This window comes from Rutidosis leptorrhynchoides, chromosome 6 (genome assembly GCF_046630445.1).
Source record: "Rutidosis leptorrhynchoides isolate AG116_Rl617_1_P2 chromosome 6, CSIRO_AGI_Rlap_v1, whole genome shotgun sequence".
Lineage (NCBI taxonomy): Eukaryota > Viridiplantae > Streptophyta > Magnoliopsida > Asterales > Asteraceae > Rutidosis > Rutidosis leptorrhynchoides.
In genome coordinates, this window is record NC_092338.1 from 90474616 (window position 1) to 90546704 (window position 72089).

At 33.7% G+C, this 72089-nt stretch overlaps 2 protein-coding genes and 1 pseudogene across 2 annotated transcripts in view; all 3 read left to right on the forward strand.

Moving 5' to 3' along the window:
• The window catches only part of LOC139851949 (uncharacterized), an 11189-nt gene extending 6843 nt beyond the window's left edge, over window positions 1-4346 (forward strand). Inside the window, exons 4-15 of the mRNA XM_071841144.1 lie at window positions 209-365; window positions 1112-1190; window positions 1326-1366; window positions 1790-1906; window positions 2047-2127; window positions 2213-2275; window positions 2382-2433; window positions 2530-2604; window positions 3089-3136; window positions 3501-3536; window positions 3618-3692; window positions 3977-4346. Coding sequence (XP_071697245.1) covers window positions 209-365; window positions 1112-1190; window positions 1326-1366; window positions 1790-1906; window positions 2047-2127; window positions 2213-2275; window positions 2382-2433; window positions 2530-2604; window positions 3089-3136; window positions 3501-3536; window positions 3618-3692; window positions 3977-4060 — 908 coding nt within the window. The 3' untranslated portion in view covers window positions 4061-4346. The remainder of the gene's footprint in view (window positions 1-208; window positions 366-1111; window positions 1191-1325; window positions 1367-1789; window positions 1907-2046; window positions 2128-2212; window positions 2276-2381; window positions 2434-2529; window positions 2605-3088; window positions 3137-3500; window positions 3537-3617; window positions 3693-3976) is intronic.
• An 18517-nt stretch (window positions 4347-22863) lies between these two features.
• On the forward strand, window positions 22864-25495 carry LOC139852523 (cinnamoyl-CoA reductase-like SNL6). The gene is made up of 5 exons (XM_071841820.1): window positions 22864-23130; window positions 23297-23445; window positions 23547-23747; window positions 23986-24323; window positions 25197-25495. Exons 1-5 carry the CDS (start codon window positions 22980-22982, stop codon window positions 25297-25299), a joined length of 942 nt encoding a protein of 313 aa, XP_071697921.1. The 5' UTR covers window positions 22864-22979; the 3' UTR covers window positions 25300-25495.
• A 2672-nt stretch (window positions 25496-28167) lies between these two features.
• On the forward strand, window positions 28168-58789 carry LOC139853863 (cinnamoyl-CoA reductase-like SNL6; annotated as a pseudogene).
• Window positions 58790-72089: the final 13300 nt, after the last annotated feature.

The following is a 72089-nucleotide window of genomic DNA, read 5'->3' on the forward strand; positions in this document are numbered from 1 at the left end:
ACATATCATTTTGTGGGTGTGCTTGTGTATTATATATTTATGATATTGGTCTAAATATGCTAGTTTGATACTTTGCCGCTAGTTGAGTTGCATCTAGAGTTGGTTGTTTTGTTTTTTTTCCTTAACTACCTTTATGATAGTAATTCTGTCACTTGTAATTTATTTAATACTCTAAAAAGTCTGATACTTTTTCTTTCTGCATGTATAGTTATGACATACATGCCACAAGATTTTCGTGGGTCCCTGATTAGACAACAAAGAGAGCGGTCAGAGAGAAATAAGCAAGCTGAAGTTGATTCGTTAGTCAATTCTGGTGGAACCATACGCGACCGATATGCTCTTCTTTGGAAGCAACAAATGGAAAGGTAAGATAATATATGTGGTACTGGTCTTATTCGGTTGTGTTGTATCAAACACTTATGTCCATAAATTTCTGAACTTTTTAAAGGGTATAATACGTGGAGGCCACCCAATTATCAAAACAACGTTTTAGGCCACCAAGTATGTATCGTTATCTTCATACCAATTCCGGCCAATAGTATGCAGGAATAATGTAAATTGTCGAACTTTCTTGATTTTAATACATTACAAACAATAGAAAACTCCAATATTTTTCTTCTAAAGATGTGTTATTGATAGAGAACATGCCAATAATGAGCCAAGCCCAATACATAGGAAAGCCCAATAATGTGCACAGCCTAATGGAAGTCTTTATATAGTAGTGGTGTTAGATGCTAGGGTTTCATTCAGAATATTATGTGTGTGTTTGGTATCAGTTCGTAAGTGAACTTGGGCAGGAAGTTAGCTTGTTGCTACTTCTCTGAATTAGGCAGAGTTTTCCATTTCATTGGATCTCTGATTTATGTTCATCTTCTTTTATTATCAATAATAATAAGTTTTGTTCATCTTCATTGTTCATCTTTTAGGAAGAGTTTATCTGTTTATTAATTACTCGCAACCTGCTGCTGCTATTTTGAATTCCTTATCAGTTATTTTGTCTTTCTACAGTTTTTTTCTAATACATATGGCTGTAGTTTGTTTAGACGAAAATGGATACATACATTTATGACTACGATTACGCTTTCACTAACAAAGAAGATATTTTCTACAGGAGAAGACAGTTATCTCAGCTTGGTTCTGCAACAGGTGTATACAAGACTCTTGTAAAATATCTAGTTGGAGTGCCACAGGTACATTTTTATGTTTTTTTTCGGTATATGGGAACATATTTCTGCATATTTCGTTTGGCTCTTTTAAGGTTCTTTAGCATGGATATTGCCATACGTTTTATATATGATAGTGATACGATGCTTTACATGTTGCAGGTTTTACTGGATTTTATTCGCCAGATAAATGATGATCATGGGTATTTTCTTTTGTTGCAAGAATAGTTATTACAAGAGCAGTGACCATTAGCTAGTTGGGCTGGTCGGGTGGGTTGTGTAATGGGTCAAAATGAGTCAGGTTTGCTTGATTTGACCCGTTAAAAATTTCTGTTCATATTTATAATTTTTTAGGTAGTTATTGTAGTAAATAGGGACTACAACCTTTATTATAATAATGATATATAGTTTGTTTGAATACATCGGCTGCAAAAGTTAAGATATGTGAATAACGCAGATCGACTTTTAACCAATTTGGCTTGTTCCATTCTTGGGCAATAGACCTGAAGTACACTTAATCAAAACTAAGTAGATAATTATATATAAAATGGTTGGTAATGTCAACTCTAGTTGTCTTATTTGATCTTGCTAAGGCTAAAGGAAGCTCAACTTTCTCATGTATGTAGGCCCATGGAGGAACAGCGGCAACGTTACGGACCACCTCTTTATTCCCTGACAAAAATGGTGATCAATATTCGTCTTTTTCTTTCTTTGTCTTGGTGGCGCTTCGAGGACTTCAAACTGTGAGTGTCAAATGAGCTCGTGGGATTTTTTAATACACAAACACACATACATACAAACCTTTTTTTTTTTTGCAGTTGCTTTTTTCTTAAGACACAAAAGTAGTAATTTTTTTGTTGTTGTTGTGTTTGTCAATTTGCAGGCAGAAGAATCATATTTCTGTCTTGGAAGAAGCAGTTCAAGTCTATGTTTCTGAGCTGGAAAGATTTCTAACATTTATTGGGTACTCTTCCTTTTTGTAATTTAGAGAACACAAAAGCCACATTTTTTTGTTTTATTGTTTAATTTTTTTTAACTACAATTGACAGAGAGGTATTTGCAAATTCTCCATTCTTTCTTACTGCCGAGGAAGCTGGTGCAATAGAAGGACCGTAAGTGCCCAACTTCTTTTTCTGAAGTTCTCTCATGTGGAGGGTAAAATGGGTATTTCAATTGCTAACTCTCTGTAATCGTAACTATATTAACCGATTTTTGCAGCAAGAATGATGGGTACAGTGAAACAACTGTTGCTGCAGGGAAAACTCATGAGGTATGCTTAGCTATGTCGTTTTTCCATTACATGCATACCATTATAATTAATTAATTGTTAATTTTAATAATTAAATTATTGTGATTTTTTGGCAAGGTTTCACTGACAGTGGAGACAATAAACTCATACATTGCTTGGGATTTCACTCTATTGCAAGGGAAAATAAGCACGGTACTTTTGTCTGTTATTTATGAAATTCTTCAGATCCTGATGTGCTACGTAATTCTTAATTTACAATTTCTGCATCCTTTTTTTTTTTTTTTTGTTTTTATCATTTTAGAATGATTTCTGACCTTATTGTGAGAAGTTATTTATAAATATAGATTCTTTGAAACTTCGTACCTAGCAAAGATTATTTTTAAACAAAAATAAAATAAAAATTAAAGCTTCCTGTAGCGAATCTAAAGAAAACATAGAATGAAAGGAAGAGGGATGTGTCAGTTGATGATTATAGTCAAGTCTCACGTTTTGCCTAATGATTCATTTAGCTAATATATAACTTTAGTATATAAGCATTTGGGGCTCTCATTTGAGATACAAGTATTTTTATTTGTACTTGACTTTAGGGAATGGATATGATTGGATTTGAGAGTTTATTACCCGTAATTAGCTGAATTGTTGGATTCTATAATGTAACATTATTCATTTTTTACAGGACATTGGATTTAGTGTAGAGCACACTGGTTCTTCTGGGCAGAGGACGGTACGTTTAATCATAAAAGTTATATTAAATTAAATTCTTATATAACGGACGCTTGTTACTTCCTTGCAAGACCTCTTTTCTATAGGTTGATATTTGCACCATTTACTTAATAATGGTTAATTCTGGTTAAAAACTGAACAATTAGCTTTAAAGGAATTGGGTCGGACAAATCTAAATCTTCCCGAAGTGTATTTATAGTGCTCAAAACCTCCCAAAAGAATTTATACATCAAGTATGATCATTATTGAAGAAATATAGTTAGTGATAAAATATATGATACACTAATTATATATTAGTAAATCAGAGTTGGATTATGGTAATTCTCTAGTTGCGACTTATTTTTCCGTGTTTCGTTTTGACATAGCTTATCTTGCCCTACCGGCGATACGAATCTGACCAAGTAAGTGATGTCTTGTTTCATTGTATATATACAATATAATATAATTTCACTTTAAACTTAGTGTAGGAATATCTTTTGTAGGGTAACTTTTGCACTGTCATGCCTGGTAACTATCGGCTCGTATGGGACAATTCATATTCCACCTTTTTCAAAAAGGTTAGTTGACACTATATAAGTTTCTGTTTGATATAATATTTTCTACAATTTGATTTACTACCAACAGTTATCCGATTCTTGTTCTTCAACATCACATCATTACATTTATAATAATGCACATCCAAAGGCCCCTTTAGGTGTCAATGTTTTTCATGTAGGTTTTATCTTTTACTCCGTAACATATTTAGACGTGCAACTAAAGATATGTGGATATATGTGCATATTGTTTGTTTATCCGTTTTGAAATTTACTTATAATGTAATATTTGTGAATATTTGAAACAGGCCCTTAGGTACAAAGTGGATTGTATACCACCTGTTGTGGAAGTACTACCCTCAACCACAGTGGCTGAAGCATCTGAAACGTGAAACGGGATATAATGTTTTGTAATCTTAACGTTGTTATCATGTCCCTTACACTTTGTGTCCGTAAAATTGTACAATAACATTGTTTCATTGCACTGCTGATATGTGAAGCGTCTCAAAATTTGCAGCAGATGGTTGTAAAGTTGTTTGGTTAGTAAACATGTAAGGTGACTTGATATCTGGGATGAAAGTGAGATGTTATTTTGTACTTATGAGTTGCTTACACTGCTAACTTTTTGTTTTATTAGAACATGATGAGAGTGCTAATTTTATATTTTTGTTTATTTTTTATCTTATTCATAATAATACTATGATGATGAAAGAGAAGTTATTTTCATGTGAATCATGTATGATGCTAGGAAATAATAGTTATTTTTAGCGTCCGTTTGACATTTTACAACAACAACAATACCCAATAACTCATGAGTGGTGTATGGGGAGGTAATATGTAGACAATCCTTCCCCTATTCAAGAATAAAGATAAGGCATTTTTTCACTCAGAGTGAAACACTCTCAAGAGTAGAGAAACTCATCCTTCTCTTTATTCGACGGATAAAGAGATTGCTTCCGAGAGGGCCTCCGGCCTTTAAGTAGGAAAAAGGTTTGTTTAAAAAAAATAAAATTAATAATAATAATAGACGCCATAGAAATGATAGAATCAAATTTTCATGGGTTTTAAATCCCGCCTGGAATTTAATTTAGGCTCTAAGAGTCAGTCAAGTCGCCATCAAATCAACGATTGCAGTCGACTCAATAGAGCCATTTATCTCAAACTGTGATTAAACATTATGTTCTTGATTCCATTCAGGGAAACAAAACTTCACCATATGTAAGCCTAAACACTTTCAACTTTAGTAATTGTATCACAAGCCATTGTTATGTCTGTTTGTCGATTTCTCAGTTCAACGTTACATATTTATACGGTAAACAGATATAGAATTTACGTCGGTACACCTATACGTTAGTTGGTCTACGAACACGATAAGGATATAAAGAGATCTTCTTGCTGATACAACATTGTATTTGTATGGATACGGAATTTCGATTAGGACAAAGGCCGTTTGGTAATTGTATTTGTATGAATACGGAATTTCGATTAGGACAAAGGCCGTTTGGTAATGGTTTTAAATATTACTCAGTACGTATGTAATAATATTAAGATTAAGATAACTTAGATAAGATTATATTGGATGAATATTTGGAATTCAAAGATGGTTGTACTTGTACCAGTATTTTTGGTGTGGGAGTTGTGGCATTCAATGCCGACTGGTTAGTGGTTAACTGTAAGCTTCTATGATGATGATTGATAAGGTGGATTATAACTTAGGGGGGAAATAAAAAAATAAATATAATTAAACGTGTAAATGATTGAAGAAACTAAAGTGTATAAAAAGTCTATTTAGTATACAGGTATGTTTTGGTGGATGAATTGCTACATCCCCAACTGTATTTGGTCCAAATTAAATTCTGAAAGATGACAGCACAATTGCACGTATCCTTTGACTTTGTTTGCACATTCTTTTTTTTTTTTTTTTTTTTTTTTTTTTTTTTTACGAGGAACCCCACTATGGGCCAGAGCACATTGGCCCCCCCACCGCAGGTAAACCCCGGGTAAACGACAAGCCAGCCCTTCACCGCTACCAGGTAAGGCATTCTCCAGTTTGGTCATTAAATGCGGGCACCCCTTAGGATTGAACCCGAGACCTCCCCTTCACTGAAAGTGCTGGTGGCCACCCATGCTAGGCCTGGATGGTTAAAATTATGCAAACTACTACTACTACTACACATTCTTGTCCATGTAAACAAACTACTACTACTACAATAACCATTCAATTCAATTCTTTGTGCTGGATAATTGTGATTGGAACTCAAACACACCTTCTAGTAACTGTACTCTCTGATCCTATTATTTTTATTCTATTAAAAAAAAAAATCATGCTAATCATAAAAAGAAAAATGCTAATCACTGAGGGTTATGAATTATGATTAAGTTTATGGAGGTGACTCTCACACTCTACCTTTTGATCCATTTACACCAATATACATAAAATTCTTAGATTACCCTCATTAAGTTTAATAAAGGTTTAACTCCTGTGATTGGAGGTTTGATTACGTTTTTCCACAAGAGTATTTAATTCAGATATATACACTCTAATTGAGTTTCATCTATGTGATTTTTTCATGACCAATGACATTATTTTGTATCCCAATAGTCAAGGTGATCATCAATGTGTATTGAATTTGATACCAAAGCAAGAACAGAGGGTTCACCTACTAATTAATTTTAGCTTTATCCATAAAAGTATTAATACACTTTGTTAATAAAATGTTAGACTCTTACCATTAATTTTAATTATGCATTACAAATTATACTCCGAAGTTGTCAATAATGATGCCAAGAGGGGATAAGATACACATACCTAGCAGCATGTATATTTTGTTACTCCGTATATGTGTTATTATCAAGATTAAGATCAAATAAAGGTAAAAAGTTCATATAGCTCTTACAGAGTATTAGAACCGGCAAAACTTTAATAACTAAAAGGCTAAAAAGCATACAAAATAGCTCTCATGACACTCTCAACAATTAAGTAGGATTTAGACGAAAATAAAAATAGAGTTTCATATACAGTTTAATTTTTTAATACAAATAAAAAGATAATACTAAAATTTATCTTTTTTACTTAAAATGTCCGGAGTATTTAACAATAAAAAATTATAGTATTACGATTACAACTTTAATTGAATTTTTTTTATTTAGTTTAATTAACTATTTTGAGAAAACTATATATATATATATATATATATATATATATATATATATATATATATATATATATATATATATATATATATATAGAGAGAGAGAGAGAGAGAGAGAGAGTGTGTGTGTGTGTGTGTTATGAACATTTAAAAAAGGGGAAGTTGTTATAAAATATCTAGATTGTGTTATAAAATATCTAGATTGGATGTTAATTTTATTATTATTATATTTCTTGCATAGTAATATTTTATACTATAAATAGACATGTATGGTAACCATTTAAGGTGCACCATTTCTCTTGAAATATCAATATCAATATTTCTTCTCTCCTTCTTCTCTCTTTTTCTCTCTTTGTTCTTATAACCATTAAAGGTAGTTATAAGCCTACTGAATTATAACACGTTATCAGCACGAAGAGCTTAGTGTAATCAAAGGATATCTCAAACGATCACGAGTCACTAATCAAGGTATGAAATTATTAAGGTTTTTCAGACTCGGACATATCAAATTTTGGACTACTAACATTTTGAACTACTAATTTTTATTAAGTTCTTAGTGCATTTGTATTGTTCTTATTATATGGTTGGCTCTGCCACCTAAATTATATATGGTCGACACTGTCGCCTAACTATCATTTATGTTTACTAACTTTTATTAACTTCACTAACATTTATATTTATGTTATTTAAGTTATATATGGCCGGTTATACCGCCTGAATTATATTTTCTGTAATCTAACTCTTATTAACTTCACTAACATTTATATTTATGTTATTTAAGTTATATATGGCCGGTTATACCGCCTGAATTATATTTTCTGTAATCTAACTCTTATTAACTTCACTAACATTTATATTTATGTTAATAAGACCTCATGATTGTACGCAACATGTCATTTGACAACACGGTACTTTATGTACGCAACATGTCATTTGACAACACGGTACCATGGGTCGAGATTAATTCCGATCAATACGAATACGACGGGGTCTTTATATGTTATCTAACATTTATGATTACTTATGCAATTAATCATTATTTATTTCATGCATACTAATGTTTATTCTTAAATTTATAATTTTAAAAGTTAAAATAAAAAAATAGTTTGTATTTTTATTAAAAGTAAATCTTAAAAGTTAAAATAAGAAAAAGTAGTTTGTACTTTTATTAAAAGTAAATCTTAAAAGTTAAAATACAAAAAGTAGTTTGTATTTTTATTAAAAGTAAATCTTAAAAGTTAAAATAAGAAAAAGTAGTTTGTATTTTTATTAAAAGTATATCTTAAAAGTTAAAGTAAGAAAAAAAAAGGGATGGTAAAATGGAATAGTTTTTTTGTCAAAAATGAAGTATTGAAAATGAAGTGGTCTCCTTCTATAACTAAAAAAAAAATATACTTTTATCAAATGAATTTTTTTGTGGCCGACAATTTCAAACACGAGTCCGTGTTTAGTTTATCAAGAATATCTTTTGCTTTGGTGAAAGGTCACGATCACGATATCAGGTGTTGTGAAAGAATTAAAAAATTGGTCAAGTGGCCTTTTAAAAACTAAAAAAAAAAATTTAAACAAAAAGTTTTTTTTATATATTTATAATTTACGGGTAACGTAAAAAAAATGAAGTTTTTTTTTTTTAAAAAAAAACAAAGAAAGTGTTTAAATGAGTTTTACAAAAAGGGGGAAAGCAAAGTAAAAAAAAACTTTTTTCCAAACAAAGGTAAATGAAAGTAGGACTTAATACAAGAAAAAAGTAAACATCTCCTAGACGTGATAAAATCTATCAATGATAAGTATTAGACTTGATGAGCTAAATGTGACAAAAATGTTTCAACATGTCTTATGTTAATTTTCTAAAATAAGTTATTATTATTCCGAGTTTAACACATATACATATGTTAATTAAAAACAACCTTTTTGTTCTTATGTAGTGTTGGGTTGCAATTTTGGTTGTATGCCATAATTCCATCCAGTAGAGTGACAATAGAAAACTTTTGATGATAATCAATAAAAAACTTTTTTCCAAACTTGTCAAATGTTTTGTTAAAAACGTGACCGTTGAAAAAAGGAGGTTGAATAATAAAACTTAAAAAACAAATTATTTTTTTTAAGAGTGTGCATCAAAATGGCCCGTTTAATAATGGGGAGTAAAAATATAGTCAAATTGTTTCAACAAACAAGGGTTCAATTGGATGTCTCTTAAAAAAAATCCGCGGGTACGGGTGATGGATCCAATGGATCCGCATCCACGACCCGCGGGTGCTATCCCTAATTGTGACAAGTACAAATCAACTAAAAGTCTAAAAATAAATGCTCTTATAGGGACCAAATGTTCACAATAATTGCCTAAGCTAGATATGAAACAAATAGTTCATAAAAAAAAAAAAAAAGGTCGTTGTGTGTTTTCGGGATGATAGCCGAAATACACTTACAAAAGTAGGTCAGCCGTCAATTCTTTATGGCCATATCAACGTAGATCAATAAAATCATTTATGGTTTTGATAAAAGATTAATTAAAAATTAATTGTTTTTTGGTCTTGGATTCTCGGTAACAAAAGCAAAGGTTGTTTTTGGTTGCCACAACAAACAAGACAGAGGTTGTTGACTTTTGTTGTTAAACATGGCACAAGTGAACAATAACAATAGATTATTGTTTTTGAAAAGAATAATGATGCGTTAATTTTATTGTATAAAATAAAATTAAAGAAAATGGTTTTCATTGATGACTATGAACAAACGCAAACAAAGTGTTTGTGGTATTTGGTGATTAAAAAAAAAGTGCATCTAAAGCTTCTACTGAAAATAATATGCATCTAAAGCTTCTACTAAAAATTAATGTGCAAGGTACAACGTATAACTATATGGTCAAATTCATTTGAGCCTTCGGAGTCACAAGTATATGATGTATATATATATTACTCAATTAACAAAATAGTAAATCTAAATTAATTCATATGAATAGTAAAACGAAATTAATTAATTTACTATTCACATAAAAAAGCGCATATGATAAAAAGCGCATCGCATATGATAAGCGCATATGATAAAAAGCGAATATGATGAAAAACACAACGCATATGATGAAAATCGCATATGATTAAAAGCGCATATGGTGAAAAACACAGCGCATATGATTAAAAGCGTATATGGTGAAAAGGATATATGATAAAAAAAAAACACATATGGTGATTTATTAAAAAAAAAAAAAAAACATATGGTGATTAATGGAAAGCACATATGGTGATTAATGAAAAGTATATTGTGAAAAAGAATCACAAATGTTTCTTGAAAGAATTCAAGGTAAGATATATGAACCAATTCATCCGTCATGTGAACCATTTTGATATTTCATGGTTCTAATAGACGCATCTAGCGGATGGTCTCATATTTGTATGTTATCAAGCCGTAATATGGCATTTGCAAAGTTTCTTGCACAAATTATTAAATTGAGAACACATTATTCTGATTACACCATTAAAAGGATGAGACTTGATAATGCTGGTGAGTTAACATCTCAAGCATTTAATGATCATTATATATCTACAGGGATTGTTGTTGAACATCCAGTTGCTCATGTGCATACACAAAATTGGTTTAGCTGAATCAATAGATAAACGCTTACAGCTAATAACTAGACAATTGATAATGAGTACAAATCTCTCAATATTTATATGTGGACATGTAAATTTACATGCTGCGACATTAATTCGCATTATACCATGTGGAAGTCGTAAATATTTTCACTTAATACTTGATTTTGGCCAAGAGCCAAATATTTTCTACCTTAAAACATTGGTTGTGCAGTGTATGTTCCAATTGTATCACCACAACACAATAAAATGGTTCTTCAAAGAAAGATGATAATATATTTTGGATATAAAACATCTTCAATCATAAGATATATTGAACCCATGATGGGTGATGTTTTTACAGCACGTTTTGCTGATTGTCATTTTAATAAAACATTGTTCCCTAGATTAGGGGGAGAAATAAAAATAAAAAATAAAATGATGCTTCATGATGCGAACATCAATTAAGGTATATTGAACTCGCACAAAAGAATGTGAAACGAAAGTTCAAAAATAATGCATATGCAAGAACTTGCAAATTAATTACTTTATGCATTTACAGATATAAAAAAGTGACTAAATCATATATACCAGCGATAAATGCTCCAGCTCGAACTGAAATTCTAAAAGCTGGCAATAATGTCACTGTTGAGTCTTTGCCACGCATCAAACGTGGAAGATCAATTGGTTCCGAAGATAAAAATCCTCGAAAAAGAAAATCAGCTGATAATGAGGTAAGAGAAAGTGTTCAAGAAGAACCACAAATCAATATTCCTTCTGCAGAGGATATTGATAAATGTAAATACTAAAATTGCGATAAATTATGCAATATTATGGAACCGAAATGAAACTAAAATCTCTATGAGATATTTTCATATAATGTTACAATGACATCATGAATAAAGATGATGATCTGGAACTAAAATCTGTCATTGAATATACAAAATGGACATGATTGAGCTCAATGGAAAGGAGCAATAAGAGCTGAATTAGAATCGCTCGATAAAAGAAAAGTTTTCGGATCAATCGTTATCACTTTTAAAGATGTGAAACGTATAGGATACAAATGAATTTTTATCCAAAAAGAAATGTGCAAATGAAGTTACAAGGCAAAACTAGACTTGTAACTCAATATTTCCCACAAAGACCAGAAATGAATTAGGAGGAAAAATTATCCTCCTGTAATGGATACAATTACTTATTAGATACTTAATCAACCTGGTAGTTATTTAAATGTATCTCATGAATGTTGTTACTACTTATCTGTATGGATCACTTAATAGTGATATATATGAATATACCTAAAGGGTTAAGGTATCATAAGCATCTAATGTAAAACCCAAGGGAATATATTTCATTAAATCACAAAGATTTCTAAGTGGGTTTATACAAACGGGACGTATGTGGTATAACCGATTAAATGACTACTTGATAAAAAAAAAGGGTATAAATATAAACTTATTTTGCACGTATGTTTTATAAAAACAATGTTCGGATATGAGATTGTAGTTGTTTATGTCAATGTTCTTAACATCATATGAACAAATAAAGAGATCTATGAAATCATTCAACTTCTAAAGAATTATTTTGAAATGAAAGATCTTGAAAAAACCAAGTATTACCCTGGATTGCAAATTGAGCATATGCCTAATGGTTTACTTGTACATCAAACAACTTATACCGAAAAGATTTTAAAACATTTTTTTTAAAGACAAACTCATTGTTGTTAGATCACTCAATATTGACACTGATCTATTTCATCCCTGCGAAGATCATGAAAATTTTAACAGATCGGAAGTTCTATATTTTAGTGCAATTGAGGTTCTTATGTATCTTATAGATTATACAAGATCTGACATTTCTTTTGCAGTTAATTTGTTGACAAGGTTCAGCTCAGCCCCTACCAAAAGACATTGGAATGGGATCAAACAAATAGTTTGATACCTTCGGGGAACTACTGATTTATAATTATTTTATTCTAACAACTCGAAACAAGATTTGTTTGGTTATACAGATGCAGATTATTTATCCGATCTACATAAAGCTAAATCTCAAACTGAATATGTATTCCTAAATGGAGGCACCGCAATATCATGACGTTCTCAAAACAAACACTTGTTGCAACATCATCAAATCATGCCGAAGTGATTGCATTACATGAAGCTACTCGGGAATGATTTTAGTTAAGATCAATGATACAAATCATTATTGATTCTTGTGGACTAGAACGCTATAAAAGCGTAACAACTATCTATGAAGATAATACAGCTTACATAATACAAATGAAAGAAGAGTATCAAAAATGACAGAACAAAACATAAATGCTGACGAGGCGCTAAAGCTATAAACGGTCTTAACGGTCATAAATTTGATGGAAAAGAATGGTATATTGGTAAGGCTCAGAAAAAGACTGAAAGGGAATAGGAACTGAAACAACGGTTTGAACAAACCATGAAGGAGACTGTAGACAAATCACGAGGGCCAAACTTGTACATAAAAGATTCAGATGATACAGTTTCAGATGAAAACCTCAGATTTTTCTCATATACTCAAGATATCGTAAAAGACAACCAGATTAAAATGAGATACGTTCAATCAACAACTCTGCTGATCTTTATACCAAAGCACTGCTAACTGCTATTTTCAGAACACACGTTCATAATATTGGCATGAGGCATGTTCAGAAGATGTAACAACTCAGGCGTTGCCTACTTGAGGGGGAGTCAACTTTATGCTGCACTCTTTTTCCCTTAGCTAAAGTTTTATCCCAATGAGTTTTCTTTAGCAAGGTTTTTAACGAGGCAGTACTAGTTATTCTCTAATAAAATTGTCATCCAAGGGGGAGTGTTATAAAATATCTAGATTGTGTTATAAAATATCTAGATTGGATGTTAATTTTATTATTATTATATTTCTTGCATAGTAATATTTTATACTATAAATAGACATGTATGGTAACCATTTAAGGTGCACCATTTCTCTTGAAATATCAATATCAATATTTCTTCTCTCCTTCTTCTCTCTTTTTCTCTCTTTGTTCTTATAACCATTAAAGGTAGTTATAAGCCTACTGAATTATAACAGAAGTAAATTTTTTCTTTCTTTTTTCGTTTTTTTGGAAATTTGTTTTTCCAACACTAAGAGCACGCGAAAATATGAACATTTAAAAAAGATACTTTGTGATGAATGTTATTATTTTAGCGGGAAAATGCTCGAAGAAAAACTGATAACATGCATCATGCGTAATATTACTCCTGATTTTTCCATCATATGTGAAGTTTTTTCAAGATTTAGCCCGATTTAGAGTTTAGAGTGTAGGGTTTAAGGCTTAGGGTTTTGGGTTTTGGGTTTAGTCCATAAACCCTAAGCTCTAAACCCTAAACCCTAAGCTCTAAACCCTAAACCCTAAGCTCTAAACCCTAAACCTTAAACTCTAAACCGTTCGTGTTAAAAATTCAATCTAAACTCTAATTTCTAAACCATAAACCCCAATTTCTAGACAAAATTGCACAGTTGGTCCATCATCTTTGTATCAAATAACACGGATAACCTTTATCTATTTTTTTGACCTGGTTAACCTTCATCTTTTTTTTTGAATTTTGACACGGATGACCCCGTCACCAACTTTTGTTAAATTATTGTCATTAAATTTAATAGTGTGAGTGGCATGTGAGGGCAAACTAGTCCATTCCTATTTCCCTTCATTCATTATATAATCCGCCTCATCCATCCAATACACATTTAAACTCGTTCATTTATCCCAATTGCAAAACCCTAATTTCAAATCAACTGCAGATCAGTTGTGGGTTCCCTGACACTGCAATACATGGTGACAAAGTGGTAATTTGCAATATTCTTTAGCTTCTGTATTCACTTTCACTATACAAATAATACAAGATTGATAAATAAATCACATCATATATTGCATTCAAAGTTTCCAAAATCTATATCCACTACACAAACAAGATTGATAAATAATACAAATGATACAAAAAGTGCAGATCACTGTTTCGTTTCCAGCATCTAATTTATTTAGCTTCTATATTCATATACATATGCATATACACATACAAATAATACAACATTGATAAATCAAATCATATATTGCAGTCAAAATTTCCAGCATTTATATTCACTATTCACTATACAAGAAGTGCGTATCACTGTTTCGTTCCAGCATCTATTTTTATTTAGCTTCTATATTCACTATTTCACTATACAAATAATATAAGACTGATAAATACTACGTAATACAAGTGCAAATCAGTTAGAATCATGGTTCATAATTTTACATAGTATGTAAACTGCTCTTAAACAGTTTTATGGACGAACACGTGAAAAAAATAATAAACATACCATATAATTCCATCAATTTATCGATCCCATAGTCGCTTCTGATCGAAAAAAATGAATCAATCGACATCTTGATTGTTTTGATGAAAATACGTAAAGGGTTTATGGTTACAGCCGTGAGAACAACGTAAAGGGTTTTATGGTTTTGATGAAACAATATTAGATATATTTCATGACACTTATATCAAAAACCATGAAATACTGTGTGGACGAAATTACCCTCAAGTGCTTGTCACATGAGCAAAGTTAACAGCAAAATTTTAACAGAGTTTTTGAACAGGTCATCCGTGTCAAAAGTTGATAAATGATGGTTAACGAGGTCAAAAAAATAGATAAAGGTTATCCGCGTTGTTTGATACAAAGATGATGGACCAGCCGTGCAATTTTGTCCAATTTCTAAACCATAAACCCTAATTTCTAAGCCATAAACCCCAATTTCTAAACCCTAATAGCTAAACCCTAATTTCTAAACCATAATTTATTAACCCTAAAAAACAAAGTCGGAAGCAAAACATTCATTGCAGCGAATGTTATCATTTATTTCTTCGAGCGTTTTCCCATCAAAATAATAACATGATCACGATGTGTCTTTTTTAAATTTTCATATTTTCATGTGATCTTGATGCCTGAAAAAAAATATTCGAATCAATGTATATTTATGAAGGGTTGCCACATCAACTGATGCAAAATTACTTTAATCAATGTATATACTATGTTTCTTCTTTTAATCATTCAGCAGCATGGGTGGACATGAGCAATACCGCATATAGTGCAAGCAAGCAGACTTGTAGCAAGCTACGTACCTACGAGCACCGATGCGTCCAACGATTCATTTCAAGTACCATAAACTGTCGAAAAGACAGTAGTGAAAAAGTCACCAACTTGGATATATGGTACATTCACGCGATAATGGATCACTCCCATGTTCATATCCCACGAATGATTCTCACTTTCCTCCTCGAAGAAAGGAAAAAGATTACACCAATCATGGGCGGCCATTTTGTAACCAGGATTGCCGAACATTTTCGAATCAACACAAGTGGGTTAGAGGAGAAACATATGATTGCCTTTGATAGAGTGAGTTATACAAGGGCAAACATTTTGATGAGGGGGTCGAACGGCCTTCTAACTAGGTATGAGGATCCCGTGAACAGGCAACCAGAACAACCCCAACAGCAACCAGATCCACAGCCGAATGTTAGAAGTAGTTCGGGTCCGGGAAATGATTGGGAGGCTTACATGGCGCGCCAGTTTTCAGATATGCGACTCCATAGTGATCGAAACACCCAAAAGGTAATTGATCACTACGATGCAGGTAACATGGAGATGCAACATTACATTGATGTTGGGAATGATCGAACATGGTACACTCAAGCAGGGCAGCAAAATCAGCTTAATTGGATACATGAACAGACAGTGTCATACGCTGCAGATCCCGCTAACTATACCCCCTCTCCTTGGCCTGCATACGATCCTTGGGTTCGAATGGGTGATCCATATACTGCGCCTTATCCTCCTCCTCCTAACCCGCCTACTGAAGACACTGCGGTCGTCCCTGCTCAAGGAACTTATCAGGGGTACAACCCCTCAATATTTCAGGACGACGACGCGGGAAATCAAAGCGAAGGTGGAGCTGGCCCAAGTAACTCATTTTGGAGATTTTTCTGAAGATGACGTAATTTTTCCTGATGTGTGATAGGTTTGGTTGATGTTGGTTTGTTTCAAAAACAATTTCTTTTCAAGTTTGGTGTGTAATAACTAGATAATATTTTGGATAATTGTAATTTGAATAATTTAGATAATTGTAAGTGGGGTTTTTAGTACATGGAGTACACCCTCATTTATTTGTGTGAATCGTATGGTACCTTTGTTTGAATTGCTACAGGTAAGCATTGTGCTATATGCTGCATTTTTACAAAGACTGGCAGTAAGTTCAGCACATACTTGATTGGTGATTGTTTTGTGGTTGCAAGAAGCGGATGATGTTCTTATGCTGGCATTCAGTTCAGCGCCATCATCCCGTGAACTTCGGTTTTAAACCTTGAAAGTAATAAACTCTCTTACACTCTTTGACCCTCTTGAATTTAAATTTTTCTGATTTCATGTAACGAGGGCGATACATGAACTCAAGTGTGGGGAGGAAGTTATAAATTCTTTCGAGTTTTTGATTTTGGTTAAAAAGGCTTAAAATGGTGAAAATTTTTAAACTTTTATCTTCATAAATTCAAATTTTGTTTAAAATTTGTAGATTTTAAAACTAGGTGTATACACCGAAATTATTATCACAAAACAAATTAAGAAACAACCAAATGATTGAGTTTGTCATATAAAAGATATAATCATCATGCTATACCACATTCTGGATGAAATGAAAATCATCAAGTAATTTGTTGTTCTAACAATCTAATCCAATGCTCATCCATGTAATGATTGTGATGGAAGTCAAGTCTTCCAATATGACACACTTGCTAACTTATGTTAGAATTCGTAGTCCAGAACAACTGTAGGTTGACGAAAAATCTTGAAAAGTCATCTCTATCATCGGCTGGAAATCCACCTCACCTCAGCATCAAACAGGATTTTTGGTAGTCAGACTTATCCTAACCATGAGATGGATCTGTCTCGTACAATGGGGGGCACGGTGCAAATTAGCTTTTAAGACTAATGAATCTAATCCCTAGATGGATGATCTCCGTAAAGATCAACCGCATCTATGTTGACCGCGGTCAACATACATATGCCATAACAAATTGAGGTGTGCAAACTCATGGTTCACCGATGATATTTGGACATGATATAGTTTCTTCTAAAACTTATGCTATTTTATGAACTATATTGTGTAAAACCATTTTTAGGACATCCGGTTTCAAGTTCCATGATACTTCAATCATGGGGGCGAGTAGCTTGCTAAGCGCCGACTGAGGCTTCGGTTTTCAGTTACCCTCAACCGGACTTTGAGGTTAAAACCGAAAAACTTGATTAGTGTAAAAACTAACATGAATAATTTTCAAAACATAAAAGGTTTTTCGCAAAGGTCCTAATTTCCCTAAGGATCTAAATTTTCAAGAAATGTGGACTTTAAAACCCACCTTTTGACTTTGGCGTGATTTCATTTCGCGTGTGTACTCCAAAGGTGTGTGTATACTCAAAACGCGTGAGTTTGATTCGTGTGTGAAATAAAAGTGAGAGTGTGTATATATTGTGACCCGAGTGTGATTTCCATATAGCGTGAGTTATTGTGTTACTAAATAACTTGTGTGTCTTGTGTATTATATCGAGTGAGTGTGAGTCCCATTTTTTTGTGTTCTCACTTAAATAAGTGTGTGTGCTATAGTAAATTTCAAATTCTTATAAGTCTTGCTTGAGGACAAGCAAGGTTTAAGTATGGGGATTTTGATAACGCCAAAATTATACATGTTTATTGCCGTTATTTCGATCCAAAGTTGTTCCATTTGTATGTAATTGTTGTACGTATGTATTGTAATTCATGTATATTTGTAAAAGTCCTTTGTGAATGAATAAATGAAGACCAACAGCAAAAACAGAGTTAAAACGAAGATTAAACGCGCAAAACAGCCCGAAACCACTGAAACAGGTCTAAATGCGGCGCATCTCTCTTAGATGCGGCGCATCTATGCACCAAATAATTCCCGACAGTTTCAGATGCGGAGCATGCAGACTTCTGGACCAAAACAGCCCCAGATGCGGCGCATCTGAGATGGATGCGGCGCATCCAAGCCAGATGCGGCGCATCTGTCCCAGATGTGGCGCATCTGACCCCCTGCCGACAGTTCTGAGTGCAGAATCGAGCTGGAATCTACTGAACGAAAAGAGATGCGGCGCATCCCAAAGAGATGCGGCGCATCTGGTCACTTTCTGCCCAAAATACCTAACTTTTGAGGCTATTTAATGGAGCCTTTGGTTACTTACTTGAGACACCTTCACTACTACGTTCTCCCCCAGTTTTAAGACGATTTTCAAGGTCCAAGGAAGGCTGCAAGTTAATCTCCACTCTTTCAACATCAATATTAAGCTAGGATCGTTTATCGCAATTGGTACTATTGTTCTATATCTTTTTAACATGAATTCAACTTGTATTTACTGTTTCATTAGTTCTACTATGATTATGTTAGGCTAAAAGCTTTGTGTGTTTGCTTTAATGTAAGATTTATGGCTTGGGATTGTTCTATACTTTGATGTTATGCTAGTTTTACATATGTTTGATTGATTTAATTATCTAGTTCAACCATAAGAACCATTGTTATGCATGTTTAGATCATTACTTCAATTATATAGATTGCAAACCTATTAATGTGAGTTAACTAGGAAAACAATCTATACTTCAATACATCTAGTAATCTAGACGATTAAATACATACACTTAAGTGATTTTGTTATGTGTTTAACTCGGTAATTGAATAAGTTCCAAAGCAACATAGTTATGAAATTACCTCAAGTGATTGTTGTAATTAAGGTTTCACGTGAGTTTAACCGGGTTGAATCTTGTTAGTTAACCAATCTAAATCACCATGTTCTTTCAAGAAATCCATTGTTGTAACTATCTTTATATTCTAGTTCAATTATACGAGTTATGACTTGATTTATGTGAATTTATCAAAGGCTATAATTTGTACTTCAACACCTAGTGATCTAGACACCTATATGTGAATATATGATGGTAATTGGATGATATTTAGGTTTTACAATCATGTAGTTTACTTAGAGTGATCTTAGTAAACTAGGTTTTATGTGAATTTAACCAAGAAAGAATCTTGTTGATTAAACATAGTTCTTAAGTTTATAAATATTGTGAAATTGATATAAACTACTCTATTGTAACTATCGCATAACGGTTTTAATTATAAAAGAACAATCCCTGTCATTTATCAAGCAAAGAAGTAAACACCGCATTCTCATTCTTGTTAATTATTATTTTTATTTACTGTTTCGTTAAACAAAAACACAACTTCAAATACAAACCCCTTTTTTAGAATAATTAATCGTGGTAAAATCATTTAAACAAACTTCTCCCTGTGGATCGAACTGGTCAATTTACTTGCTAGTTACTACATGATCGGGTTTTAGTTGCCTGTATTATGTGTTAATTATTAAGCATATTGTCTACATTTTAAAGGTTACGTCTTGACACATCAGGAATGAAACGGTTTTCGGTAACAAAGGTAAAACATGTGCAAATATCTTCAGTGATATACAAGTCAAAAGTTAGAGTAGCTTTCGAAGAGAGGCAAAAAAGTAAAGATCGACTGGCATCAATGACTTATTAACCTGAGATCTTATTACGAGGCTAACATGGGAAGAGCGGGTGTTGGTTAAAACTTGCTCTCAAGTTTTCTTAAGTATTTTCGTGTGTAATGTATATATTATGTGTCGAATTGCTTGGTGTTTCAAGCTTGTTGTACACTCTCGATTGATATATATATATATATATATATATATATATATATATATATATATATATATATATATATATATATATATTAGTATAAACAAGGATATAAAACTCGCGCTTCACAGTGGGATGATTTTGATCGGTTAACGGATGATTAAGTTAACGTTAAAAAATGGTTAACGGTTGGTTAATTGAACGTTTAAAAAAATAAAGGAATGAATAAGGAAGGTGAAAAGAGGAAGTGAAAAAAGTTTGCTCGATTAACGGGCTGATAATTGAACAGCTTAAAAAATGATTGACGACTGATTAATTGAACGTTTAAAAACGATTAACGGTTGTTAGTTGAACGTTTAAAAAAATGAAGGAATGAAAGTTAAGGTGAAGAAGATAGTGGGAAAAGGTAGTTAAAAAATTAATGGGATAATTTTTTTTTTAAAAGGGTAATCAAATTACCCTCAAAGTTGTAGGTAATTACAATGTTGCCATTGTGAATAGTACTAACACTCACGAAGATTAGTATGTAGTTATAATTATAACTAGTTGTGGAGCCCTCGCTTCGCGCCGGGAGGCTCCGTTTTGAATGCGAGTCAGCGGTACCGCGATTACACTTGTGTACTCGCAGGGCTAGAGGTCTCGGGTTCGAACCTCGTCACCCGCTCTAGGAATTGAAATATATTCCTTGAAGGTGGCCCAAAGGGAAGGTTTTACCGACCCGCTCCGGGACTAAGGTCCGGCCCGCCTGCCCCTCGGGATGGTTTAAGGGTCGGATCCTCAGAGAGTGGTTCGGGTTTCCTGCCCGAAAGCGCGTGTGTGTGTGCAAATGATGACTAGGCTTCGGTCCGGACTGATGCAAGCTTGCCTTTCAAAAAAAAAAAAAAAAAAAAAAGTCTTGATCTATTTTATAAAGAAAAGTAAAATTTCGACATCTAACATTGAAGGTTGTCCATTTTGGGAAAGTTGCTTCTTTTAGCGTTCTTTTTTTTTTTTTATAGTTGATCTATTTTCTAAAAAAGAATGTTTTTCGATATCTTTTGGTAGCATTGAAGGGTTGTTCCTTTTATGAAAGTTGCCTCTTTTATCGTTGAAAAAAAAGGTAGTTGATTTTTTTGTAAAAAATAAGTTTTTTTGACATCTTTTGGTAACATTGAAGGGTTGGTTCTTTTACGAAAGTTCTTCTTTTATCGTTGGAGACCAAAAAAGTGAAATGACGAAAATACCCCTGGTTACTATTGATGAATAGTGCTACAGGGTTTTGTCTTCTTTTACGAAAGTTCTTCTTTTATCGTTGGAGATAAAAAAAAAAGGTGAAATGACGAAAATACCCCTAGTTACTATTGATAAATAGTGCTACATGGTTTTGTGTTTTAGATAGTATAGTAATTATAATATAGTTGACTTTTCAAAAAAAAAAAGAAAAAAAAAAAAATAGCCACTACAAAGTAGAAAATATTTATAATAACCGACGTTAAAAAAATTGAATACTTACATAATTAACTTTATGATTTTCTTATTAAAATGCATTTAACCATATTATTTACATACAATCAATCTCAGTTCATCCTAATTACATTTCTATAATAATAATCCGCACCACGTCCGCTAGCCGTTCGATAATGATGGTTACATTTAACTCGATTCACAACTTTCAACTTAATAATTCTAACAAACTTAAATCGTAAACAAAACTTAGTAATCTCGTCGGAACATATTGATGGTTAATTCATACATCAAAACACACGAAAGAAACAGTCGAAATTAGTATAAAAAAGCAAACGAGTATATTGCTGCCGTCCTATACCCGAATGGCCGAATCATACATCAATTATTCTGTACTCTAATCGACCCCTTAACTATAATAATGATACAATAATAACACCAATATTTTATATATTTTATTACGGGCATGATCAATGGGGAATGAGGAAGTAACCAATCGGGGGAAGCAATTTTTTTTTATTTTTCGTTTTTTTTGAATTTTTTTTTCCGGCATCAAGATCACACGAAAATATGAACATTTAGAAGAGACACTTCGTGATGAATGTTATTATTTAGGCGGGAAAACGATCAACAAAAATAACATTCAAGATAATATTGTTCGTGAAGAATATGAACGTTTTTTTTTCATGTTTTGTGAAGTAAAATTTAGCCCGATTTAGAGTTTAGGGTTTAGGGTTTGGTGTTTTGGGTTTATTCCATAAACCCAAAACACCAAACCCTAAACCCTAAACCGTTCGTGTTAAAAACTCAATCTAAATCTTAAATCTAAACCCTAAATCTAAACCCTAAACCCTAAATTTCTAAACCCTAATATCTAAACCCTATAAACCCTAATATCTAAACCCCAATAGCTAAAACCTCAAAATACGCTCGAAAAACACGATAATTGTTATATATTACTTCTTTGAGCGTTTTCCCGCCAAAATAAAAACATTTATCACAAAGTATCTCTACTAAATGTTCATATTTTCATCTCATCTATAATGTTCATAAACAAAGTTTTTTCAAAAAACAAAAAAAAAAGTTTTTGCTTCCCCCGCTTTCCCCCGAATGTTTACTTCCCATTGATCCTACCACTATTTTATTATTATAAAATAATTAATAAAATAATACATAATAAATGTTTCTTGCTCCAAACAACCACCTTTTTCCCAACTCTCTTTCCCTCCATCTCCTTATATTATGCCAAAGTCAATCTTACTTCTCTTATGTTATATACACGTATAATAATACACATACAACTTATATTAACTTTACACCCCAAATCCCAGCTACCTTTCTTTTCTTCTTTTGATAAAAACAACAAAGAAATTAACTTTTTCATTTAATTGTGAAAATGGCACCAGCTGCTGCAGTTGAATATGAAGGATCTTCATCTTGTTACAAAAGGGTTTGTGTAATGGATGCTGGGGGTACTTTAGGTTCTGCTCTTGTTCATACTCTTCTTCAAAGGGGTTATTTTGTTCATGCTGCAATTCACACTCAAGGTTTGTTTTCTTACATAAATTTATAATTTTTATCATACCCTTTTGTTCAATTATTAATCTTTAATAATACCCAGTTTAATCCATGAACAAATTTTCAAATTTTTTAAAATGAATTGTTGCGTTAATTGTATAGTAATTGTAATTTGTGTTTTGGTTAATTGTTCAGATAAGATGAATTCTTTTATTGGTGATAGCAAGAATTTGAGAGTATTTCAAACAGACCCATTGGACTATCACAGTATAGTTGAATCTTTAGAAGGATGTTATGGCTTGTTTTACTCATTTGAGCCACCAACTGATCAGCCTTCATATGATGTATGTTATTTTCAGATAAAAGGTTCAAACTTTTTTAATTTTATTTGAAATTTTAATGACTAAAGTGTTTAATTATATGTATTCGTTTGAAATGAATACAGGAATCGATGGCAGAAATGGAGGTACGGGCGGCACATAATGTATTGGAAGCATGTGCCCAAGTCGATACTATTGACAAAATCGTCTTTACTTCGTCTGCTACTGCCTGTATTTGGAGGGACCCAAGTGACTCAGCAGCATCTTCATCACCTGATGTTGATGAACGAAACTGGAGCAACGTTAATTTCTGCAAGAAATTTAAGGTATACATGCTTTAACAAGTTTTCAATACCAGTAGTATAAAAGGGCCCATCAAGATTTTATATGTGGGTGGTATTTGGATGTTAATTAAATAATCAGAATCAGATAATTCAAATTTTAGTAAAAAAAGTCTGCAGAAAAGTGTTTTGAAATGACCCAAAATGCCATACTTGTGAAAAAGCAGAGATTTTGTTCTAAAATGATTGTAGAAATTTCTGATATTAATAAATTGGTGTACAGTTATGGCACGGGTTATCGAAAACGTTAGCTGAGAAGACAGCATGGGCACTAGCTATGGACCGAGGGTTGAGCATGGTATCGATAAATGCAGGATTGTTACTCAGCCCTGATCTTACAATGACCCATCCGTACTTAAAAGGTGCAGCCGAAATGTATCAAGTTGGTGTTTTTGTTACCGTTGACCTTAAATTCTTGGTAGATTCTCATATATGTGTATTTGAAGACGTATCTGTTTATGGCCGATACCTGTGCTTCAATCATGTCATCAATTCAAATGAGGATGCTGTTAAACTTGCTAAATTCCTATTACCTCCTGATGTATCTTCACTTCCACCCAGGTTCGTTGAATCTTGTAATTAGATGTATGTGGTAATTTTGACCTAATTTGGTTAATCTGTAACCTGTAAAATGGCTTGAAAAAGGAAGTTTGTAAAAATAAAAATAAAAAGATGTCAAATTGGTGTTAAGTCACACAAAGAGTACTCATATTTTAGTGCATAGAATCTCCTAAATCACATTTTGTTAATGATATGGTTATTAATGAAATAATATACTAACATTTATAGTACATGTTTGGTAAAAAAGTGTTTTGGTCCACTCAACTCGTTTCTGCCGGTACTGAAAATTACCCATTTTGACAAGTTGTCAACAACAACAACAACAAAACCCAATACCACATGAGTGGTGTATGGGGAGGTGAGATGTAGACAATCCTTCCCCCGAGAATAAAGACAAGTCATTTCTCCACCCAGAGTGAAACACTCTCAAAAGTAGAGAAAGTCATCCCTCTCTATTCGACGGATAAAGAGATTGCTTCCGAGAGGACCTCCGACCTTTAAGTAGGAAAAAGTTTTTAAAAAAATAAAAAATAATAAAATAAAAATAAGTAGACGCCATGAAAATGGTAGAATCAAAATAACTCAGTACCTACTGTAGAGTTCCTTGCAAGAGGTCTCAGGTTCGAATCCCGTCTAGGGCGAATATTTAGTGGTGGGAGTAATCCTGCTGGGCTGCGTACATCAGAGTATGAGGTCGGATTACTCGCCCTCCCGGGTAGCCCGAACAGGGAAAACCTTCTACGTTTTTACCTTACATGTTGTCAACCTGTTTGATATGCCTATTTTACCACCTCTATTTATAATAATTGTATAATTTAAGTATTAAAGAGTTACAATTATGGCTAATGAGTAAACACTTGTGGAATATTGCAGTTTGACTGTAGGGGAGAGTAGATTGGTGCCTCAAAGAATAAGCAACAAGAAACTCAACAAACTCATGGTTGACTTTGACAGTCAAACTCCTATGCTTAGCTAATGAATTTGGAATTATTGGTACAAGATTGGATATATTATTATTAGATTAGATCAGAATCAGAATAGATGATTTGATCATAAAGATAAACAAATGGTAATTGCATTGTATATGCATATAATGTGGGTTACAAGAATACAAGTTACAACCTCATTCAAGCTTATTATTATATATATATATGAAGTTAAATATTCGTTTATTCCTCATAATCTTTTGTTTAATTCTTTAAATGTAGTGGTTGGTTGCTTTTGCTCGCCATATAAAATTTGGGAAATGTTCTCAACATATATGCAGTGGCTTTGTTGAAAAAAAAAAAGAAATTCAACCATAACTGAATTAACCGAAAATAACTCACCCATTATCGAATCAAAATTCTGGGTTGCCTTGATGTATTCGAGCTTTATAATTTTGTCTTTTGTAACTTTTGTTCTTATATCTAATGCCATATGATAATATGTGAAACTTTTATAAGTGATGCATATTTCTAGGCTTATTGATTACCTGTATTGTCTTTAATATCAGACCCAATTTGGGCCTGGCCGAACCAGCTTGCGCAACTTTATGATGGTTAATGGTTAACCATTTAATTGATGTTCACAGCTGACCCAATCTATGAATATCGATAAGCGACCCAACCTTTACCCAAAAGCAGACAATGAACTATGGTGAACCTTTTTTTTTTTTTTTTTTTTTTTTTTTTTTTTTTTTTGAACGGCACTAATGTATCAATTATGGGTTTAGTTTTGGGTCAAAACTGACCCCAAAACCAACCCATGCTCTCCCATACAAGATTTATGTCATCACTTAATAATCTGTACAAAATGAAATGATTGTTAATGATAATAATAAGATTACAATTCCAAAAGGCATGTTACACAAGGACGAAAGATTGGCCAGTTAAAGGCGAATTCTTTTAATGACCAAATTCGGCAAAATGTTGTGGCCAATATTACATCTAAACTTCTAAAACATATACATGGTGTGATAGTATTAAATTTTTATACCAAAGCCGTCCAGTTGTTATATCAGTACCTACTGCAGAGTTAGCCTCTCAGGTTCGACGATAGATTAAAAATTGTTGCAAAATAGTAGACGCAGGCCCGGCTACTAAAATGATCATCTTCTGCAACAGAGTAAGCTTAAAGTTTACTTAAAAGAGCTCGTGTTTTGTGTCTATAAAATCATTTCCTCGTCGTTTGTTAACATTCAGATTGAGATATGCAGAAAGGTTGAAAGATGTCTCTTTTTAGTATGCACTGACAGGTTAACATTTACTTTTTATAATCGTCCTTAAAGTTGGAATGACATTTAGGACACTGTTTGGATTTGTGTTTTGAAAATTTTATTGTCATTCGCAGAGTATTAATTAATCACTTTTGTAGAGCTCGGAATAGTTAGGATATTTAGGACAGTGTTTTGAAAGATGCAATTTTTTTTATCTTTGCTTTAAATATTTGAATGATAATGATTCTATTGAAAAGTAGGTCGAGGTGACAAAATGACCGGGTCAGATCAATTAGGTAACGAAACAAAAATAAATAAATATTTTAGTACGTGTCAAACCGAGTTGGTGAAGATTATCCCACGAACACTTCTCATCATAATTCATAATATAAAATATTTTGTTAATAATTTAATGAATTGTGATTATAAGTTTATTTTAAAACATTACTATTGGAAGGATAGTCCATTCAAATGACGAAATTTAGACATATGGAAGCGTTCTCAGTGTAGTTTGGTTAAATTTTATATTTTTTGATTTGACTTTTCACCACTGTAATGTTTGACTTTTATTCATTTTACAATTTAATAGTAACTTATTGTATCTTATACAACAACTTCTTATACTATAACTTATAATAATGTAAAAATAATTCTCTGTTTGACATCTGTATTATATTCAAATTGAGATGTATCTTTCTACCATAAATTTGAGACAGAAACTAATATCCATAATATATAGTATAATCCATAATGTAGCTTCATCATATAGTAATGATATATATAAACTTACTATGATATAATATATAATATAAATATAAGGGAGATGATTCTCACACATCACTTTTTAATCCCTATACACTTTTGTCTCATAGGTTGACAGTTATGCCCCTAGAAAGTTGAACTTATATTATTATTATTATAAATATAATTAAGGGTAGATTAGATAATTAGGTGTACATGGACCAAAATGTAGTGTGTGAGAATCATATCCCTATAAATATAAATATATAACAAATAATATAATATACAAAATATTAATATTAATTTTTCTAACTAATCATCCTCTACATATCTTTTCCCCACGTCTCTTGAATCTTTCTTCTCCAACTAAACTAACTACTTTTTTCTAACTTTCTTTCTTTAATATCCTCCCTCTTCATTTCATTATTTATCATTATAGTTTTTTCTTCTTGATTGATCATCTTAGTTATTTAAACCAAAAGTAAAGAAGCATACAAGCAATAACTAAATTTACACCAAACTTATTCAGCTTGCAATTAATAGTTAAATTCTGTTCGCTTATTTCTTAAATCAACGATTACTTTATATTCGTGTTTAAGATGAAACCAGCAGCCAGTGTTGTAAACGACGTCCGTTGCGACGTTTTGGTGACCATTCCCTCTCGACCCCGTCCCGTCTTCTAATAGGTCGGTCAACGGTCAAAAGTCGGGTCAAATGTTGGAAAGGTCGGGTCAAAAGTCAATAATTCGGTTAAAATCGATAAAAATTCGGTTAAATCGATCAAAATTGACGTAGTTTAGTGTTAATTCTTTTATTATATTAACGATAATATCGATTATAGGTACAAACTAGTAAAAAAATATGGCTTTAAAATATGTGTATATATATAAAAGTCAACGTTAGTCAATGTCCGTCTCGACCCCGTCTCAACGTTTTAAGGTCCTGACCGTCTCGACCCCATCTAGCGTCTTATTCAACCTTGCCAGCAGCAGTAGAATGCGATGCACATTTTGCGTTATCAAAGAGAGTGTGTGTTATGGATGGTGGAGGATGTTTAGGATCAGGACTTGCATACCATCTTCTTCAAAGAGGCTACTTTGTTCATGCTGCAATTCAGGATCATGCTTCTTACTTTCTTCTTTCTTTAATATCTATATGTTTTGTTGCGATGTACCGCCTCTCTCTTGTTTAAAATTTTCTTAGTCATTTGGTAGAAAACTATATATTAGTATTACATTGACGAGACAAATTAGGATTAATTATATGTAAGAACTAAAACATAATATTGCAAAGGTACTAAAACATCTTTGATCTATCGGTATTGAAGTCACCCAATGACAAAGATTGGGTTCTAAGTATGTGTTAGCCGATATTATTATCATCATTATTTTTTTTTTTTTTGAAAAGCAAGAAAGACTTATATTAAACAATCACGAATAGTACATGGTTGATTGGGCACCCTTAACAGCACGATACATCACGAAAGAAATAAGGATAACAAATTACATCGCCCTAAGCTAATTGCAAAGATTGCAACTAACAAAAGGAGTTAAAACTAAGGGTGTGAGAACCATTGTAGCCAATCCATAATATGACCCTTGCAACGTCGTGAAATCCAATCATATGAAAGAACTTGAACCTCGCTAAATAAAGATGGGACCGTCTCGAGCTTATTCTTGAACACCTTTGCATTTCTATTCTTCCATAAAATGTAACAAACCACCCAACAAACCGCTTGCCATTGATTCTTTTTATGATCCTGTGCTACACCACCGAAAGTACCATTAAAAATATCCTCAAACCCGAATATAGCCGAATTATACCCCCACCATTTAAGAACTTTAGCCCAAATGTCTTTTGCCACTTGACAGGAAAAAAGTATATGCTCCACCTTCTCAATGTCACCATCACAAATCGGGCATCTCACACTATTCAAGTCGATGCCCCGTTTATCTAACTCGAATCTTACCGGTATACGTCCTAATCTCGCCCGCCAAATAAACACCTCCACCTTTTTTGGAACCAAACCATTTCGCAACGACTCTATAGAATTAACCGCCCGTGGTAGAATGACTTTCTCGACAAGAACCGAACAGTCCTTGACCGTATAAATGCCCTTCGAATTAAGATTCCAGCTCCAACAGTCTTTTTTACCTTCGGTCAGCTGCAAGTTCCGAACAGTATCACGCAACTCATTTAGTTCACTATTTGTTCGGCCCATCGGTGGATAGGCCCAATTGCCGAGCCCATCCCCCTTAAATTCTTCGATTTTGCTACTGATGTTGATATCTTTGTCAATCTCTAGCCTGTGTAGTCTTTTGAATCTGTCCTTAAACCTTGCGTTCCCCACCCAAATGTCATCCCAAAAAGAAGTGCTTTTCCCGTCCCCGATTGAGCGTATGAAAGAATTAGAGAAAGAAATCCCTAACCCGTCCACATGTTTTCCTGCATCACAAATAGAATTCCAAAGGCTAGCGTTTGGATTCCGGGCACGCCCATTACCAAGCACAAGACCTCCATTAGAACCATAAATGCTACGAATAACGGTGACCCACAAAGTGTTAGTTTCGGTTTTAAACCTCCACCACTACTTACAAAGAAGAGCCAAATTTTTACTTTTTAAGGACTTGATATTTAAACCTCCTTCTTCGTGAGGAAGAAGGATTTTTTCCCACTTGACCCATGACATTTTAGAATTAGAACCCGTCCTGCCCCAAAAAAAAATTCCGTCTCACACTCTCTAGAGAATTAAGCACACGAGTAGGGGCACGAAAGAGCGAGAAGTAATAGAGAGGTAGGCTAGAGAGAACCGACTTAACTAAAGTTAACCGTCCACCGAAAGAAATCATTTTTGCTCTCCAATCCGCTAACCTGTTGTTAAATTTCTCGATCACCGGGGACCAATCATTCAATTTCTTCATCCTATTACCCACGGAAATACCCAAATACATGAAAGAAAATCGACCGCCGAGACACGAACACCAAGACGCAAGAGCTTCCACGTTATCATTACTAATGCCTATCCCAAATAATTGACCTTTATTATAATTAACCTTCAACCCCGAAGCCAGTTCAAAACATTCCAACACGTACATTAAATTTCGCGCATTACGTCTACTCCCATCGCCAAAAAAAATTGTATCATCCGCATATTGCAAATGGGAGATGACGACTTTATCTTTACCTACCTCCACCCCTTTATACATTCCTCTCTCAACCGCCACTTTCGTTAGGATATTAAGTCCCTCCACTGCAATAATAAAAAGAAAAGGCGATAAAGGATCACCTTGGCGAACGCCCCTTTTAAGATTAAACTCACTTGTCGGAGACCCGTTTATGAGTATGGAGATTGTAGCCGATTTAAGACACGAGGAAATCCACTTGCACCATTTGGTACCGAACCCCATACATTTCATCACTACAAGAAGATAATCCCAATTAAGCGAATCAAAGGCTTTCTCGAAGTCTACCTTAAAAATTAGGCCGTGCTTTTTGTTTCGTTTAAGATCTTCGACCACTTCATTAGCAACTAACGCACCATCAAGAATATATCTACCCCCAAGAAACGCACTTTGTTCCATCCCTACAAGACGAGGTACCACTTTACGAATTCTCAAGGACAACATTTTAGCGATAATTTTATAATAGCTGCATATAAGACTAATCGGACGATAATCACTAAAACTCAGCGGATCCGATTTCTTCGGAATAAGGGAAACAAAAGAAGCATTGCAACCCTTTGAAAACTCACCAAAAACCCAAAACCAGTTGATTGCACCTACCAAATCATCTTTGATTATGGACCAAAACTTTTTGAAAAAACCAAAGTTGAACCCATCCGGTTCCGGGGCCTTCGAACTACCACAATATTTGACCGATTCCCAAATTTCCTCTTCCGTGAAGGGAGCTTCTAAGAGCTCATTATCCGCTGATGTAATCGATTCAGAAAATAGCCCTTCAAGGCTTGGTCCATCCGAAGTATGCTCCTCGAAAATGCTCTTAAAATGGTTGAAAGCAACTTCTTTGATTGTGTTAGGATTTTCACACCAAGACCCGTTAACATTAATCCCTCGGATGTTGTTTTTATTATATTTTCTCTTTAAGGAATTATGGAAATATTTTGAGTTTTCGTCTCCATCAATCATCCATCGAACACGGGCTTTCTGCTTTAGCATCACTGTCTTAATTTTTTCCTTTTCCATCCATGTTTTTCTCGAGTTTAGCCATTTAGCTCGCTCTTCATCATTTAAACAACCTACTTCAGCTTTCAATTCAAGATCCGTTACTACCTTTTTAACCGTCTCAATCTCACTATCAAGCTTACCAAAGTGAACTTTACTCCATTCTTTAAGGTTACCTTTTAATCTTTTTAACATGTTACGGAAAACGCAATCCTTCCGGTTACCCCCCATTGGACCAGACCAAGAATCGGCAATAACCTTGTCAATACCCTCAACCACGAACCAATCATCAAAGATTTTGAACGGTTTAGGCCTAAAATCCACCTCACCATCCGACAACGAAATAGGACAATGGTCCGATACACTTCTATCTAAAGCCACCTCTTTTAGATCGGTCCAAAGGTTAAGAAAGTCGTCCGAAACCAAGAATCTATCTAGCTTACTCATTTTCATCCCATCATCACTAACCCTAGTAAATTTCCTCCCACCCAAAGGAATGTCCACTAAACTATTTCTGTCAATGAACTCGTTAAACCTCTTAGCCCGATTATCAAAAAATTCACAATTCAATCTTTCCGACTTATGTCTAACCTCGTTAAAGTCCCCACAAATGACCCACGACACACCATCAATACACAAAATTTTGTCAAGCGAATCCCAAAATTTACATTTGTTAGCGTCATCATGCGGACCGTACACATTGACAATAATCGATTCATTACCCGACTTTTTCCATTTTCCCCGTATAGCAATAAAAGTTCACCAATTAACTCACTAGAAACCTCAAAGATGTTTTTATCCCAAATTAATAATTGTCCGCCCGACTTACCAACCATTTCTTTTTGAACATACCCACAATCACTAGAACCCCAAAGCCCGAATAACCAATTGTCGACTAGGTTATGACATTTCTTTTCTTGCAACGCTAGAATAGAAGGCCTTTCTACGAAACATAAGCTTTTAACATCACCAAATTTACTTTCTTTCCCGGACCCGAACCCACGAATGTTTAAGGAGATAATCTTCATTAATAAAAAGGAGATACGAACAGAGAAAAAAGACACTTACATATCTTTCTTGGTCCATTTTAGACCAAGATTGGTGCTGAATTCCTCTACTCCAATACTGCTTTCCGATATCAATTGGTTCACCTCCTTTTTCTTGCTATTCCTAAACGACGATGACTTCTTACTCAGTTTCGATCTTCTACTACCACATGTCACACAATTAATCCCACTTGGTTCCTCAACGCCTTTTCCTTTCCTACTCGATCTCTTCGCATGTAAAATTTTTGATGAAGCTTTCCAGTTGCCGATGGAATTCCCATGTCACACAATTATCATCATTATTATGTTTATGTTTTGTAAGCCCATCTCTATAAGAGCACAGTTTCTTGTGTTAGCCAATTAGGTTAAGTTGTTATCTATTTATATGTGGTATTGATCATTCATGTACAGCACAATCAAATTATCAATAATATTCCAAGTTAACATGGTATCAGACGCCTCCTAAACCCTACTTTCTATCTTGTTTCGTTTATATCTTCCGATCGTTACAAGAAAAAAAAAATAACACCGCTACTTTTTCTTGTTTTCGTAAGTCAATACCCAAAAGAAAGAAAAGAAGAAAAAAAAACAATATATTCACTTTCTTTCAGTTATCATTTTTGACACACGTGTATACTTCTTGTGTTGCACCGTCAATTTATTCAGAGCCATCACCATTCGCCGTCCTACTTTATATTTTCCTTTTTATTTTAATTTACACACGTCGCTTTCAACTTACAAGTGAAGGTTTCAAGAGAATAATTACTATCTTTATTATTTTGTTTCATCTTCCTTTTAGTAGCCGCCTTAAACTTTTTTTTGTATTAAATCACCATGGTCAACAATCAGCAAAATATTGAAGCCCATCTCTTGCAAATTGTCCAAGCCCAACAACAATTAATAGACAATTATTACCTGTCTCAGCAACTTCAGGCCCAACAAAATTTACAGGCCTATTTATTATCTTATATGGCTGCTTTCTCTAAATTGCAGCCCAATTACAGCACACTCAATTACAACAGGTCCAACACTAATCTTTTTCATGGGCTGCAACCACATGCGCATCACACTCAGAGATATTTTAACATTGGTTCTCCTCAACATTCTGAAACCTCTGCTAGTTATCTCTCGCACGTTTTCAATAGTGTGACATTACATAACCCTGGTTCTGCGGATTGAAACATGGATACAGGTGCAACTTCCCACCTTACATCTAGCATTAATAATCTTAGTACTGTCTTTAATCATTGCATATATCCTTCTGTTGTTGTTGGCGACGGGAATGCTATTCCTGTCACTAACACAGGTCATAGTGTGTTGCCTAACATCCATCGACCTCTTCACCTTAATAATGTACTTGTTACCCCAAATATTGTCAAAAACCTCATATCCGTACGAAAATTTACCCGTGACAATAAAGTTTCTGTTTACTTTGACGAGTTTGGTTTTTCTGTGGTTGATTATTTTACTCGTCAATTACTCCTCCGATGTGATAGCACCGGAGATCTCTACCCATTCACAACTCCAGCTCCGTAACCTATTCAACATGCCCTCCTCACTACCTCCACTACCTGGCATCAACGTCTCGGACACCCTAGCGTTGAATCTTTTTGCAGTCTTGTTTCTAATAACTACATAGCTTGTAATAAAACGAAGCCTCCCGAGTTCTGCCATGCATGCCAACTTGGCAAACACGTGAGACTTCCGTTCAATAGTTCTAGTTCGCATGTTAATTCTGCATTTGATATTATTCATTCTGATTTATGGACTTCTCCAGTCTTAAGTCTTAGTGGATTTAAATACTATGTTATTTTCTTGGATCATTATTCGCATTATTTATGGGTGTTTCCGTTACGCAATAAATCTGAAGTATTCAATATATTTGTACAATTTCGCACATTCGTTAAAACCCAATTCAACACTGAAATTAAAGCTTTTCAATGTGATCAAGGGGGGAATTCGATAACACCCATTTTTACCAGCTCTTCCAATCGAATGGCATTCAACTTCGTCTATCTTGCACCCAAACTTCCCAATAAAACGGAAAATCTGAAAGAATGATCCGCACCATAAATAACATAATCCGCACCCTCCTATTTCAAGCAAACCTACCTCCAACTTTCTGGACAGAGGCACTACACATGGCCGCCTACCTTCTAAATCTTCTTCCATCTTCCGCCATTAACTACGATATTCCTCACACACGACTCTACAAAAATCCACCAAACTATTTCACACTACGTGTTTACGTGTCTTTGGTTGCCTCTGTTACCCTCATCTAAACACAACCAACAAACTCGCTCCCCGTTCTACTTCATGCATCTTCCTCGGATACCCATCCAATCATCAAGGCTATCGATGCCTTGATCTCTCCACCAACAAAGTCATATTATCACGCCATGTTACCTTATATGAAAATTCGTTTCCATACGGTTCCTCCCTTCCCTCGCCTGCTCCTACCACCACTACCACTGCCTACGACTTTCTAGATCCACCACCTAACTCGTTCTCTCGTAGCTTCGCTGAAAATAACACCCCCTCATCACTACCTACCTCCAATCACACAACACCACCCTCACCCGAAAATGCTACACCTTCCTCACCACCACCACAATCACCCGAGATCCCAGCAAATCCACCAAATCCAATCACTACTAACACTTCTTCCACTCATCCTATGGTCACCCGTCACCGCCTTGGCACCACTAAACCCGTAAACCGTCTGAATCTTCACGTGTCTACCACCTCTCCCATTCCTACCTCTTACTCTCACGCGTTTAAAGACCCTAACTGGCAACACGCTATGACCGAAGAGTATAATGCTTTAATTAAAAATAATACTTGGACCCTTGTGCCCCGCCCTTCGGACACGAACATAGTTCGCTCCATGTGGTTGTTTAAGCACAAGTTTAATGCTGATGGGACTTTGAGCAGGTATAAGGCTCGACTAGTTGCTAATGGTCGCAGTCAATAGGATGGTATTGATTGTGATGAGACGTTTAGCCCGGTTGTTAAACCGGCCACCATTCGGACTGTTCTCAGTCTTTCCATTTCTCGACACTGGCCCGTTCATCAGCTAGATGTCAAGAATGCTTTCCTTCACGGCCATCTTTCTGAGACTGTCTATATGCATCAACCTCCAGGTTTTCGTGACCCTTCACGACCGGTTCATGTGTGTCTCCTGCAGAAATCCCTATACGGATTGAAGCAGGCTCCACGCGCATGGTACCAGCGATTCGCAGGCTATGCTCAGAGTATCGGTTTCCAGCAAAGCCGATGTGACACTTCCTTATTTATTTATCGACAGGGTACTGATACTGCATATCTCTTATTATATGTGGACGATATTATTTTGACTGCATCATCGACAAAGTTTCTTCAGCGGGTTATTGCCTCTCTTCATCGGGAGTTCTCCATGATCGATCTTGGCCCGCTGAACTATTTTTTGGGTATTTCAGTTACTCGTACCTCTTCGGGGATGTTTCTATCTCAGAAGAAGTACGCTACTGAGATTCTAGAGCGCGCAGATATGATGGGGTGTCACCCTAGCAGAACCCCGGTCGAAACCAGCTCCAAGCTTAATACTTCAGGTCCACCGGTTGCTAATCCAACATTGTATCGCAGCCTAGCCGGGGCTCTTCAGTACCTCACTTTCACGAGACCTGACATTGCTTACGCAGTACATCAGATATGCTTATTCATGCATGACCCACGAGAGCAGCATTTTTCCGCACTTAAGCGGATTCTCCGGTATATTCAGGGTACACTTGATCTTGGCCTACAGCTCTTTGCATCATCTACCACGTCTCTGACAGCCTACTCAGATGCTGACTGGGCTGGTTTCCCTACTACTCGCCGCTCAACCTCAGGATATTGTGTTTTTTTGGGTAATAACCTTCTGTCGTGGTCCTCAAAACGACAGTTAACGCCATCTCGCTCCAGTACCGAAGCAGAGTACCGCGGGGTTGCTAATGCTGTTGCCGAGACATGTTGGCTTCGTAATCTAATTCGCGAGCTTCATTGTCCTTTGTTTTCCGCCACTATTGTGTATTGTGATAATGTGAGTGCAGTATACATGTCTGGTAACCCGGTTCAGCACCAACGCACGAAACACATAGAGATTGATATTCATTTCGTGCGGGATCTTGTGACGCAAGGACATGTGCGCGTTCTTCATGTTCCATCGCGATATCAGTATGCCGACATCTTCACCAAAGGCCTTCCTACTGTTCTTTTTGATGAGTTCCGGACCAGTTTGAGCGTTCGCTCAGCTCCCGCTCCAACTGCGGGGGGATGTTAGCCGATATTATTATCATTATTATTATGTTTATGTTTTGTAAGCCCATCTCTATAATGGCCCAGTTTCTTGTGTTAGCCTATTAGGTTAATTTGTCATCTATTTATATGTGGTATTGATCATTCATGTACAGCACCATTAAATTATCAATAATATTCCAAGTTAACAGTATGAACAAAAGGTGTAAAATGTATGCGTATATGAGTCTCTATAGTCCTAAAATGTAATAAAAAGATTGTTTCGCCAAAGTCAATATGACTGAGGTGGACTTTTGTTTGTGGGTGAACGAGTTGATCGCATACCAATTTGTGTATCCTAACAATATGATTAAATTTGAGAGGTTGAGCAGGTTATCAATTATGACTCCTAGTCGGTTACTATTATCAACAACTAGTTGTGGAGCCCTCGCTTCGCGCCGGAGGCTCCGTTTTGAATGCGAGTTAAAAAAAAGTCTTGAGTTATTTTGTAAAAAAGAATTTTTTTCGACATCTAACATTGAAGGGTTGTTCATTTTGTGAAAGTTGTTTCTTTTAGCGTTCGGTTTTTTTTTTTTTTTGTTTTTTTTTAAAGTTAGTTGATCTATTTTGTAAAAAAAATGTTTTTAGACATCTTTTGGTAGCATTGAAGGGTTGTTCCTTTTATGAAAGTTGCCTCTTTTATCGTTGAGGGGAAAAAAAAAGTTGGTTGATTTTTTTGTAAAATTTTTTTTTTCGACATCTTTTAGTAACATTGAAGGGTTGGTTCTTTTACGAAAGTTGGTTCTTTTATCGTTGGAGACCAAAAAAAAAAGAATGTGAAATGACGAAAATACCCCTGATTACTATTGATGAATAGTGCTACAGGGTTTTGTGTATTAGATATATAGATAATACCAAGATAGTCATGTTCAAACCTCACTAGAGCATATTTTGGATGGTTGCCAGATAATCCGGTTAGACAGGAGAAAACCATATCCGTTGACCCGTTTTACCCATTAGTTAATATTATTATTATTATTCGTAATTGAAGTACGAACATAAACAAAGATACTAGTCCATATGCTTACTTTACAAAATGGCAATACCCATTTATCCTTGTTTAGTAGCGTTAACTTATAATTTTTGCATAATATGAATCTGATACGGCTTCAATACTATTATTTCAGTTGACATAGAATCTATGGAAAGATCATTTGGTGACAACAAGAAACTGAGAGTATTCCACACAGATCCATTGGATTATCATAGTATCGTAGAAGCTATGGAAGGCTGTTGTGGCTTATTCTACACATTTGAGCCTCCCTTTGATCAGCCTACTAATGATGTAAGTAGCCAATCAATTTAGCTTCAGTTAATATCCAATTAGTTAATGATTTGAAGTACATATATGCATCATTTGAAATGAAAACAGGAATCAATGACAGAATTGGAGGTAAGGGCAGCCCATAATGTGTTGGTAGCGTGTGCCCAAATTGACACTATGGAAAAAGTCGTCTTTTCTTCTTCAGCTACAGCCATAATGTAACGACCCGTCAAAATCGCTATTGACGCAGCACGTTAATCATTGATTCCACAGTGAGGTTTTGACCTCTATATGATACGTTTTGATAAAATATTGCATTCATTAAAATAAGTGACTTTCTAAACATAGAAAGTTATAAGCATGTGGGCGAGTGCTTAGGTATAAGCAAATCCCCAAAATACATAAGTCTTTATTTTACAGGATGACATCACAGTCCAATTATTTATTACACAACGTAGTTTTGTTTCGAATGCAATAAACTTTATACAAAGCATGAGAGACTCCATGCAGGCAACAAGCACATCACAGCGGAAGCAGTCTAAGGACCTGAGAATAAAACTTGCTAAAAAGTCAACACGAATGTTGGTGAGTTATAGGTTTAATTGCTCGAGTCATAAATATATATGAAGATAGACCACAAGATTTCATCAAAAGTTTATCAATAGATTCTACGTAACAGAGCACCCTGGTAACTAAACTTTAACGTTATAATGATAATTACCCCATTCGTTTTAATACACGCAAACCAACGTGTCATAAACTCAAATAACATTCGTCCGTTAAAAGGCTAGCGCTCTAGCTCGGACGGGGATGTCAAGCCCTATGGATCCATATACAATTATTCGCGCCCACCAGTCCATATCCTATGTACTAGCAGCTACTAGTTACCAAAGCTAAGGGATTTTCGATTTAACTCAGTGTAGAATTTAGTATGTACTTGTGTCTTATTGCGTTTAAAATAAATTGCATGTATTCTCAGCCCAAAAATATTTAAAGTATTTAAAAAGGGATCTATAAACTCACTGTTCAATATTGAGACTCAATATTGTAGGCAAATTGTGTAGACGTAATGATGGTAGACGACTGTATGGTTGACTTTGGATTCAAGAACAATACCCCGAACAATACCCAATATTTCCTTAGTTTAAAACGGTTTGAAACCCGAATTAAAAACACCCTCGTATATACTTTATTATTATTAAACTTAAATTAAAATTAAAATTAAAATTATAAATATAAATTTAAATTACAGAAGAAGATAAGAAAGAGTGTGTTGATACGAGCAGAAAACTGGCGTATTTATAGTACTTTTTCATTTTCTGTAGCTCATGCGATCGCATGAGTTTTCAGTGTTTTTTGCCATGCGATCGCATGGCCGCCTGATCCGCTTTTGTTTGCTAGTTCGTCGACATCAAATAGTATTTACTGTAGCAAATAGTGTTTACTGTAGCAAATAGTTCGTCGACATCAAATAGTATTTTACTGTAGCAAAGCCGTTTTCACTGTAGCACTGTAGCAAAAGTCGGTTTCACTGTAGCAAATAGTGTTTTACTGCAGCAAGTCGGTTTCACTGTAGTAAATAGTGTTTTACTGTAGCAAAGTCGTTTTTACTGTAGGAAAGTCATTTTTTTTACTTGTACATCTTATAATATATATATATATATACATACATATAATTGTTCATGAATCGCCGAGAGTAGACAAAGGTAATTGATTATATGAAACAGTTCTAAAATTTTGAGACTCAATCTAACAGACTTTGTTTAACGTGTCAAAATAATAAATCGTATAGAGAATTGGTTTAAATAAGTCGAAATTTTTCGGGTCATCACAGTACCTCCCCGTTAAAGAAAATTTCGTCCCGAAATTTTGAGTAGTACCTGTTTTATGAGCGATATCAGTGAACAAATGTGGATACTTTTGCTTCATTTGATCCTCATGTTCCCAAGTAAACTCGGGTCCTCGTCTAGCGTTCCAACGAACCCTAACTATAGGTATTTTGCTTTGTTTTAATTGTTTGACCTCACGGTCCATGATTTCAACAGGTTCTTCGATAAAATGGAGTTTATCATTGATTCGTATTTCGTCAAGAGGAATTACGACATCCTCTTCAGCTAAACATTTCTTCAAATTTGACACGTGAAATGTGTCGTGAACACTACTAAGTTCTTGCGGTAGCTTTAATCGATAAGCAACTGCTCCAATTCTTTCTGTGATTTCAAAGGGTCCTACGTACCTAGGACTTAGCTTTCCTCGTTTACCGAATCGTACAACGCCTTTCCAGGGTGACACTTTCAACATGACTTTGTCGCCCACTTGAAATTCTAGCGGTTTTCTTCTTACATCAGCATAACTCTTTTGGCGACTCATGGCCGTTTTCAATCGCTGTTGTATTTGAATGATCTTTTCGGTGGTTTCGTGAATAATTTCTGGTCCAGTAAGTTGTCTTTCTCCTACTTCACTCCAACAAATAGGAGATCTGCACTTTCTACCGTAAAGTGCTTCAAATGGCGTTGCGTTGATGCTCGTATGATAGCTGTTATTGTATGAAAATTCTGCCAACGGTAAGTGTCGATCCCAAGTGGTTCCAAAGTCAATCACGCATGCCCGTAACATGTCTTCCAATGTTTGTATTGTTCTTTCACTTTGACCATCTGTCTGTGGGTGATAAGCGGTGCTCATATCTAATCGAGTTCCCAATGCTTTTTGTAATGACTGCCAGAAACGTGATGTGAATCGGGTGTCGCGATCAGATATGATGGAGATAGGTACACCATGCCTGGAAACTACTTCCTTCAAATATAGGCGTGCTAATTTCTCCATACTGTCTGTCTCCTTTATTGGTAGAAAGTGAGCTGATTTAGTTAGACGATCAACTATCACCCAAATACTATCATGACTACTTGCAGTCTTTGGCAATTTCGTAATGAAATCTATGGTTATTCTTTCCCATTTCCAGTGCGGAATTTCTGGTTGTTGCAGTAATCCTGACGGCTTTTGGTGCTCAGCTTTGACCTTTGCACACGTCAAACATTTGCTTACATAAGTAGCAATTTCTGTATTCATATTAGGCCACCAATAGAACTTCTTGAGATCGTGGTACATTTTTTCGTTTCCTGGGTGAATTGAGTACCTCGTTTTGTGTGCTTTATCTAGTACTAGTTGCCTTAGGTTACCATGTCTTGGTACCCATATCCTACCAGCAAAATACAGGGTTCTATCGGCTTTTACTTCAAGTTGTTTTTCTAACCCTTTGCTCATTTCGCCTTTTTCGGTTTCTGCCTTTAAAGCCTCTAACTGTGCTGCTTGAATTTGCTTTGTGAGATCAGTACGAATTGTAATGTTCAAAGATCGGACCCTAAGAGGTTTTACTCTTTCTTTCCGACTTAGGGCATCAGCTACAACATTAGCCTTTCCGTGGTGGTAACGGATTTTACAATCGTAATCGTTTAACAACACTACCCAGCGACGTTGTCTCATATTGAGTTGTTTTTGATCAAAAATATGCTGAAGACTCTTATGGTCGGTGTACACTGTACACTTGGTGCCATATAGATAGTGTCTCCATATTTTGAGTGCAAAAACTACTGCTCCAAGTTCCAAATCGTGCGTCGTATAGTTCTTTTCATGAATTTTTAGTTGTCGTGAGGCATATGCGATAACTTTTGTGCGTTGCATTAATACACATCCTAAACCTTGGCGCGAAGCGTCACAATAGATCATGAAATCATCATTTCCTTCTGGTAATGACAAAATGGGTGCAGACGTTAACTTCTTCTTTAATAACTGGAATGAGGATTCCTGTTCCGTGGACCAATCATACTTCTTTTCCTTTTGAGTCAATGCAGTTAAGGGTTTGGAGATTCTAGAGAAATCTTGAATGAATCTTCGGTAGTAACCAGCAAGACCTAAGAATTGGCAGATTTGTGTTGGAGTCTTCGGTGTTTCCCATTTACTAATGGCTTCGATCTTGGCAGGGTCAACTTTAATTCCATGTTTACTGACAACATGGCCCAAAAATTGTACTTCTTGTAACCAGAAATCACACTTCGAAAATTTTACGTACAATTCTTCTTTCTTGAGTATCTCTAGTACCAGTCTTAAGTGTTGCTCATGTTCTTCCTTGTTCTTCGAGTAAATCAATATGTCGTCGATAAAAACAATGACAAATTTGTCTATATACGGTCTACAGATGCGATTCATTAGATCCATGAATACTGCTGGTGTAGAGACCCGTCCTAATCTATCCGGACGAAGTCCATATCGATTATAAACGATTCACAACAGTTGATTTCATCGCGAGGTACTTGACCTCTATATGATACATTTTACAAACATTGCATTCATTTTTGAAAAGACAATCTTTCATTACATCGAAAGATGACGGCATGCATACCATTTTATAATATATCTAACTATAATTGACTTAATAATAATCTTGATGAACTCAACAACTCGAATGCAACGTCTTTTGAAATATGTCATGAATGACTCCAAGTAATATCTTTAAAATGAGCAATTGCACAGCGGAAGACTTCTTTCATACTTGAGAATAAACATGCTTTCGAGTGTCAACCAAAAGGTTGGTGAGTTCATAGGTTTATCATAAAACAATAAAATTCATCATTTTGATAGACCACAAAATTTAAATACAGTACACCTATCTTGTGTACAAAATCATTTTCATAAATCCTAGTAACCGTACACATATCTCGTGTACAAAAATATCATACACATAACCTGTATATAAAATCATTCTCTCGATATATAACATTCACTTTTCATTCATTGCTTGGCTTGGTAACCGATCTTAACATATAACGCGCATAAATAATATCCCCAAAAACAGAACATCTCGTCTGTATAATATATAATGCGCATATATATTATTAGTGATTTTATTTGTTATTTTATATCATGTGTTTTATTAATAACTTAATTAGATATATTTATCTTTATATAGATAATTAACATTTATTACAAAAGCATTAATATGATTAGGTTTTATGTCATAAATATATTTTTATATAGAAAATCTATATTTGATATATTAATAGTACTAATAATAATAATGATAAAATAATACTAATTATGATAAAAATTATGGTAATTCTAATAATAATAATAATGATAATTTTATTATTAATAATAAAGATAGTACTAATAATAATAATGTTTGTAATGATAATACTAATAACGTTTAATGATAATTATAATAATTAGGATATAATTTTGTTAATAATAATAAATTATCTAGTAATACAAATAATAATAATATTAATAATACAAATAAAATTTTGGAATACAACCTTTGAAGAAACAAGCTTTTAAAAAATAAAATGCCACTACCTAGACTTGAACCCGCGACCTCTTGATTAAACTCAAACATTCATGACCACCTGATCCGCTATGTTTTTCTGATTTAAACCCGGATTTACAAATATATAACCCGTTTCCCAAACATTTCATCTTGTCATCAACCATCAAAATACAAATCACCATCATCATCTATCTCGCGTTAGTAGCAGTCACAAAGTGGGTATCGGGCCAACAACACAAACGGCCCAAGTAAAAAATATATGTTATCTCGGCCCAACTACATAAACCAACACGGCCCAACTCAAAACCCATTTATGTAAATAATTATATACGGCCCAAGTCTAGTTTTAATTTATTTGTGTGGCTCGTGAATTTAAAAAATAAAAAATCTGGAAAGTTAACATTATTTGTGGGGTTCGACTAAGAATATCAAGAAACATCCACAGCCCTCATCATTCTTAATCATCATCGTTACTTTTATATTATTACCAATCATCATAACGTTCATACTTATCATCATGATCATCATCATGTGATTATCTACATCATCATCTTATCTTCCATTATCATCATCCATATATGATCATTACATACATCATCATCGTTATTCTCCTCCATCTTTGCTAAATCAGAAAAGAAAAAGAAATCAAAATAGCAGAATGGCAGCTATTTTATGGATTTGAATTTGAACAAGAAAATAGAAGTATCGCAGCAGGTGATGTTGTGTCTTGGGGGGTCGATAGTTGAAGGTGGTGAAGGATGGTTATGGTGATTGTGAGATGGTGGTTATGGATATGTTTAAAACAAAGATATCGGACAGATTATCATCTGCAGTAGCTACAGAAACAACAAAGAAAGAATTTGGAATTTATAATTGTACCTAGTGGTGGTGCTCCGGTGGTTATTGTGGCATTTTCTAGTGATGAAACAGCAGCAACAGTGAGCAAGCGATGGTGGTGTTCGATGGTTGTTTGATCAACAACAAAAAAATGGAAACATAAAATCATAGGTGGTCTTGGTTGGGACTTCCGAACAGATGGAAGTATTATAGCTGCAACATCCTTGTTTCATTTGTTCGATCAATTTATAAAACGGAATATAGCCGCAGAAGTAAACTATTGTAGCAACGGCAGTGTTTGAAGGTGGTTGTGGCAGGGATACGGTTGTTAATTAATGATGAACAAGGTGGTGATTAGAGCCTCGGTGGTGGATGGTGGTCCGGGTTGTATACGGATGGTGGTGATGTAAAGTAGTCGAAGGTGATGGAAGTGGGTTTTCATGGTTTGAAGGTGGTTTTAAGGCGATAGGTGGTGGTGTTAATAGGTGGTAGTTAATCACAGTGAATGATGGTTGTCGATGGCTTATGGTGTCGGGCGGTGTAATAATATTGGTGATGGTTTGTTGTGGTGTGTGGGCTGCAAACAAAGGGCAAGTAGCAGCTGCAACATCAATCGCTCAAGAACAGAATGTATGTATATGTCTCAGTCAATAAAGAAGAGAAGGAAGAAAAAATGCAGTGTCTAGGTTTGTGTTTGTGGGAGTATGATTTGTAGAATCTAAATAAAAGAAGGGATTATGCATGTATATACAGATGTCATATGTCTATATATATTATAATGCTGAGAAACAACAAAAATAACTCAATGATTTGTGTGTTTGTCAAATGGAGAATAGTAAACAGAAAAAGGAAATAGTAAAGTTTGCTATCATGTTTTGTGATCATTGAAACGATTAAGGTATATAATAAATAAATTAATAATAATAATATACAGATGAAAAAGAATTGTGTGGGTGATGGCTGTGGTTATTTGCAGTCTCTATCTATCTATCTCTGAACGTACATACATACATATATATATGTTGAAGAAAACAAAATAACATCAAATTAATAATAATATAATAATAATTAAAAATTAATACGTGCATTAAAATTAACCGTCGTTTATTACGGACTAACATTTATTCTAAATTTCTATAATTTCGTATTAGATCTATATGAACACCAACGAAATGTCAACCGAGTATTACAATTAATTAATAAATATATTCAATAAAGTTTTATATCTATATATAGATTTATTTTAATAATAAATTTTATTATATCTTATATTATTTTATTTTACAAAATTAATTCTAATAACTAAATGATATAATATTTCAAATTATATTTCAAATTAATATATGTATTATATATATATATATATATATATATATATATATATATATATATATATATATATATATATATATATATATATATATATATATATATATTTAAATATATATGTATTTATTTACAAATAGTTGTTCGTGAATCGTCGGGAGTAATCAAAGGTCAAATGAATATATGAAACAGTTCAAACTTTTTGAGACTCAACCTTACAGACTTTGCTTATCGTGTTGGGTTCAGCTTAAGATCAAGTTTAAATTTGGTCGGAAATTCCCGGGTCGTCACAGTACCTACCCGTTAAAGAAATTTCGTCCCGAAATTTGAGTGAGGTGGTCATGGCTAACAATAAAAATGTTTTCATGACGAATATGAGTTGATAAATAGAGTTCTATCATTATTGAGTAATGAAGATGAAACGATTCGATTATTCGGAGAGTACGAATGAAGCTATCACAAAAGAGTAAAATGAATAAATAAAGTTTCGTCTTAACTTTTGACGTTGTCCTGATTGAATTCCGGAATTCAAGGGATTTAAAGAAGATCTTCAAAATCTAAAAGATTTGATTATTCAGCGAGTAAGGAAATTAAGATCTCTATAATTAAATACGGTGATCTGCCTCGATTACTCTGTCTGATATTTCCATTATAAATTAAACTCTTCTGTTCTATTATTCTCACCATTCCTATACTTTCTCTCTTAGTTCATACATCCAAAAGATTGTGAAAATGCTTAATCCAACTCTGGTTCTTAACCTCATTCTGACTATCGCAACAATCATTCTTCCATTCCAACTCCCAATAGAGGAATCTGTTTACTTCTACTTCGCTCTTGGGGTAATTGTGTTTATCATACTCTCGTGTCTTTATATTGCTATTCGTATTAATGTACACGGTTTGTGATTTCAGGGTTGTTGTCGAGTTTTATATCTTCCCTTATGTTTCGGTGCTCTTTGCCTTTTTTTCTTCTCTTCTCGACCTCTATTAAAGCGAGTGACGGTCCAGAATTCGTAAGTATGGAGTTTCGAATGAACTTAATGTTCTAATCAAGAAAGAACGTAATAGCACGATTTGATTTGTCAATTTACCAGAATCACTGAGAATAGAACTATCAAGAATATATTTTCTTGATATGTTCAGAGGTTAATTAGAATGAAAGAGTTATGTAACATGGCACATGATGATGGTATGATCTACTGTGAACCATCATTACGTTTCATTAGAAACTCAGCATGACTTACTGTAATATAATCACGTTGGCCAAGCGCCATTATATTATACTAACCCATGCTTCAATTCCCAACACTTCTCCACAATTCATTCATAATTTATACTTAGATTTTACATAAGTTTCCAATATAATGAAATACAGAAAACACGAAGAGGTAGATAATTTTGGACAAGAATATTAATGAAAATATCCTCATAAATATCGAAGATATTTATGATGATATTCTGGAATTTCTAAGTTCTAAGGTTAACGAAGAAAAATTTTCCGCAAGATTCTAACATGACTTCGGAGCAAGGTATTTGTTGAAAGTTTCATCGGATCCGAAATTACCTGGATTCTTTGTATACATGGTATGGTCCTTGCATTTTACCTTGGTCTCCTTCAAGGTTAGCTCAATCCGTTTTTCAGTACCAAATTTTCTATCGAGCGTTCCTAACACTCCATTCTTTATCATCATACTCTTGGCCATTTAGACCATCTATAATTTTGTTGTTTCCTCTGCATTTAATGCTACCATATCTGAATCATCAGTTATTAATCCGAGATGGTTTCAAGAGAATTGTGTTTTTAGATGATTAAACGCTGACGGTAATATGGTGAAATATAAAAGGTTCCCCGGTAACAATAAAAGAGCACGCATATATATCAAGGTGTTAATAAGGTTGTTTCGAACGAAAAGTCAAAGTTGACTTGCTGGAGCTATGACAAAATTTGCTACTTTGAAAAAGAACTGCAAAGTTATTTTGGGTAATAATAACACTAAAGGAATTAGCATAACTACTTGTTAAACGTTTACTCAGTTTCCGAGAGTTTTTCAGGTGCATAAATATATGCATAAATCTTTCCTTCCGTTGATGAAGTGCGGTCGGTTCATTCTCTTGATTGAGATTTTTTTTAAGAATCATGAAAATTTGAACACGGATTGGAATCGTCAAGATTCAAATGAGGTTTAAGATGAAATCAAGTGGCAAACTTGAAGAACTATTTATTTCATATGTTATAATCAGTATTTTAATTCATTTTAATTGTCCAATATTATTCGTCCACAGTCGATAGTTCACAGTTAACAGTCCAATCATTCATATATAGTTTAATATATAATATTCGAATTAATTAATAAGTATCGTGACCCGTGTACATGTCTCAGACTCGATCACAACTCAAAGTATATATATTATTGTAGAATCAACCTCAACCCTGTATAGCTAACTCCAACATTACTGCATATAGAGTGTCTATGGTTATTCCAAATAATATATATAGATGTGTCGATATGATATGTCAAAACCTTGTATACGTGTCCCGATATTTAAAGTGCGTAAAATAAATAATAGAAATTAAATGACGATAAATAAAATTGCGAGAATTAAAATTGCGATAAATAAAATGCGATAAATAAATTGCGATAAATAAATTGCGATAAATAAATGGTAATACGGAATTAACAGTTAGCTAGGAACAGTTAGCGTGGATTCTTAACAAAATTTCTCATAGTTAATTTGTTTATTTCTAACAAATTTTATTTTGTCCAATGTTTTCTTCATTATGCCACTTGTTGGATTCTGATAAATCAAAATTCAAATATGAAATTGGATGAAAATAGTTATTCTGCGGTGAACGGATTCGTATATCGGTGGATATAGGTAGGATAGTAAATGACTGTTGAATCAGATGGAAAGTATGTACAGTGTAACTTATTAATGTGAAATCTAAATATTTCTCGGGTATTACCTACCCGTTAAAATATTTTCACCATTAACAGTTTGTACAAAAGAATTTTTAATTACAATCTTTATGAAAACATATATACATATATATTTCCTTCAGATGTAATCATGGATTTAATGAGTCAATATGATATTAAACTCATTTGATTTATCGTTAGAATAAGAATATATAAAATCTAAAACATTAGAGATTACAAAATCGTCATGTAGAACGAAGATAAATGATGTAGAACGTCACGTAGAACGATGATTATACTCGAGGTATAGAATGATACATCGAGGCATGGATTGTTGACGGTACTGGTGCTGTTATTGATGGTACTGTTGGTGCCGGTGATGTTGCCGAAGCTGGTAAATTTTGCACCATATTCTCCAAATTGATTATTCGAGCGCGAAGTTCGTTGACTTCTTCTATTATTCTAGGATGATTGTCGGTCGGGACGAGCATTTGAATAAGATTTTGAATTGTGGACAGAATATAATCGTGTCAAACTATTCTGGAAATGAGGCTGAAAATGGTGTTTCGGATAGGTTCTCCGGTAAGTGCTTCCGGTTCATCGCCAAGAGGTAAATTCGGTTGGTGAAAAAGATCGCCTTCTTTGCGTCTCCGTTGATTAAATCGACTACGAACCCATCAGATGAATTGGGTATGGCTGATTTATTGATTCATCCTGGTGACACCGCTTTCTGAGCTTAGGTGAATATCCATGTCGGAATAGCTGTCGGAATAACTATCGGAATAGCTATCGAAATCTGAGGGACTCAAACTGGTGGAGGAATTCATCTCGTACGATTAGATGAAGGATTTTTCGATGAGAAATAGATTATAGGATGTAGATCAGTACCCTGCAATACATAATTTACATATGCATATATAATACTAAAATCCCATAAGTTAAGGAGGAATCTACGGAATACGACAGACAAAGTTTACATTAACAGGTACGCTAAGATATGGATTAGTAGATACGCTAAGATATGAATTTATCTATACACTGTCTATGCAATAGAGGCAGTAAGACGTGTCTAGGCTTTAAGGATGATAAGCAATTAATTTTTGACACTAATGATAAGCAAAACTTTTGACATGCAGACACGGTCGAAGTCCAGACCCACTAATGCATCGAAACAACTATCAGTTAGACACACTAATGCAAGACCTGGTTCGCTAAGACCACCGCTCTGATACCAACTGTAGAACAGTTGGGGACAACCACCGTCCCACCCAGTGCCTTCCCAGCTAACCGCCTGGTGACCACTGAGTGTACCTCAGTTACTGATTTTAGGGCATGCCTCTTGGCTACTGCCAACCCTCATAAGGGATCGCAAGGAGTAAGAGCCAATGCTTCGTCACAGGTAACACTGTGAGAACCTCCTTTACGACTAACCCGCCGCACATGGACGGCGTTATACCAGCTCTGATACCAACTGTAGAGACCCGTCCTAATTCATCCGGACGAAGTCCATATTGATTATAAACAATTCACAACAGTTGATTTCATCGCGAGGTACTTGACCTCTATATGATACATTTTACAAACATTACATTCGTTTCTGAAAAGACAATCTTTCATTACATCGAAAGATGACGGCATGCATACCATTTTATAATATATCTAACTATAATTGACTTAATAATAATCTTGATGAACTCAACGACTCGAATGCAACGTCTTTTGAAATATGTCATGAATGACTCCAAGTAATATCTTTAAAATGAGCAATTGCACAGCGGAAGACTTCTTTCATACCTGAGAATAAACATGATTTCGAGTGTCAACCAAAAGGTTGGTGAGTTCATAGGTTTATCATAAAACAATAAAATTCATCATTTTGATAGACCACAAAATTTAAATATAGTACACCTATCTCGTGTACAAAATCATTTTCATAAATCCTAGTAACCGTACACATATCTCGTGTACAAAAATATCATACACATAACCTGTGTATAAAATCATTCTCTCGATACATAACATTCACTTTTCATTCATTGCTTGGCTTGGTAACCGACCTTAACATATAATGCGCATAAATAATATCCCCAAAAACAGAACATCTCATCTGTATAATATATAAACCTCGAAGTACTAAACACCACGCCCACTAGCTCTTCCGTCTAGTGAACATTCTGGGTGGGGGTGTTAAACCTGGTAGCTACCTTTAGGATTCGCGTCAATTAGGCGTGCACTAATTCTCAAAATTAGTGATGTTCCCTAATTCTTAGGTTACCAAGCAATAATAATCACGGGAAAAATATTCATATCAATTGTGGCAATTATCACGTCCACATAATTCAATGGTGGCAATTATCACGTCCACATAATTCATTCGAGGAATGTTTTGCTCGTGTCTATCTCGTCACACATTTATAAAAGCATTTCATGTATTCGCAGTTCAAAATGTATTTCAAAAACATTTAATAAAGCAGTTGTAAAAGTAGCGCATGTATTCTCAGTCCCAAAAATGTAAAGAGTAAAAGAGAATCAAATGAACTCACAATACGATATTTTGTAGTAAAAATATGCATACGACGATACTGAACAATGCAGGGTTGGCCTTGGATTCACGAACCTATTATTCAACCATGTATATTAATACATGTAATGGTAATCGAACAAATATATATATTATTAGTGATTTTATTTGTTATTTTATATCATGTGTTTTATTAATAACTTAATTAGATATATTTATCTTTATATAGATAATTAACATTTATTACAAAAGCATTAATATGATTAGGTTTTATGTCATAAATATATTTTTATATAGAAAATCTATATTTGATATATTAATAGTACTAATAATAATAATGATAAAATAATACTAATTATGATAAAAATTATGGTAATTCTAATAATAATAATAATGATAATTTTAATATTAATGATAAAGATAGTAATAATAATAATAATGTTTGTAATGATAATACTAATAACGTTTAATGAAAATTATAATAATTAGGATATAATTTTGTTAATAATAATAAATTATCTAGTAATAATACTAATAATAATAATATTAATAATACAAATAAAATTTTGGAATACAACCTTTGAAGAAACAAGCTTTTAAAAAATAAAATGCCACTGCCTAGACTCGAACCCGCGACCTCTTGATTAAACTCAAACGTTCCTGACCACCTGATCCGCTATGTTTTTCTGATTTAAACCCGAATTTACAACTATATAACCCGTTTCCCAAACATTTCATCTTGTCATCAACCATCAAAATACAAATCACCATCATCATCTATCTCGCGTTAGTAGCAGTCACAAAGTGGGTATCGGGCCAACAACACAAACGGCCCAAGTAAAAAATATATGTTATCTCGGCCCAACTACATAAACCAACACGGCCCAACTCAAAACCCATTTATGTAAATAATTATATACGGCCCAAGTCTAGTTTTAATTTATTTGTATGGCTCGTGAATTTAAAAAAAAAAATCTGGAAAGTTAACATTATTTGTGGGGTTTGACCAAGAATATCAAGAAACATCCATAGCCCTCATCATTCTTAATCATCATCGTTACTTTTATATTATTACCAATCATCATAACGTTCATACTTATCATCATGATCATCATCATGTGATTATCTACATCATCATCATCATCTTATCTTCCATTATCATCATCCATATATGATCATTACATACATCATCATCGTTATTCTCCTCCATCTTCGCTAAATCAGAAAAGAAAAAGAAATCGAAATAGCAGAATGGCAGCTATTTTATGGATTTGAATTTGAACAAAAAATAGAAGTATCGCAGCAGGTGATGTGGTGTCTTGGGGGGTCGGTAGTTGAAGGTGGTGAAGGATGGTTATGGTGATTGTGAGATGGTGGTTATGGATATGTTTAAAACAAATATATCGGACAGATTATCATCTGCAGTAGCTACAGTAACAACGAAGAAAGAATTTGGAATTTATAATTGTACCTAGTGGTGGTGCTCCGGTGGTTATTGTGGCATTTCTAGTGATGAAACAACAGCAACAGTGAGCAAGCGATGGTGGTGTTCGATGGTTGTTTGATCAACAACAAAAAAATGGAAACATAAAATCATAAGTGGTCTTGGTTAGGACTTCCGAACAGATGGAAGTATTATAGCTGCAGCATCCTTGTTTCATTTGTTCGATCAATTTATAAAACGGAATATAGTCGCAGAAGTAAACTATTGTAGCAACGGCAGTGTTTGAAGGTGGTTATGGCAGGGATACGGTTGTTAATTAATGGTGAACAAGGTGGTGATTAGAGCCTCGGTGGTGGATGGTGGTCCGGGTTGTAGACGGATGGTGGTGATGTAAAGTAGTCAAAGGTGATGGAAGTGGGTTTTCATGGTTTGAAGGTGGTTTTAAGGCAATAGGTGGTGGTGTTAATAGGTGGTAGTTAATCACAGTGAATGATGGTTGTCGATGGCTTATGGTGTCGGGTGGTGTAATAATATTGGTGATGGTTTGTTGTGGTGTGTGGGCTGCAAACAAAGGGCAAGTAGCAGCTGCAACATCAATCACTCAAGAACAGAATGTATGTATATGTCTCGGTCAATAAAGTAGAGAAGGAAGAAAAAATGCAGTGTCTAGGTTTGTGTTTGTGGGAGTATGATTTGTAGAATCTAAATAAAAGAAGGGATTATGCATGTATATACAGATGTCATATGTCTATATATATTATAATGCTGAGAAATAACAAAAATAACTCAATGATTTGTATGTTTGTCAAAAGGAGAATAGTAAACAGAAAAAGGAAATAGTAAAGTTTGCTATCATGTTTTGTGATCATTGAAACGATTAAGGTATATAATAAATAAATAATAATAATATACAGATGAAAAAGAATTGTGTGGGTGATGGCTGTGGTTGTTTGCAGTCTCTATCTATCTATCTCTGAACGTACATACATACATATATATATGTTGAAGAAAACAAAATAACATCAAATTAATAATAATATAATAATAATTAAAAATTAATACGTGCATTAAAATTAACCGTCATTTATTACGGACTAACATTTATTCTAAATTTCCATAATTTCGTATTAGATCTATATGAACACCAACGAAATGTCAACCGAGTATTACAATTAATTAATAAATATATTCAATAAACTTTTATATCTATATATAGATTTATTTTAATAATAAATTTTATTATATCTTATATTATTTTATTTTACAAAATTAATTCTAATAACTAAATGATATAATATTTCAAATTATATTTCAAATTAATATATGTATTTATATATATATATATATATATATATATATATATATATATATATATATATATATATATATATATATATTTTAAATATATATGTATTTATTTACAAATAGTTGTTCGTGAATCGTCGGGAGTAATCAAAGGTCAAATGAATATATGAAACAGTTCAAACTTTTTGAGACTCAACCTTACAGACTTTTCTTATCGTGTTGGGTTCAGCTTAAGATCAAGTTTAAATTTGGTCGGAAATTCCCGGGTCATCACAGCTGGAGCATTAGTCAATCTAAAAGGCATGACTAAAAATTCATAGTAACCGTAACGGGTTCTGAACGCGGTTTTAGGAATATCTTCTTCCTTCACTCTCAGCTGATGATATCCGGAGCGTAGATCAATCTTAGAATAAATACTTGATCCTTGAAATTGATCAAACAAATCATCAATCCTCGGTAATGGGTACCGATTCTTGATCGTTAATTTGTTTAATTCTCGGTAATCTATGCACATTCTCATAGATCCATCCTTCTTCTTGACGAACAGAATAGGAGCACCCCATGGTGAAAAACTGGGATGAATAAATCCACGGTCTGATAATTCTTGCAACTAGTTTTGTAATTCTTGCATTTCTGAAGGTGCAAGTCTATATGGAGATCGGGCTACAGGTGCAGCTCCTGGTATGAGATCAATCTGGAATTCTACACATCTGTGTGGAGGTAGCCCCGGTAATTCTTCTGGAAATACTCCGGGATATTCTCTTACAACCGGCATGTCATCAATGCTTCTTTCTTCAGTATCGATCTTCTTTACGTGTGCCAGAATAGCATAACAACCTTTTCTTATAAGTTTTTGAGCCTTCATACAGCTGATAAGGTTCAGCTTCGAGTTGCTCTTCTCCCCATAAATCATTAATGACATTTCATCCTTTCGAGGGATGCGGATCGCTTTCTCAGCGCAAACAACTTCCGCTCTTGTTTTGGACATCCAGTCCATGCCAACGATTACGTCAAAACTTCCTAATTCTACGGGTATCAAATCGATTTTGAAGGTTTCACCAGCGAGATTTATTTCGCAACCATGGCAAATTTTATCGGCTTTTATCAGATTACCATTAGCTAATTCAATAGTATATTTATCGTCTAGAGGCAATGATGCACATTTTAGTTTAGAACTAAAGTCTTTACACATATAACTTCTATCAGCACCCGTATCAAACATAATAGAAGCTAGTTGATTGTTAACGGTAAACGTACCCGTGACAAGATTAGGATCCTCACGTGCTTCACTGGTACTAACATTAAATGCCCTCCCACGTGCGGGTTCTTTGTTCTTCTCCTTATCAGGGCATTGATTTATAAAGTAACCAGACTTCCCGCATCCAAAACATTTCTTGAAATCGGTCGATTTTGTCTTTACTTCAGAAACGGTGGCATAACAATCTTTCGCCACATGTCCTTTCTTGTTGCACTTATCACAGACCACTTGGCAATAACCTGCATGATGTGTGTAACATCTTTTGCAGAACGGATGGGGTCCCTTACAGTTTGGACTAGCAGTTGCCCCATCTTGTTTACCTTTAAAAGTTTCTTGCTTCTTCAGGTGAGTACTTTTGCCCTTATAGTCTTCCCATTTCCTCTTTCCTTCAGTTGTATTGACTTCGGTAATTGGTGCCTTAATCGAACTCTCTGTGATCTGGTCCATGAGTTGGTGTGCCATTGTCATGGCTTCCTGCATCGTATTCGGTTTGGACGATGTAACATTTCCTTTGATATTGATCGATAAACTGTCAATATACATTTCTATTTTTCGTTTCTCGTTTGGCACCAATTCGGGACAAAATAAGGCTAGTTCCATGAAACGCTTTTCATAGTTATTGAGATTCGCGCCGAAAACTTTCAGATTACGTAACTCAGATTTCATTTTTCTGATCTCGTTTCGAGGACAGTACTCCTCGATTAGCATCTTTTTCAGTTCTTCCCAAGAGATATCATATGCCGTATCTACTCCTTCTGCTTTAGCATAATTATTCCACCAAGTAAGTGCACCGTCTTGCAACGTGCACGAAGCATACTTTGACTTGTCTCCGTCCGCACAATTACTGATTTTGAAAACAGAATCCATCTTTTCAAACCATCGGGTTAGACCGACTCGTCCCTCGGTCCCACTAAACGTCTGTGGTTTGCATCCTTGAAAAGTTTTGTATGAGCATCCGTTTCATGAATTTGTGTTTACGGCTGCTGCTTTGGCTGCTGCTTCGGCTGCTGCTTTTGCTGCCTCGGCTGCAGCAATTCTTTCATTCACACGTTTCTCGACTAGTTCCTCAAACTCAGCATCCGACATTTGAGACATGTTTCTTCAATAAACACAACAGAGATAATTTAATCATATAGAATATTATAGGTAAAATGAGTTGTCAATAGTTAATCGTAGCATATTAATAATATGAACCAATTATTATAAAAGTCTTTTCTTCTTATTAGCATTTTATAATTATTTCTAGGGTATTACCTACCCGTTAAGTTCATACATAATAGCTAGTACAAGGAAAGTCATTTTTTTACTTGTACATCTTATAATATATATATATATATACATACATATAATTGTTCATGAATCACCGAGAGTAGACAAAGGTAATTGAATATTTGAAACAGTTCTAAAATTTTGAGACTCAATCTAACAGACTTTGTTTAACGTGTCAAAATAATAAATCGTATAGAGAATTGGTTTAAATAAGTCGAAATTTTTCGGGTCATCACACATAATTTGGAGAGATCCCAGTGGCATAACTTCATCACCTGATATTGATAAAAGACACTGGAGCGATATTACCTTTTGTAAGAAAAATAAGGTATGGATTCGTTTAGTGACTCACATATAAATTTTGGCACCTTATATGTATTAATGTTATATGAAAGTGCCTATCAAGAACTAGTTGCTACAAGGGCTTGATATTGGGGCGTGCAAATTGTGCAATTGCACAGGGCTCAATATCCCCAAAATATGTAGTCCATCATTAAGTATCTAGGGCCATTTATTTTATTTATTAAGGATTTAAAAGTTATAAAAAAGATATTAATATATATAACTATTTGGTTTGATATTATGTTTTTCCAACTGTTATTATGATCAGCTAATACTTATGACGCTTTTTCTATATTATTGAACTTATTATATAATAAGAAAAACTTTCTTATATAAAAGGTCAATTTTTCTTTGTTAGGTTGCAAAAATCGCTATTCGGGGATTAATCGGTCGGGACTTTGGAAGGATTAATCGGTACTTCGAGGATTAATCGGAGATTAATCAAATTGTACTGTATACATTTAAATATTAAATTTTAAAAATTATATGTGTAACTATAGAAAAAAACCATAAATATAAAGATAATTTATAACATAATTGTCTAAAATTGTTCATTTTGCTTCAAACTATAAAATTATAGTTTAAATTCATGTTAAAATATTAACCATTTTTTACTTTGACCGACTTTGAGTACCGAATTTGATTTTGATTCATCAATTGACCTTGACCGTTTAATTAAACGGATTTTAGAAATTTGAACGGATTTATCCTAAAAATGATTAATCGAGGATTAATCGGCGAGTAATTGGGTTTTTTACAACACCGGTTGTAGGTCCATAAAATTAATAGGACGCCTAGTTACTACCCTGATTCCCTAAATAATCAAATAATTGAATGCATCAACTTATATAGCCATGTAGGAGCTCATGTTGGTAACTAAATAATTATTTTGTTCTAGATGCATAATATATATTAACATATAAGAGGAAACCGTCAGTTATGGCATGCGCCATCAAAAACATTGGTGGAGAAAACAGCATGGGCTCTAGCCATGGACAGAGGTTTGAACATGGTATCCATAAATGCTGGATAGTTGCTGAGCCCTGATGTCACCATCACCCATACGTAGTTAAAAGGTGCAGCTGAGATGTATCAACATGGCGTCTTTGTAACCACTGACCTTAAATTCTTAGTGGATGTTCATATTTATGTATTTGAAAACGAATTTGCATATGGTCTATATTTGTGCTTTAATCATGTCATCAACTGTAATGAGGATGCTGCAAAGCTTGCCTATATCCTATTACCCCGCAATGTATCTTCACTTCCACGCAGGTCAGTTAATCCTAAATTATTAACATCATAAGAGGTAATTTAAAGGCACTTAAATTAATAGTAACTAGTAATTTGAACATTTAAAATGGTTAATTAGTCTGGCAGTCAGATTGTTTAAATGTAATCTCATTTGTTTAGAGACTATTATACCTGGCAAACGGATCAGATTGGGTCTATTCAGGTAACGGGTAAAACGGTTTTGGATTGAAATGGGTCATGGGTCAAACGGGTTAGATTTTTAAACGGGTCCAAATGGTTCAGGTTGGGTCAGATTGGGTAACGGGTTGCAACGGGTCATATGTCAAATGAGTCCAAACGGGTCATATACTTTTACTTTTAATTTTTACATTTATGATTACGTTTTACGGTTATATTTACATTTTACGTTTATACTTTTAAATTTGATTATACATTTATGATTACATTCGACAGATGAAACTTGTTAGATCTCTATGCTCGACCCATTTGACCCATTCACAAGACTCATTCATATTTATTGAGCTTTAGGAATTGATACCCACTTAACATGTTCCTTTATATTTTGTATAGGACCCAATAGGGTTTAGGGAAAATTGATTAGACTTTTTTAAGTTTTGGTTTACATTGTCAGACCTAATTTTCTCAAGACCCAGTTGACCCAAATTTGAAGAGTATGGGTCTCATTTGAGAGGTATAGAAAATATCAACACACGGTGTTTGAATTATTAGGATTAAATTAGTTTGATGTACTTTGCAGTTTTAACCTTTTTGACCCGTCTCCTTTAACAAGTACAATTATCTGATTGTGTCATTAAGCTTTTGTTGTTGAATAAGTTAGGAATATATATAGTGAAACAATAATATTGGGATATTGCAGTATTACAGTAGGGGAGAGCAGGATGGTACCACAAAGTATAAGCTGTTGGTGATTTTAGCATGATCTAACGTCATTTTAGTTGATTGGATTGCTAAGTTGAAAGTGATCGAACCATTGAAACGCTACACGGATTTAGGAGTGTGGAGTACATGTTCATAAAGTATAAAATGGTTTGAGGTTATGATAGTGAGCTTGGAAATAATGTTTGGAACATTAGAAATGCGAAACGGGACTTGCAAGACCAAACGCACCGAACCACATCGCGTAAAACTGCAGCATTAAGCCGCGACGCGGCTGGGAGGGGCGCGGCGCGCCTTAAGGCGCTGCGTCCAGGTCGAGGGTGTTGCTTGCTATTGGTGCTTGTGTCTTTGTTAAGCCGCGGCGCAGGTCCCTAGGCCGCAGCGTGGCTTAACACATGGACGCTGAAAAGGTGCCATTTTTACCCAAAAGGTGCATTTGATCCCCAAACGTTTTGGGGTTGTTCCAGGACATTTATGAACAGTTTTTTCATGTATTTGGACTTGTTTAAGCACAAATACATGGGTGTGACATTTCAAGCATTATATGGGTTCATACGAAAAGGTGTGACTCTTTAAAGACATCTTTTGACCCATTATAAATATATGGATTCATTTTCATATGAAGAGTTAGACACTTTATACATGTTCTAGATTTTGAACATGTCTAACACACTTTCAACACAAAAATTTCAGATTTATGCAATCTACAATTGCAAGGAACAATTATCTTTTGGTCAAGACGATTGTTCATACTATTCTTATCATAATAGTGATTTCGTGTAACCCGTGATCAAGTGAGTCGAAATACTCTATTAAGAAAGTGTTCACACGATTCTAGTATCAATCCGGTTGTTGATTCTTTACCCACTAAAACACATATTTCCCCAACAATTTAATAAAGTATTTTCTACAAGAATCAAGACCGGGGAATCTGTGAAGTTTTGAAAGAAAAGATATGATTTTCATGGATGTTTGGTTGACTTTGGGATTCTGTGAATCATGGATTGAAGGAATGAAGGATATTCTTGGTCTCATATTAACAGATACGTATTTCTATTCATCTCTTTTAACGATTTATGACATAAACACGTATGGCTTATGTGATAATTATTGGTAATATGGTGAATAATTTAATATGTTGAATTAATGGAGTCAAGGATCACTGAATTTTGGTGCATAGTTATTAACATCATAATTATTAATTCAACATGTATTTGAATTATATGGAATATTATTCACTCTCTGAATGGTTATGGACATGTATGACATATATGATATACCATGAAGATAATTACACAATTTCATGGCATGCAATCATGATGTATTTCATACATATAACCGTCAATACAGTTGCATGGGGCAGAATTTTCTTTTGTAAATGATTTAATTCATGAGATATATACTAATATGATTAACATGTGGTCCAAGTTGGTATTCATATTTACTTATAAGTTGGCATGTGGGTTTCATGACCACATTATATGATTCCTCAAATCATACACCTTGGAAATCATGTTGAAGTAACCGTCTGATTTCAATGTGGATTAATTATTTGTGAATTAATTCAATATGGTTGAAACGATTGGTGAAAGGTCACGTCTTTTGACCTTTGGATCCCACAATGGTGTACCAATTTTAACTTTGGATTCATTGAATCAGTTTTCTTTGAATTTGTCTTTCATTAATTGGTATTTGATGACAAGAAAATTGTCTATTTTGTGTTTTATGAACTTCTTTAAATGATCGTGTCAATTATGTCGGTTTAAGGTTTAATACCCATTATGGTGGTGACAAATGAATTTTGCACGTATTAACGTTTTAACAGTGCGTTAATTATTTGTGTTTTAAAAGGAAAACGATTATGGCGGTTAAAACGGTTGGTATATATGTTGGTACTATTATGCATGAGTGTAATGATGTCAATAAAGAATGTTGTAATTATATTCTTTGTATATTGACATGGAACCCCCTTATGAATTGTTAAAATTATGATTGTTGATAAAACAATGGGTAACAATTGTTAAGCTATTTAATGGGTGGTAATAATCCGTTAAAAAGTCACAAGACAATATTGTATTATTGTGAGGTGACTGATTTTGTTACGAATTCAAATGGCCATGAGAGACTTTATTCATTGGTGATATTTATGTCCATAAATTATTTGATGGATTATCAAATGATACAAGTTAGTGAAACAAATATTGTAACGACCCGACTTCGTTATTCTAAAAACACGCTTAAAAAAATATTTCTGAACCAATACATCTGGACGGCGTCCAGTTATCTGGACGGCGTCCAGTTATCTGGACGGCGTCCAACAAAGAAGACCAGGACGGCGTCCAGAGGATATGGACGGCGTCCAAATGAACTGCCAGATTCTGATCCCCGTGTCCAACTTACGTGAGCGGAAAACCCGCTTCCCGACACTTTAAACGAAACCCTTTTTACAACATGATAATATAATTAAAACTAAGACGTTTCCACAATAAAACCATATTTTACAACATCGGGCCCACATCGACGGTTTTACAAATTTCGTTCAAAAATTCAAGTTTTGACCATAAGAGTTTAATTTCCAAACAACACCTAGAGCATGGTGTTTGGGGTTAAACTACCCACAATCTCGGTCGAACTTCAAAAGTCAAACTTCCCAAAAGCATCCCCTATCCAAAACAAAGCGGGAGACCACTAATCCAAATGAACATCCTTACCCTTGTCCACGTCGGAACCTAAAAAGAGTAAACAACTAGAGGGTAAGCAAAACGCTTAGTGAATGAAATAATTATACACATACATATATAATGCACCTACTTGCAAACACTTACGACAAATACCTCATACATGCTAGCATTCTAAATTAGCATACCACCTCAAATACAATGCTAAATCCACGATAATCTTTAGCTAGCACAATAATAGCATATAACACGAACGATGTAATATGCAATACTACAATACATAACCATGGTTAACCAATCGTACAATGTTATAGTACTCGAATTTCCCATCGGTGTTCATAACAACCGTTAGAGTACTTAACACATCGTACACTAACCCCACGGGTGGCATCTTAACACGTCGATACTTCACCCCGGGTGGCGTCTTAACACGTCGACACTTCACCCGTCATAGTTCTTGGAGTGGCATCTTAACACATCGATGCTTCACCCCGAGTGGTGTCTTAACACGTCGACACTTCACTCTTCATATTACTTGGGGTGGTATCTTAACACGTCGATACTTCACCCCGAGTGGTGTGACGACCCGAAAATTTCCGATCGAATTTAAACTTAAACTTATTATGATTTCGACATGATAAGCAAAGCCTACTAAACTGTGTATCAAAAATTTTGAACTATTAATATGTATCATTTAACCTTCGACTATTCTCTACGATTCACGAACACTTGTTTGTAAATAAATATGTATATATATATATATATATATATATATATATATATATATATATAAATAAGTATATATAGTAATTTGAAATAATAAAATACAAATTAATCATTTGAAGTAAATATGTAAAATAATGTACAAGATAATAAAGTAATTGTTAAAATAAAGCTATACATATAAATGTATATTTTTTTTATAAATAATTATTATAATATATATATATATATATATATATATATATATATATATATATATATATATATATATATATATATATATATATATATAAAGGGTATAAATATTATATGTGGTATTAACATATTAAATTTAACTACAAGTTAAAATACTATTAATGCTATTACCTTTATTAAAATAAATATTGTTAGTAAAATCAATAATAATAGTATATATATATATAACATATAGGTATGAAAATTGATATGTAAAAATTGTTATTATTACTAGTATTGTTAAAATTAATAATATTAGTATTATTATTATTAGCATTATTATTAATATCATTAATAATACAATTATTAGCATTTTTATTATGTATATCATTTTTATTAATAATTATTAAACATATCTTTTTATTAAAATCTCCATTATCTCTATTATTAATATTATCATATCAATATTTTCTATTAAACTGTATTATTTGATATTATTATTATTAATGATTATTAGTATCCTATCTATATATTTATAATTACAAATATGATCATTATGATTAAAAAAAAACATTTTACAGAATTAATACTATTATCATTTGAATATCATTGGTATCATTATTATTTATTAATATATATAATTATTATCAGTATTTTATCAAAAATAATAATATTATTATTATAATTATTGTTAGTTAGAATTATTATTATTAATATATCTATTAATTAAGAATATTATTTATAATTAAAAAAATAAAAAAAATAATAGAAGAAGAGTACGATTCTGCTTTACAGCTTTGTCTAACTGTATTTGATCTTTGTACCTATCTACTAAACGATTCCATTACAGCAACCAAAGCCAAAATCTGTTAGAAGTCGTGTTCACCATATATTTTTTTTTATTTTTGCTGTACGATGAGTTATTTTTTGTCGACCATCCTTTACTATATATCAATCGATGATCTCAGTGTTTTGGATAATATCATTTAACTTATTATTACCATTATCAATTAAATCGTCTTCACTTCCTTTTATATGATGAATTACAACGAATTTTCATTAACAGGTTCGTAAAACTCTGTTCCTACTTCTTTTATTCAAAAACTAGATTTCGAATGAGATGACAAAAACTAAAAATGTGATTTTGTTAGGAATCATCTATGTAATATATCTGCAAAGTTTCATATCCAAATTCTTTATATCAAGCTATAATTTTTGAGGTCAAAGTTTGTTTTCAAAAAGTCAACACATGTGTTCATCATAAAATTCGAGCATGCTTTAATGTTTCTATTGAAATTGGTTATCCAGAAAGTTTACTTGATCGATTTAGAACCTATTTCATGTTTTAACTACAACCTAAAAGTGTCTAGAATTTAAAATCAAGATTTGAGTTCATTTGATGTTCTTCGTGTTTTATTTTTTTAGCTGCGACTGCTTAAATCTATTTTTCTACTTTCTATTGATCTATAACATCACTGAAGGAAGTGTATGTTTTGATTTTTAAATGAAAAACAAACAATTAATGCGACTGTATGAGTTCTGTGAATTTTTCCTTTCGATGGTTCATCAGAAGAAGAAGGAGATAGAAAAGAAATAGGTTAAATAGTTTTAGGAACGGTTTAAAATAGATAAACAAATCAGCTCAACTGGTTAAGAGTGTTTCGGGTTAAGCGAGAGGTCCAAGGTTCGATTCCGGCTGGTGACAGTTTTTTTAAAAAAAAAAAAATGATTATTTGAGGTAGTTTACATTTTTAATTATTATTTTTATTATTATTATTATTATTATTATTATTATTATTATTATTATTATTATTATTATTATTATTATTATTATTATTATTATTATTATTATTATTATTATTATTGTTATTATTGTTGTTGTTGTTGTTAATATAATTGATATGGTTATTATTAGCATTATTATTATTATCATATTTATATTTATAAGTATAAGTATTACAATTATTATTATAATTAGTATTAATAAATATCATTAACATTATTGTTATTATTAATATTATTAATATAGTATTATTATCATTATTAGGACTATGATTATTAGTACTATAATTAATATTTCTATGAAAATAATAAAATTTATTATTAGTTTCATAAACATTAAAAATTGTATCATTTTATAATTTATAACATTATTATTAGTATTATTAATAGTATTATAATTATTATTAATTTTACAATTATCATTATAAGTATCATAATCATTATTATTATTATTATTATTATTATTATTATTATTATTATTATTATTATTATTATTATTATTATTATTATTATTATTATTATTATTATTATTATTATTATTATTATTATTATTATTATTATTATCATTATAAGTATGATTATTTATATTATAATGAGTACTACTAATATATAATTACTAAAATCATTATCCTAAGTATCATTAACTGAAAAATTTATATTTTTACAGTTATTATTATAAATATCATTATTATTATCATTAATATAATTATTAACAATAATACCTTATTTAGTAATATTAAGTATTATAATTATTATCATTTTTATCGATATTAATATAACTTTAGTATCACTATAAATACTATTTTTAGCAAACAAATGATATATACTTACATAAAAATATATTTAAAACATAAAATATAACAAAATTACCAGTTTTATATACAAAATGAATATATGAGACGCATATATATTATTAATATAAAAATGATATATTTAATAAATCATATATATAAAAATTTGTTCGATTACCATTACATGTATTAATATACATGATTGAATAATAGGTTCGTGAATTCGAGGCCAACCCTACAATTGATAAATGACGTCATATGTATTTTTACTACAAAATACAGTATGGTGAGTTTCATTTGCCTTTTTACCCTTTATATTTTTGAGCTGAGAATACATGCGCAATTTTTATAAATGTTTTACGAAATAGACACAAGTAATTGAGACTACATTATATGGGTGAATGATCGAAGCCGAATATGCCCCTTTTGCTTGGTAACCTAAGAATTAGTAAACCGATCTACTAATTGACGCGAATCCTAAAGATAGATCTATTGGGCCTAACGAACCCCATCCAAAGTACCGGATGCTTTAGTACTTCGATGTTGTTTTATCATGTCCGAAGGATTTCCCGGAATGATAGGGGATATTCTTATATGCATCTTGTTAATGTCGGTTACCAGGTGTTCAATCCATATGAATGATTTTTGTCTCTATGCATGGGATGTATATTTATGAGAAATGGAAATGAAATTCTTGTGGTCTAATAAAATGATGGAAATGATTATTTATGTTAAACTAATGAACTCACCAACCTTTTGGTTGACACTTTAAAGCATGTTTATTCTCAGGTATGAAAGAAATCTTTCGCTATACATTTGCTCATATTAGAGATATTACTTGGAGTCATTCATGACATATTTCAAAAGACGTTGCATTCGAGTCATCGAGTTCATCAAGATTATTATTAAGTCGATTATAGTTGGATATATTATGAAATAGTATGCATGCCGTCAACTTTCGATGTAATGAAAGATTGTCTTTTCAAAAACGAATGCAATGTTTGTAAAATGTATCATATAGAGGTCAAGTACCTCGCGATGTAATCAACTATTGTGAATCGTTTGTAGTCGATATGGACTTCGTCCAGATGGATTATGACGGGTTTCTACAAGTGGCATCTTAACACATCAACACTTCACCCGTCATGCATCTTACTTGGAGTGGTGTCTTAGCACATCGACACTTCACTCACCACGTGAATGTGGTGTCTTAGCATATCGACACTTCACATCTCATGCTACGCAAATAAATACATTATATACTTACGCATATAATTATTCCACTCACCTTAACGATTCGGTGACGGTTTTATACTTCCACAAGCTTCAAAGCAAAGTACCTAATACAATAAGTACTCAATCAACACACAAACTAGTTGGACCAACCACCAACAATTTACTCATGCGCATTTAATGGCCTACTTGCATTAAATGACTCATTTATATCAAAACCGCCAATTTAAGGTCAAGACCATCATAAATCACTAAAAGCTAGTGATAAGGTCCAACAACACTAATTAATACACAATTAGGGTATTTCATACCCATCTTTCCCAACTAGGTCAATTATTACCCATTTGACCGCTTTAAAGTCAACATACCCATTTCGGGTCATCCATTAACCCAAATAACACCCATTTGCTTAATAACTAGGTGTGCTAGTAATTAACTAACCAATTATGACTCAATAACCTCAAATATCCCTTTGAAACCCTAGGTTAGTTACTATTGAGTCTTCATGACTCAATCTTACCCAAGAACACCCAAAATCACCAAATATGGGTTTTATGTTCATCACTGACCCAAACCCTAACCCTTAAACAAATTAAAATAAGGAAATCAAGATTAGAGCATACCACCACAATCACAACGTAGCTAGTGATCAGATGAACAACTTTAAAACACGTGCTTTGACCCGAATCAACCTTCTTCCTCCTTGATTTGAGCTCTCTCACTCTAGAACTTCCTCTCTCTCTAGAAACTTAGTGGAAATGATAAAGGTAGATGAGTTTGGTGTAATGACACCTACCAACTGATCTTAGGGCCTTTAAGTCGTCCCCCAAGTGAAATTACCAAGATACCCCTTTATAATATCTAAAAATAGAACAGCTGACCTGCCAGTTCATCTGACGGCGTCCAGTCTTTCAAAATGGGACTGCGTCCCACACATTTGGACGGCGTCCAGCACAACAGGAAAATAGGGTCTTACAAATATGTTTTAATATGGAGCAAGGATTAGATATTGCTTAATTGTTTCGAGTACCGGTATGCCATGAAAATTGGTGGTATGATGTATGTGATTACATCAAGTGACCAATTTAGAATGGTGTTAGATTAAGCATGGTCTAGTAGAATCCATTGTGACAGGACTTAAGTATTTCAATACTTGTAAAAGTCAACCATGGATTATGGTTTAGTTCACAATGGTAATCCTTAAAGCATATTAAAATTATATTAAATTTGCTATTGATCAATAAGATGATACATCTACAAGTTATTGGATTTACACTTGGTATAGATGAGGTATCTTGGATCAAAATGTTGATGTTGAGATTATGGATATCATAAACTTGTTGTCATTACTTCTTGATTTTAGAAGTGGGTTGACTGGGGTATGTTCATAATTATAATCTCACTTCTAATGTAATGGTAATTTTATTGTGTACACAAGGATAATGGGGATACATTATCAAGGGTGTATAAATTATATGTTTACATTGATGACTTGTGAAAAGTGGACATATGCAAGGACCAATCAATCAACTGATTTGAGATCTCACAAGTTTCTTATTGTATAATAAGGACTTGGTAAATCCTTGGTTTAAAGGATTGTAAAAGAAAGAAAATTGATTGAAGTCATAATGAATAAGATGAAAGTTCATGGTGATCCCTAGTAATGGGATGTCTTTGACTAAGGCATGTATTTTAACAAGTGAAAGTCTAGACACTTATGCCTATGTTTCGTGAGGTTAATCACGAATGAAGTGATGTATGTGGATTTTGTTGGATTACAACAAAGTTTGACTAAATCACTTGATAAAAGCATTAGCCGGTAGTGCGCACAAGTTGGCTAATGTTGTGGGATTGAAGTCTACAACGCTAGGAGCTGAATTCAATGAGGAAAGCCTACTATCTGAAGATTGGAACACATTTAATATATGATCCCAAAGTATGTGTTCGGACCCGTGAGATAAAGAAGGTTGAAGTTAAATACTTCTTAATAGTTGTCTTGAAAAATTGCATCACGGGAGCAAGATTAAAAGAAACTACCTATGTGAACATGAGGTTAAGCCGCCTCAAGAAAGTTTGGGACTTAGCTTTTGATATGTTCATGAGAGGATTGAGACACATGGCTTATAATAGTGTCGGGTTAATTGTAAAAAGTATGGAACTAGTGTGTATATTATCGACAGGTTTTCAAATGAATTGATGGGTTCAAACTATTAGAGCACCCTGATTTTTGAATTCTTACACGTGTAATATACTATGTGTAAATTCAATCCATGTGAAATTTACACTTATGCACTAGTTATTTGTTTGTTGATATTTTAGTAATCAAGGATCATACTAAAATGGGGGGGAATTGTTGGTGATTTTAGCATGATCTAACGTCATTTTAGTTGATTGGATTGCTAAGTTGAAAGTGATCGAACCATTAAAACGCTACACGGATTTGGGGAGTGTGGAGTACACGTTCGTAAAGTGTAAAATGGTTTGAGGTTATGATAGTGAGCTTGGAAATAATGTTTGGAACATTAGAAATGCGAAACGGGACTTGCAAGACCAAACGCACCGAACCACATCGCGTAAAACTGCAGCAGCCAGGCTGCAGCATTAAGCCGCGACGCGGCTGGGAGGGGCGCGGCGCGCCTTAAGGCGCTGCGTCCAGGTCGAGGGTGTTGCTTGCTGTTGGTGCTTGTGTCTTTGTTAAGCCGCGGCGCGGGTCCCTAGGCCGCAGCGTGGCTTAACACATGGACGCTGAAAAGGTGCCATTTTTACCCAAAAGGTGCATTTGATCCCCAAACGTTTTGGGGTTGTTCCAGGACATTTATGAACGGTTTTTTCATGTACTTGGATTTGTTTAAGCACAAATACATGGGTGTGACATTCCAAGCATTGTATGGGTTCATACGAAAAGGTGTGACTCTTCAAAGACTTCTTTTGACCCATTATAAATATATGGATTCATTTTCATATGAAGACTTAGACACTTTATACAATGTTCTAGATTTTGAACATGTCTAACACACTTTCAACACAAAACTTTCAGATTTATGCAATCTACAATTGCAAGGAACAATTATCTTTTGGTCAAGACGATTGTTCATACTAGTCTTATCCTAATAGTGATTTCGTGTAACCCGTGACCAAGTGGGTCAAAATACTCTATTAAGAAAGTGTTCACACGATTCTAGTATCAATCCGGTTATTGATTCTTTACCCACTAAAACACATATTTCCCCAACATAAGCAAAGAGAAGATTCGCAAACTGATGGTTAACTTTAAGAGTGAAGCTTCAGCTAGTTAAACTGAGTGAATTCATTATACCTACGTTATTTAACATTATTGTTCTTGTCAGCTCTCAGCATTGTAAATATTCAGTGATTATATGATGAGAGATTAATGGTACTAGAAACAATGTAAAGTGTGTTACATTATGTATATGAATAAACTTGGGAAACAGTCATGAAGCTTTCATTAGTTTTTTATTCTATATCAAGTTAGAAAACTTGCCATAAACATTTTTATCTTATTTCATTTTTAAACGATTCAAACATATGCACGGTTTCCATTGTTTTGGTTAGCGGGTGTTAGTAGTTAGTAGACGTATGAATTAATATTCTTAATTTCTCATATATGTATGTATGTTTGTTTATTGAAAAAAAAAAGAATGCGGAAAGACAAAATGTAGTTTTGAAGGTTTTTTTTTTCTTCTTTTTTCTTTTTTTGTGCTCTCGCATATTCAAACTATAATTGTGTGTATTCTGAGTATGTTCCAACAATTAAGTATGAAAAGAAGTTGTTCATGTTCTTGAAGGATTAATGTGCAAGGTACAACATATAACTGTTGGGATTTAACAAGTTTCATAATACTTATAATCATTCAAGAAATAAGATTTGCGGAAGCGTATAAATTACCATTTTTGAACTTGTAAATCTTTAACCATTTAAAGTTAAATTCCAAAAAGGATCAAGTTGTGAAACATACTTACAAACTAAGAGTGGGTTTAGAGTTTATACCTCCTCAAGCTTGTTGAGGGTAGTTTACAAATGTGCAAGATGATGATGAAGATGAAGGCAAGAAAGCTTCTAACTTGAAGCCTCAAGTGTGTAATACCCCAAGCTTTTGATGCACCAACAAAACCTTCAAATTGGTTAGGATTTAGAACACTTAATCACTTGATTTTACAAGCAAAATGCTCCCTTTTTTTGTTAAAACAGTTCAGCCAGAAATGCCCAAAAAAATGAGCTGAATGCAGTTTTTTTTTTTGATCACTTATGTGTACTACAACTTGAGTCAAGCCTTGGTTTTAAGACCCTTGCATGTACATAAGGAATATTGTGTTAAAAGTAACAAAATAGGCATGGGTGTGTCATCCTTGGAGACACAAAATTCTGCACATGTTTAATAAAATAACAATGTCTTAATATATATAAAACTTGTTATATTTATATAAAACCATGTATTTTATTAAGTTACTTGCTTATTTTATAAACCTTTTATAAAATATAACACAATATAATTATTTAAACCTATAAATAATTAAATATAAATTATCCAAATAATTTATCTCAAGTGATAATATTTTAGAAAACCGATTTTCTAAAGTTTAAGTGTTACGTATTTATTTAACGATCCAACCGTTGAGATTAAATACATATAGAGTGTCGGTAAGCTTGTTATTGGGTATGACCCGGCTTGGGGTCATAACGTATTAGCCACATTAATTTAATATGTCTCTTGGGCATAAGAAAAACCTACAATCTCCCACTTGCACGAGAACATAAGAAATTAATGCAAGTGACGGATACCACCTAACGACCGTCCATCACCCCCAATATGTTATGACTATGTGCCATTCAATAACATCATCCCTTTAGAGTTTCCATCTCAAATATGAATAGGTGAATCTTTCATCACATCCTTTCGTCCTAGATGTCATATTAAATCCAAGAGACACAGAGTGATCACTCTCTTTTAGATTTAACTTTATCAGGCCTTAGACATCTGACTCTCAACGAATAAGAGGGACAAATTCCATCTTGATTACATACGTCCTAGATATATACTTTGTATTACACCTGAGCTCTTCCTTATGAACTACCATATTTCAGAATAGCGAAGGAAAGAATCAAGGCATAATACTTAGTGAATATCCGAACCCAATATGTATCTCAGGTCAGAGAATACAATGATATTCGCCTTTACTCAAGATTACATGTGATCAACCACAAAGGCTCCATTTAGTAAGTCTTGAGGGCGGGTCTTCCAATATTTGTGTCCCACAAATATCTGTGAACCTTGGTTGCAACCTTGCCCCACATTCATCCCGTGAATGTATACCAATCCAAGATCACAATAGTCTAAACCTCACATTTGCTCCCACAAATGTGATCGACTATGGAATTTAGAATAATTATTTATTCATGGATAAAATATGCAAAATAGGAACATAACTCAAAATAAATTAATACCATAATTATATTAATGAGTTTGAACAATTTCGTTCCGTTACAATACTTAAAACAGATCATGACCAATCACTAGAATATCGAAGCCCTAATGCACTAACATGCCCTTGATGTTTTGCACCATGTAAGAGTTTCGTGAGTGGATCCGCTATATTAAGATCTGTGTGAACTTTGCGAATACATATCTTTCCCTTTTCAACTTCATCCCTTATGTAGTTGAATCTCCGCTCAATGTGACGGGTCTTTTGGTGAGCACGAGGTTCCTTGATTTGAGCAATCGCACCCTCATTGTCACAAAAGATCTCAAGAGGGTCCTGAATGGAAGGGACTACTCCTAAGTCGTCGATGAATTTCTTCATCCATGCAGCTTCCTGAGCTGCCAATGATGCGGCGATGTACTCTGACTCTGTAGTGGATAGAGCAACAACATCCTGTTTTGAACTCTTCCAAGAGACCGCACCTCCATTTAATGTGAAGACATAGCCGGAAT

Bases quoted from the DNA above. Each gene is read 5' to 3' on its own strand.
- LOC139852523 (XM_071841820.1), top strand. From the start codon at position 22,980: ATGGCACCAGCTGCTGCAGTTGAATATGAAGGATCTTCATCTTGTTAC. The intron at 23,446-23,546 runs GTATGTTATTTT...AAATGAATACAG, and splicing joins CTGATCAGCCTTCATATGAT to GAATCGATGGCAGAAATGGA. The intron at 23,748-23,985 runs GTATACATGCTT...ATTGGTGTACAG, and splicing joins ATTTCTGCAAGAAATTTAAG to TTATGGCACGGGTTATCGAA.